The sequence below is a fragment of the Phyllobates terribilis genome, unplaced genomic scaffold (genome assembly GCF_046119375.1).
Source record: "Phyllobates terribilis strain yellow unplaced genomic scaffold, ASM4611937v1 Scaffold_12__6_contigs__length_324123572, whole genome shotgun sequence".
NCBI lineage: Eukaryota > Metazoa > Chordata > Amphibia > Anura > Dendrobatidae > Phyllobates > Phyllobates terribilis.
Genome location: NW_027362772.1, coordinates 281,694,438 through 281,765,083, shown reverse-complemented (window position 1 = coordinate 281,765,083; position 70,646 = coordinate 281,694,438). Strand labels below are relative to the sequence as shown.

Here is a 70,646-nt window from a genome sequence, read left to right as displayed (position 1 = left end):
AGTGACATACCCTGGCTGGAATCCTTTGTTGCATCCTCGGCCAGAACCAGCTCAGTTAAAGGAAGAATTGACCTCCATGGACAGAGAACGGGGAGGACAAGTGGATGGGAATACTGTTACAAAGGTTGGATTATGTTCTCAGATTTTCTTGAAAAAATGGCATTTTACTACTTATCACCAGTAGGTAATCACAATTCTCCATATTCCTCAAGTATCTGGGCACAAACTGGAGTGGTAGCAAAAGTATTATTATTTAGGATTCGCAAAATTTTGTGGCCTGTTTCAAAGAATATGTTTGTTTTATAATCATTTTTATTGCCTGGAAATGTTCATTGCAATATATAATTCCCTTCACTTTGTAATAATCCATCAGCTCAATGTGGACTACCACGATTAGGCTTGGCACTTGCCATTCTACTTATCAGGGTTGAGGTCCTTAGTTTCCACCATTTAACTCCTACACAGGGATCTGGTCTTCACTGCATGGTCTCCAGGTTGTGTCTGCGGAGTAGCTTCAGGCCAGTAAAAATACCAAAGAAGTCAGAGAGTAAGGGGCAAGAACAAAATCAGATCCAAACGCATAGTCAGAGATAGTCGGGTCAGGGTCTAGAAGAATAAGTGTGCCAACAGTGGTCAAGAAGTCAAAGCTCAAATAAGTGTAGGCTTCCATATATTGATGTAGAGAATGGTCAAAAAGTCCAAACACAGTAAGAGTCCAAAAGACTAGCAAGATAGTATCTACAGTGGTGGCCAAAAGTATTGGCACCCCTGCAATTCTGTCAGATAATTCTCAGTTTCTTATTGAAAATGATTGCAATCACAAATTCTTTGGTATTATTCTCTTCATTTAATTTGCTTGCAAGGAAAAAACACAAAAGAGAATGAAGCAAAAATCAAATCATTGATCATTTCATACAAAACTCCAAAAATGGGCCAGACAAAAGTATTGGCACCCTCAGCCTAATACTTGGTTGCACAACCTTTAGCCAAAATAACTGCGAACAACCGCTTCCTGTAATCATCAATGAGTTTCTTACAATGCTCTGCTGGAATTGTAGACCATTTTTCTTTGGCAAACTGCTCCAGGTCCCTGATATTTGAAGGGTGCCTTCTCCAAACTGCCATTTTGAGATCTCTCCACGGGTGTTCTATGGGATTCAGGTCTGGACTCATTGCTGGTCACCTTAGAAGTCTCCAGTGCTTTCTCTCAAACCATTTTATAGTGCTTTTGGAAGTGTGTTTTGGGTCATTGTCCTGCTGGAAGACCCATGACCTCTGAGGGAAACCCAGCTTTCTCACACTCGGCCCTACATTATGCTGCAAAATTTGTTGGTAGTCTTCAGACTTCATAATGCCATGCACACGGTCAAGCAGTCCAGTGCCAGAGGCAGCAAAGCAACCCCAAAACATCAGGGAACCTCCGCCATGTTTGACTGTAGGGACTGTGTTCTTTTCTTTGAATGCCTCTTTTTTTTCTGTACACTCTATGTTGATGCTTTTTCCCAAAAAGCTCTACTTTTGTCTCATCTGACCAGAGAACATTCTTCCAAGATGTTTTAGGCTTTCTCAGGTAAGTTTTGGCAAACTCCAGCCTGGCTTTTTTATGTCTCGGGGTAAGAAGTGGGGTCTTCCTGGGTATCCTACCATACAGTCCCTTTTCATTCAGACGCCGACGGATAGTACGGGTTGACACTGTTGTACCCTCGGACTGCAGGGCAGCTTGAACTTGTTTGGATGTTAGTCGAGGTTCTTTATCCACCATCCGCACAATCTTGCGTTGAAATCTCTCGTCAATTTTTCTTTTCCGTCCACATCTAGGGAGGTTAGCCACAGTGCCATGGGCTTTAAACTTCTTGATGACACTGCGCACAGAAGACACAGGAACATTCAGGTCTTTGGAGATGGACTTGTAGCCTTGAGATTGCTCATGCTTCCTCACAATTTGGTTTCTCAAGTCCTCAGACAGTTCTTTGGTCTTCTTTCTTTTCTCCATGCTCAATGTGGTACACACAAGGACACAGGACAGAGGTTGAGTCAACTTTACTCCATGTTAACTGGCTGCAAGTGTGATTTAGTTATTGCCAACACCTGTTAGGTGCCACAGGTAAGTTACAGGTGCTGTTAATTACACGAATTAGAGAAGCATCACATGATTTTTCAAACAGTGCCAATAATTTTGTCCACCCCCTTTTTTAGGTTTGGTGTGGAATTGTATCCAATTTGGCTTTAGGACAAATCTTTTTGTGTTTTTTCATTGAAGACAAATTAAATGAAGATAATAATACCAAAGAATTTGTGATTGCAATCATTTTCAGGAAGAAACTGAGTATTATCTGACAGAATTGCAGGGGTGCTAATACTTTTGGCCACCACTGTATCCAAGGGGTAACATTTCTCCTTGCGGAGAGTGACATGTTAAGCATGTCAAGGTGAGGAGACTTTAAGCCGCAATTTTCCTCTGGAAAATATGCAAATTTCCTCTTCAGAGAGGAAGAGGACTAGAACTCTAGCGCCACTTATAGGAAGTAGCTATCCTAAAAGTCAATATCGACTCTCTAACGAGCCTTGTCACATGACTTAGGGTGAAAGCAAGAACCAGAATCTCAATTTTCAGACACTGTGTTTTTGGGTACTGCCCCTCGTCAGTGCAAAGTGTGAGATCTGGTTTGGCTGGATGAGAGGCGTCTGACCGCGATCCAAGGGGTAATGTTTCTCCTTGCGGAGAGTGACATGTTGAGCATGTCAAAGTGAGGAGACATTTAAGCCGCAATGCTTCTCTTGGAAATATGCAAATCCCCAACTTATGCGATAACTACTCTCCAGATGATCACAGAAGTTAATTAAGATACTTTGCACTGATGAGGGGCAGTACCCCGAAACACAGTGTCTGCAAATTGAGATTCTGGTTCTGGCTTTTATCCTAAGCCATGTGACAAGGCTTGTTAGAGAGTAGATATTGACTTTTGGGATTGCTACTTCCTATAGGTGGCGCTAGAGTTCTAGTCCTCTTCCTCTCTGAAGAGACAATTTGCATATCCAAGGTATAAAATACTGGACATAAGACAAGGGGCTAGGGAAATTGAAGGTGGGAACCGGAAGTGTGCAGAGGCCACCAACCCTATCCATTGATTGGTGTCTCATTGGCTGGTTATCCAGACCACCCAATTGGCTACCTAGAACATCCACAATCCTGGCTGGGTGTAGCTTGTGCTGTATGTTAGCGCTGATGCAGAGATCGAAGTCTGAGTATATAGGTGTATTACAATAATAATTAACAGTATGCATTCGACCTAATGCTATGTTCACCTTTTGGTATAATATGTGTCATATTGTAGCTGGCATTTCTGCCTCATGAACCGCAACCCAAGGAGCCAGTGAAAAGACCACGATCGGTTCTCCGACCACTAAATGCAAAATTTGATGGAACAACCCACAGTAGAGTTGTGTTCAAGGATTGGGGCATTCAACCCCGGCGCCGCTACGGTGACCCCATGGATGGCATCTCAATGAGGTCTTTGGTGAGTCTACCTTGCTGCTCATAACAAACGATTAACAATTTTCTAAGTCATCTATGCTCCATATCCCAAATATATATATATAAAATGTAGCATCTCGTCGCCTTAGGTGAAGCTGGATTCTGGGACCACAACCGGGAGCACTTTCATCCCTAAAAAAGGAGAGCCTGTGAAGAAGCACAAGCCGGCAAAGGACAACCTAGAATTAACTGGAGACCAGGACTTCTCTACTGTTCACAAGGAGACATACAGGTAATAGGGGACTAGCGCCTATTTCAAGAATTGGGGCGCACCTCGCGCCGCTGTGAATGGAGATGTGATCGCGCATGCACAGCTCTCTGCAATGACTTTTAGGAAGTTATGAAAATCGCCATCTTACAGAAGTCAATTGATGGCAATAGTAAAAAAAACAGCCGTCCATGCCTCCATGATGTATTGGATACTATATTACAGAACTGCTGAACTTCTCACCTCCTTTCAGTTCTGCCCCTACCTCACATCTTATGGCGTGTAGGGTCTGTTAACTATCTTGGTTTACATCTGGAGGCTGAAAACCCTTCCTGATCTTTTTGATCTTGTTCCGTTTGTAAAGTTGATGCCCTTCTAACAATAATTAAGTTGAAAAAATAAAGTACAGTACAAGTACCCTTGTTAAAGGGTTATTTCCATCTTATCCAAAGGGTAGGTGCTACCATGCCAATTGGTGAAGGTCTGACCAGTGGGATTTCCAACAAACCCAAGAGCGGGGCTCTGAAATGCACCATCAGAATTAAGCAGTGGTCACGCCTGGGCGCCACAGCGTCATTCCATCTCTACAGGACTACCCGAGATGTGGCTTTTGGCTTCTTTTGGGACCATGAATGGAGTGGTGGTGCATTCCGATGTGGCATTTCAGAGTCCCGTTCTCGATCACTGAGGTCGGACTCCTACACTTATCCTCAAGTCATCACCGATACTTTTAAAAGATTTATCCGGGACTCAGTTTTTAGGCCCATAAAAAAAAAAAAAAAACGGGCAGGTAGTTGCTGACTAACAATGTGTTCTACCTGTTCTACCCAACCCTGAGCAGTCAGACATTGACCACTTTTCCTGGCGATTCAGCCGCTCCACGTCAACAGAGCAGCTCTTCCTCTCCCGGCTGCTCTGTCGATGGGGCGTGACAGTCTATTTCATGCTGATTGACAGCTGACTCCCTGCAGTTAGGCATCAGGGAACCGGCTGTCAATCAGCATGCCGACAGCAGTCACACCCCGTAAACAGAGCAGAGGGAAGAGAAGCCGCTGCTCTGTCGACATGATGTCAGAGGATGCCACTGAAATACCAGCAGGAGGGGTCTATGAAGGCATAGATTGGACCCGGGCACAACAGGCAGGTCGTTAGCAGCATATTTAGGCCCATATTTAAAAAAAAAATAGTCCCAGATAACCCTTTAATGATGGGAATAACCTTTTAATTACTGAAATAACACTGTGTTGTCCTTGTCTATTTCTTTCCTGCAGAATACCAGAACTTCCTCCATGCCGGATGCAGGTTTTTTTGGAGCAACAGATGGGAACGAAATCTTCTTTGCCGCAGAAAAGCCACTGATGTCGTCTTCTCACTAATATTGTAGAACTAGTTCTAAATTTCGAAACCAGTTTTGTATGAAGGGTCAAAAGCAGGATCATAAATAATTCTGGTTGGGCTTTAAACCACATTAATGGGATGGCACAGGAAGAACATATCGCCTGTCCATAGAATAGTTGATAAATGTATAAACACTGGGACCCACGAGTACAGGGACCACGTGTCCCACATTACCAGCATATTAAATTCAATAGAAAATTCTACAGAATCTAATAGACTATCTGGACACCTGAGAGTAAAGTAAAACACTCTTTTAAATAATCTTCCCCATAAACCAGTTTTTGGGGGTTTTTTGCATGCAGGAGAAAATATTCCCGCAGTCCTGAATAACTGATGTGATTGCGGCTGCTGGTGGAAATCAATAAAAACTAAATTGCTTTAAAAACTCATTTAAAAAAAATAGAAGAGAGGAGGCCGTAACAAATACAGCTATAAGGTAGCGTAGCGGCAGGATAAAGCGGCTGTACATCAGTACCTAGAAGTTATGCGGGCAGCACAGGGTCTGGTGCACAGACACCATCTACAAGGCAAGGTCATTTCTTGCAAGGATGCATTTTTTTGTAATGCAAAGGTTAAATCTGCACCAAAATCTTTAAGTGTTTTTCACTGCAGTTGCAGATTTGTGCTGAAATCCATCCAGGGTGCAAGTTGCCCAAGACTTCAATCAGACTTCAATCAGACAACTGTCTTACATTTGTATTTCAAGCAACCAAGTTCCCGTCTTAGTCTAAAGGGCTGTTCAGATCTCTGTTAATTTTAGACACCGATTGTCCACAAAAATGAAATATATTTTTTAAATATAAAAAAAAAGTCCTTTTTTTAATCTGATTTGCAGATCATTAGCCCATTCAACTAAATGGATCCATTAAAAAAAATATTAAAAATAAATAAATAATAACCATAACACGGTGCCATCCACTTGTCATGAGTAAATTGATAGGAAAAGCTAGCAAATTTTATTATATTTTATTTTTTATTTTTTGCAAAACTGAAACTGGCACATGAATTAAAAATGGATGAAATTTGGATAAAGCAGTCTGTTTTTAACAGGGAAAAAAAAAACCTGATGTCTGAGCCCAAATTGTGGTTTGTCATAAAAATAAATCCTATGTATCACTTTCTGAATTCCTACTATTAATTTTTTTTTTTTTTTACAAAAAGCCGCTATATAAAACAAAAAGAAAAATACCAGCATAATGCAAGAAGTGTTAATCAGTTTTTGATTTCTGCGTCACTTTTATTTATTTTCCCTTATTTGTTACTTACAAACACAACAATGATTTCAATGGAGGGGAAGAGGCTGAAAAATGTAGTTTCCTGCATCCTTGTAGGGTTGTTTCTGAAGCCGGTGCATGGACCAGTTGAGTTGCAACCAGGGTTGGACTGGCCCGAGCTCACCGTGATACTCGGGTGCTCGACCCGAGCAACGAGCCCAATGTTAGTCTATGGGAGACCCGAGCAATTTTGCGGCGGCACCCCCGGCAGTCTGTAGAAAGCCTAAAAAGTGCCCAAGACGATAGTGACAGTGTTCAAATGACATGGGGACAGCATGGAGATCGCCCCTGGAAGAATTTCTGACCCCCAGGTCACTGCTGTCAACAACGTGGTCAGATGTATTAAGCCACTTTTAAGGACTCACAATAAAACGTTCAAAAACGAAACTGAAACTGCCTTCCTGTGAAATATGTTAAGGAACTTCCTTTCCAGGGTAAAGACTTGTGTATAGGGTAAAATAAATAACCAAAAACAAAAATACTCCTCCACACCTTGGGCTATGTTCACAAGTAGCATTTTTTATGTGTTTTTGCACTTTTCTATTGCTTTCAACCGTGACAAATGCATTCACCGGGAAATGTCATTTTAACATTTTACAATCTTATCTGGCCATGTGCTGTGTGACACATGCATACAGTGCTGAAAAGACATGGGAACAGCATGGGGAAGACCCCTGAAAGCATCTCTGACACCCAGGTCACTGCCTAAAAGTGCGCCCATCAGAAGTGATCCTTGCCGCATCAGAAGATGCAGACTTGCAACTATCCCCGTGCAAGTCCTTGTCCCAGGGCAGTGTTCAATTGTACCTCCCCCATTCCTTGCAATGCAAGCGCAAGTGTGCAACCTGCCACCCACCCACCCCCAGGCTGCAATACCATACTGCTTGCTTGCACTTGAAATTGGGCCTTTTAGGCATGTGGAGGTGTAATCTGGCCCCCACGTCATGGCTGCGTCGGCGGCCTTGTATCCATACTCAGTCCCCAGCCGCCCGGCGGCTGGGTGTCCACACTTGGTCCCCAGCCGCCAGGGGGCGGCCGGGTGTCCATACTCGGTCCCCAGCCGCCCCTATTTGTCCCGGTGCGCCTTATACACAAGCGTGCATACCAAAACATTATCTGTGCCCTCCCCAGTGCATTTAGTGGGAAGGACAGCCTAACCACAAACACATGGACGAGTAAATTATTCATGATCATGAGACCATCCATCTCCTTAGCTTTCTGTTCCTTGGAATGCAAGCGCATGTATGTAGTAGCGGCTAGGCCTGAGGTGGTCAGCGTTTTGGCGCATATCCTACCTCCTCCAAGGATTGCTGGATGTTTTCCTGCTACTATCCCAGTTGTATGACTCCCGTTAAAACAAAGCTTCAGGTGATGAATGATGGATGAGGTGGTGGCAAAGAAGAAAGAGCAGGAGGAACAGGGACCATTCACATCAATATCAGGCCAGTCAACCACATATGTCTTGTAGGATATGTTTCTGTACCAAAAGGAGCGGTTCGGCTACACAGTTATAGGGCATACAGTGAGTGCAATGCCTACCAAAAATTTCGAGGCACTCCAATGCCCCTTGGAAGTGACATGGAGGTCAGAGGGCCTTAACTAAACCGTTTTTTCCATTTATAGCAACTGGGTCTCCTGTACACTGTTGGCCTAAGCAGTGAATGGAAGGCTTTCCAAAAATTATGAGGAACTGTAATGCCCCTTGAAACAGACGTGGATTACAGCGTACTAAAAACCTTCTACCCATTATTGGGGAGTGGGTCTCCCTTAGTGTTCGCCTATGCACTGAAAAGCAAAAGCTGACTAAAATTAGGAGGAAATGCAATGCCCGTTGGAAGAGTCGTGGAGGTCAGAGTGGTTTAACAAGACGGTTTTAATGCCACTTGGAAGAGACGTGGAGGTCACAGTAGCTTAACAAGATGGTTTTAATGCTCCTTGGAAGAGACGTGGAGGTCACAGTAGCTTAACAAGATGGTTTTAATGCCCCTTGGAAGAGACGTGGAGGTCACTGTAGCTTAACAAGACGGTTTTAATGCCCCTTGGAAGAGACGTGGAGTTCAGAGTGGTTTAACAAGACGGTTTTAATGCCCCTTGGAAGAGACGTGGAGTTCAGAGTGGTTTAACAAGACGGTTTTAATGCCCCTTGGAAGAGACGTGGAGGTCACAGGAGCTTAACAAGATGGTTTTAATGCCCCTTGGAAGAGACGTGGAGGTCACAGTGGAATAAAAAGACAATATCAATGCCCCTTGGAAGAGTGGTGGAGGTCCCAGTGGAATAAAAAAGACAATATCAATGCCCCTTGGAAGAGTGGTAGCGGTCCCAGTGGAATAAAAAGACAATATCAATGCTCCTTGGAAGAGACGTGGAGATCACAGTAGCTTAACAAGACGATTTTAATGCCTCTTACAAGAGCCATGCAGTACAGCATATTAAAAACATTATTCCCATTATTGGGGAGTGGGTCTCCCATAGTCTTTGCCTATGCCTTCCAAGCAAAAGCTGCCGAAAATTAGGACGGAGGAACTTGCAATGCTGGCAACACGGACCACGGTCACCCTGGTGGCATAGTGGTGGTGGAGGCTGAGGATAAGGAGAAGAGCAAAAAACAGCCGAAATGAGGAAGCATATACCCATGTGTGGGTGTGAAGCGGTGCATGGGAATACACCTCCCGAAATAACACAGTGGATTTGACTTTATGTTACTCTGCTGTCATTTGGTTGTGATGAGAAGTCTGGCCCAATCCAGCCATTGTTCATTTTGATAAGGGTCACCTTGTCAGCATTGTCAGTTGACAGGCGAGTGCGCTTATCAGTTATAATTCCACCAGCGGCACTAAAAACACGCTCCGATAATACGCTAGCGGCAGGGCAGGCCAGGACCTCCAAGGCGTACAGAGCGAGTTCATTCCAAGTGTCCAGCTTGGATACCCAATAATTAAAAGGCACAGAGGAATCACGGAGGACGCTGATACGGTCGGCAAGGTACTCCCTCACCATCTTTTGAAACTTTCCATTCCTTGTGAGAGTACCCCGCGCCTCAGGGCCTGTAAGCTGGGCGGGTCTCAGAAAACTGTCCCAGAATGTTAACAGTGCTCCCCTGCCTAATGCTGGATTGGAGTTGCGTCTCTCTCGCCTGTACGCCTTGGTTGGGCAACAAATTGTGACCTCTGCCGCTAGCGTGTTCAGATGGGAATTTTTTTAACAATTCTGCAGCAAGGGCCTTCTGGTACTGTCCCATTTTTGTAGACCTCTCCACCTCAGGAATAAGAGAGTGAAAGTTCTCCTTGTAGCGGGGGGTCTAAAAGTGTCACCAACCAGTAATGACTGTCACCCAACATTTTGACAACGCGAGGGTCACGGTTAAGGCAGCGTAGCATAAAGTCAGCCATGCGTGCCAGACTGGTAACGGGCAAGACTTCCGTGTCCCCACCAAGATGACGACTGACCATGCTCTACTCCTCCTCCTCATCCTCCTCCTTCCCCCCCCCTGTCCTCAGGCCACCCACGCTGAACTGACGCAATGACAGTTGTACAGGTACTACCGTCTACAGTGCATGATACCAGCTCCTGTTCTTCCTCCTCCTCCTCCTCTCCCTCACTGTCCCCCAATGCACGTTGGGATGAGATGAGGCTGGGCTGTGTGTAATCGCCCGCTACGGCTTCTTGATCCATCTCATCATACTCTGGCTGCAATGCCTCCTCTTTAATTCTCTGCAGAGAGCATTGCAAAGACAGACAAGTGGGATGCTGACGCTAATGATGGCGTCATCGCCACTCACCATCTTGGTGGACTCCTCAAACTTTGTCAGGATGGTACATATGTCAGACATCCAGGTCCACTCCTTGTTGCAGCTGGTACTCCACAACTGCTCTCTTCTGCTCACAAATCCTTTGCAACATGTGGAGGGTAGAGTTCCAACATGTGGGGACATCACAAACCAGTCGGTGTGCGGAAGCTGCAAACATTGCTGCAACACAGCAAGGGCGGCGGAAGCTGTAGCCGACTTCTGAAAATGAGCTGACAGGTGGCGTACTTTGACGAGCAGATCTGGCAACTCGGGGTATGATTTAAGAAACTGCTGAACCACGAGTTTAAACACATGAGCCAGGCATGGTACGTGTGTGATCTCACCTCGCCTCAGAGCCGCCACCAGGTTACGGCCATTGTCACACACCACCATGCCTAGATGTAGGTTCAGCGGTCTCAGCCACAGAGCTGCCTGCTCTTTCACAGCTGTCCACAACTCACAAGCAGTGTGAGGTTTATCACCTAAGCTTATGAGTTTCAGCACAGCCTGTTGCAGCTTGGCGGAGGCAGTACTGCAATGCTTCCAGCTTGTAACTGATGTGGTGATATCTGAGATGGAGGCTGAACATGAGGAGGAGGAGGAGAAGGAGGATGATGCGCAGGAGCTGTACACTTTGGGGGCAACTCTGACTGACATAGGGCCTGCAATCCTCGGTGTGGGGAGGATGAGTTCCGTCCCAAGGTCCGACTGGGTCCCGGCTTCCACTATGTTTACCCAGTGTGCCGTCAGAGAGATGTACCATCCCTGGCCACAAGCACTTGTCCACGTGTCCGTTGTCAGGTGGACTCTCCCAGTAACTGCGTTGTTGAGGGCACGGCAGATGCTTTGAGACACGTGCTTGTGTAGTGCGGGGATGGCACACCAGGCAAAATAGTGTCGGCTGGGGACCGAGGGATGGCCACTGCCATAAGGTTGCGGAAGGATTCTGTCTCCACCAGCCTAAAAGGCAGCATTTCCAATGCAAGCAGTCGTGAAATGTGAGAATTTAGGACTGTGGCCTGTGGGGCGTTGGCTGCGAATTTGCGCTTTCGTTCAAAGGTCTGGGATATGGACAATTGAACGCTGCGGTGGGACGTGGACGTTGATGCTGTTTCTTGAGAAACTGCCATAACAAGTGAAGACTGAGAGGAGGGGGCATCTTTGCATGCAGTATGGACAGGGGATTGCCTTGCACGCACAACAGGGGGTTCTCTTACATGCACAACAGCGGAAGAAGCAGTGGTGACACCCGCTGACACTGGTCGTGGACCCTGGGGTTCGCCCCACAAAGTCGGGTGCTTTGCTGACATGTGCCTGATCATGCTGGTGGTGGTCAGGCTGGTAGTTTTGTCACCCCTGCTGAGGCTGGCCTGGTAGGTGGTACAAATGGCCTTTTTGGGGTTATCAGCAGAGTCTTTAAAAAAATTCCAGACTCTGGAAGACCTATCGGCTGTACTGGCAATGCCCCTCGTGTTGGTGTTATGGGGAACGGTTGACCGCCTTCTGTCTGCGGCCACCACACTGCTTCTTCCTGCCTGTTGGGGTACTCTGCCTCCCTCCCCCTGTGTGCTGCTGGCCTCGCTCTGCGTGTCCTCCTGCCACGTTGGGTCAGTTACTTGTTCATCCACCACCTCCTCCTCTTCCACTTCCGCACCACGGTCCTCCTCTTCACTTCGTGGCAATTGTGTCTGTCATCGTCCACCTCTTGTGACAAATTGCCAGCGTCGCCTTCCTGTGGCCGTAGCTGTTCAAATATTTGGCCATCGCTACATGGGATCTCCTCTTCCACCACTTTAAGCGGAGCAGGCTAGGGGCCCAAATATGGAAATGGACCAGTGAACAGCTCTTCAGAGTGTCCAACTGTGGGATCAGTTGCTGTCTGACGACACTCGGCATGGTGGGAGGAAGGGGCATCAGGGTGAGGAGGAGTATGCGGTCGAGACTCACGGCTACTAACACTTGACCGTGTGGAAGACAGACCGGAGGTGGTGGTGCCCAGGTAACTGGAAGTATTATCTGCTATCCAATTAATAACCTGTTCACACTGATCAGTTCGCAATAGTGGTGCTGTTGTGAGCTTCCCTAGTAATTCGGTCAAGAACTGGGAGCGAGATGATGTGGCTGTTGGATGTGGCACATTTTCACCTTAGCCACGGCCCCATCCTCTGCACGCACCATCACCAGAACGTCCAGTTCCACGTCCCTTGCTACACGCCTTGCCCATTGTAAAGGAAGTAAAATAGCTTACACTCGAACTATCAATGGCAAAAGGGTAATTATAAGGAGATTTGAACCGTGGAAGAGGAAAACCACAGTTCTAATTCTCTGGCCTGCACCAGAATCTTTTAAACAGATATATTTGTGTCTGAACAGTCAGCGAGACACTGAAAATGTATTATTTTATGCAAAAAGGTGGATTACACCCAGATTTGAACCGTGGAAGAGGAAAACCACAGTTCTAGCTCTCTGGCCTACACCAGAATTTTCTAAACAGATATATTTGTGTCTGAACAGTCAGCGAGACACTCAAAATGTTGTTTTTTTATGGAAAAAAGGCAAAAAAGTGGATAATACAGAGATTTGAACCGTGGAACTGCAAAACCCCAGTTCTAGTTATCTGGCCTACACCAGAATCTTTTAAACAGATATATTTGTGTCTGAACACTCACAGACACACTCAATTTTTTTTTGGGGGGGGGGGGAATACCAAAATATTAATAAGACGGGTATTTGTACTGTCTGACTGAGGGGAAAAAAAAGAGGATTTAGATGAAAAAAAAGGATTTTTCCTGGCCCCTGAGACCTGGGGCTAAATCTAGCAATTTGAAAAGCAGCACACAGGACTGTAATGCAGTGTTTTTTGGTATAACCACTGCATCTCCTATACAGCCTGCCTGCCTGCCTGATATCTGGGATGGATATTAGTCCTGAGAAGGACTGCTTGTTTGATTTTGCAGGCTTTAGAGACCCTACGCTACCTATTTCGCAGTATAAATCTCAGCTTAGCTCAGCAGCACTCTCCCTACACCGTCTGATCCGGAGCTACTGTATCCAAGATGGTGGCGCCCGGTTTTAAATACTCGAGGTGACGCTGTGCGGCCAGCCAATCACTGTAATGCCCATAACCAACATGGCTGCGGCATTACAGTGACTGGCTGGCAATCCCTGCATGTTCATTGGCTCTGTAAAGAGCACCAAACGTGCAGGGCGGAGACCTGAGCTCCCGCCCGAGTAACCCGGAAATGCTCGGTACTCGCCGAACATCCCGAGTAGTGAGATGCTCGGGCGAGTACCGAGCAGTGTCGAGCATGCTCGCTCAACACTAATTATATGACTTCTAGCCTACATTTGTCACCAATTTTCCCTTCTGCAGGGTCTGTCTCTGCTTTTCGGTTGTCTCTGAGCTAGTGAGTGGAGACTAGCTGCTATGATGTCTCCTTTACCCAGTACACACGCAGATTCCTGCTCCTGTCTTGATGTAGCCAATTGTTCAGAAGAAGCAGCAGCATGGAGGATATTATACTGAAGTACTGAGCAGTGTAGCTGTGAATTCACTTCTGGGCTGAGATAAAACAGTTCTTGAAAATAGTTGTTTGTGTGTCTACGCCTCCCACTCTACCACTCCATAGACTACAAGAGGCAGCTGTAATCTTATGAGCCTCTTCTACTGCCTCAAGTAGAATAAATTCCAAAAAACAGATGGAAGCAGAAAATGTGTGATCAAAAACAATTTCTTTAAGTACTCATAATGAAATATCAATAAAAGAACAGGATAAGCGACATAAAGTGCCACACCACCAGCAATATACACATTCTCATATGAAAAAATATTTAAACATACCAGAGAAGAAAAAATGAAGTCACAGGTAACATGTGCAATATACCCAAGCCAATACAATGTCAGTAGCCCAAAACTTAATATACCCCAAAGGGATCTGTCAATATAACATATAAAGGCAGTGGTGTCAAAGGATGGGTAACACAAGGGAGACCCCCCGAGGAAGCTGACGCAAAACGCGCGTTGGGGTAATGTACTTCCCACCAACCAGGTTGTATACTGTCTCGTTACATGTTTATCTTATTATATGCTTGGAGAGGTATTAATTGTTCCTCAGGTTACCCTTGTGTTACCTATCCTTTGGCACCACCGGCTTTTATATGTTATACTGACAGATTCATTTGGGGTATATTAAGCTTTGGGCTACTGACATTGTATTGGCTTAGGTATATTGTACATGTTACCTGCGACTTCATTTTTTCTTCTCTGGTATGTTTAAATATTTTTTCATATGAGAATGGTGTGGCACTTTGTCACTTCTCCTGTTCTTTTATTGATATTTTATTATGAGTACTTAAATAAATTGTTTTTAATCACGCCTTTTCTGCTTCCATCTGTATTTTTGTATTTATTGTAATAGGAAGTGCGTATATATTGTCGACTGCATTCATTATTAGGTTACTGCCTCAAGTAGAAGTAGAAGTGGCTCCTAAGTGGTGAAAGAAGCCAATTTGATAAGATCTATTACAAAATTTCTTATATTCGCCTGCACTATTGTCACTGGGTAGCGCGACCTGAACTCCTGCACTGGTTAGAACTGCTTCACCATCATACTAAACAGTGCAGGTGTACTTTGCTCTGGCATTGCTAGGGTTTATCAGCTCAGTTGCTCTTCTGGAGCTCTCCATCATGGATTCCCTCAGCTGTTCAGTGTTGGCCACTCCCCTCTGGTATATTTGCTTGCCACTGGCATTTGGGAATTGCCAGTGATAGTTCATTCTGCCTGGTTGGGAGTTGGAGGAATTGTTCGGTGTTTGGAGTAGATTGTTGTGTGGAGTTTGTATTCATCCTCTCCTATTTGGTTTCATCTACTTAACCCTCTCCTGTGTTTCCCTCTGTTGTTTGGGGAGTGTATTTTGTATGATTGCACTTTTCCTTTATCACGGTCTGTCAGGTTAGTGTAATCCTATACACTCCAGTAACACGTCTCCCTGGGTGGAGGGAGAACAAATAAGGCTAAGTCACGAGCATAGCAAGGCACGTCACCCCGGCGTCTCCACCATCCGGGGTAATTCGAGGCAGGGAAAGACTAGGGCGCCCCTTAGTATGAGGGATAGGGAAGGAGCCCCTAGCCCCAAGAAATCCCGCAACAGTACCGTGACAACTATGTTGTTTTTGAAGCAGCAACAACCATTTGGAAATTATCTACAGAACATTCAACGCCATTAATAAGCGTGGGGGAAAAAAAAAATCTCATTCATTCAAGATGTAGTGACCGTGTCACGTGAAGCCCGCTCATCCATTATGACAAATTTGAGAGCAGAATACATTAGTAGAAGAAAATACGATTTTCTCTCTCGTATCATAAGTACACCGCTGACATCAGCCCCCGTCTCATCCTCGCAAGCGAAATGGAAAACTTATAAAATAACTGTAAGCCGCCAATATTAAATTATACCATCCGGGTTTAATTCATTTACAGGTGGAGATAGGTAAAAATAATCGCGCCCTTGTAAATGATCCCATCCTGTGTAACAAATCGATATCGTGTTATTTTCATGGTAAATTATGTAACACTGGAACCGGAGAGAAGATATGTAAAATAGAAATGTGCATTAACCCGAGACCAGTGGGATTGTAGCTTCCTCCACAGCAGACGTGATCAAGACAAGAACTTCAAGCTGCTCTTGTGTCGGCTCCGATTTACATTGTGTATAAGACCTTCTTGACTTCTCTTAGTCGAGGACTCCGGCACCCACCAACCACACACGGGCGGCACCCACCCTACAATCAGCGGTGCTCAGAACATGTTTTAAAGGGGGTTGTCAAAAACTTGAATATTCCTGTCTTATCTTTATAGGAACCGGTCGTCAGAAACAATACTTACCTGCAGGAATGGGATTAACCTCTTAAGCAGGGTTCCCCAACTCCAGTCCTCAAGGCTCTTTTTTTCAGGATCTCCTTAGTATTGCACAGGTGATGGAATTGTTGCCTTCGCAGGTGATGGAATTATCACCTGGGCAATACTAAGGAAATCCTGAAAACATGACCTGTTGGTGGGCCTTGAGGACTGGAGTTGGGGAACCCTGCCTTAAAGACTAGGCGATTTTTCATTTTTTTGCACTTTCATTTTTTTCCTCCCCTTATTTCAAGAGCCATAACTTTTTTTTTTCCCCTCGACCTAGCCGTGTGAGGGCTTCTTGTTTTTTTGTGGGATGAGTTGTGCTTTTGAATGACACCATTAATTTTATCATGTGATGTAAATGAAAGCATGAAAAAAAAAAATTAGTGTAGCAAAAATGCAAAAAAAAAAGTGAAATGCCACAGTCGCTTTTTGGGGATTATATTTACAGTGTTCCTTTTAGGTTAAAAAAAAACCTGACCACAATTATTCAGATTAATACGATTATGCCTGTATAACTTTTGCTTTACTTAATTCACCACTTAAGAAATTTTGTAAAAATAAGCAAAAAATATTCGCTTGTAACGCAATTTTTGGAGAGCCATAACAGGATAAATTTTGGAATATTGAGCTGTGTGAAGGTTTATTTTTTGTGGCCTGAGCTGTTTTTTATTGATATCTCGATGTTTAGTTCGCTGCTTCTCACAATTTTTCGTGTTGTTGCGGCAGCTGAAAAAACGCAATTCTGGCATTTTTTTTCCAAGTAACGCAGTTTACCTATCAAATTAATTTATTTTATATTTTCACAATCCAGTAGCGATGAGCGACAGTGCTCAAATAAGGGGTTATCCGAGCACGCTCAAGTCCTTACAGACTATCTTCGGCGTGCTTGTAAAATGTGTTCACGTTGCCGCCGCTGCATGTCTCGCAGATGTTCGCCAGTCGCAACTCATGCAGCGATTGCCTGTTTGGCAGGCAATCCCTACATGTGTTGCGGCTGTCTAACATCAGCTGCGGCGACGCGAACATATTTTACGAGCACGCCGAAGATACTCTGTTAGGACTTGAGCGTGCTCGGTTATCCAAGCACGTTCGCTCATCACTACAATTCAGTCTTTAACGAACGCAGAGATATCCAATGTGTAATTCTTTTTAATTGTATTTATTTCTTAGTTTTTAACAGAGGGGGGCGATTTGATCTTTTTTTTTTTCATATTTAAAACTTTTTTTTTCTACTGCATTTGTTAGTCCCCTTAGGGGACTTGAACCTGCCATCATCTGATCGCTTGTACTATACACAGCAATACCATAGTATTGCTATGTACAGCAAAAAAATCATGGTCTCCTATGAACGCCAGACACGGGCTGGCTTTCACAGGAATACTGTTAGCACAGGTACAGTGGTCTTCAGCAGATCCCTAGCCGTCTCCAATCATGCCGATGGGAGCATAGGACCACACGCCTCCATGCCGGCACGCTGTAAATGCCGCTGTCACAGAGGCATTTGACAGAGGAGCCGCGCGCAGAGCTCCGTTCCAAGCATGGCTGTTACAGGCAGATGATGTCTGATTATTACAGCCATCATCTGCCAGCAAAGATAAGGGGTCGGCTTGTGAGCCCGCATCAAAGGCAGGGAGCCGGCGTATAACGTACCCTGTACATCATTTGTCTAAGGTTTTAAAAACCATGTTCGGCTGCTTCACTGCAGCAACGGCTCAAGGGACCTGAACTTATATCCTTCCTTGCGGTGACTACGCACTATATTAAGTCACTGTACATGTGTCGGCTACAAGGAGAAAATGACGTTATATCCTCCTCTCAGTCATGGGGGCGGTGCAGAGATCTGTTACAGTCACTGTTCACAAAACTTGATGCAATCACGCTCTGGCGCAGTGACTGACAGCCTTCTCTGCGGCGTGTATGTGCAGTGTACGTGTGCAGAGCGCAATGTGTCTGATTACATCGCGCTTGCAGTACTGTGAATGGTGGCTAACAGCTACCTGCACCGCCCCGATGACTGGAAGTGAGCGGCTGCAGGGAGAATATAACTTCACTTTCTCCTTGCAGCCGCTGCTCCAGTAAAGGATTTTAAAGCCATTTACTTGCCGATTGACCCTATATCTGCAGGTAAAAAGCATTTCTAGACATTAAATATTAAATTTTACAGCAGATTGGAGGGGGTCCAATACCCAGTGATCAGCTGTTAGCAGCTCCAGTCGGCGCAGCAGAGCTCAGCTCCAGCCGGAGCAGCAGAGCTCAGCTCCATACACGGTGTAGTGGCCGTTCTCAAGTACTGTGGATCATCTCATCGAAATTAATGGGATCTGAGCTGCAGGGCTTACAGTGTAAGGAGCTGTGCCATTCTGGCTGTGCAAAATGTGCAGCTCCAGCTGTGATCCTATAGCTATAATGCCCTTTATAAATAGCATAATAAAGGGCATTATGTGTATTGGATCCCCCCTTTTAAAGCGACCCCCCCACCTTATCTGGAGGCCTCCTTTGCTCGGATCCGCAAAAGTGGAGGGAATCCCAGGATATGGGGTCTCAAATATAAGCCTGGAAACGTAATTGTAATCCACCTTGGACATGGCTAATTTTTACCTTCGGGACACAGTGTACTTTACCTGTTTTTGCTTTGTGATGCGCCAAGAGCCATAACGCTGTAATTTTAGGTCAAGTTTGTTTTTTGTTTTATCATAATGCATTCAAAATCGTCTGAAAAGGAGGCAAGATTTACAAATCGCTCGTGTGAATGAACTCACTGACACATCCTCAGGTAACTTATTCTGCAGCTGGCCAGCAATGTGCAGGGAAATAAAAGCCAAACTGTGCAAAACTTTTAATGCAACCCAATTGCAAAAAAGGATTTTTAGCTCAAAATACATAAGGTTAAGAAATAAAAAATCAGCCCTGAAAGTATACAAAGGTTTTAAAGTAATAAGAGAACAGAGTTATACATTCATTAAATACAAAGAATTTATTTTTTTTCTTATTAAAACAAGAAAAATAGAAATTTGGAGGTCAAACAATCCCAATAATGCAGTTTTGCACCGAGAAGGAACAGCCCAGACTTAAAAACGAGTACACGACTGTACAAGAACAGGAGTACAACAAAAAAAAAAAATATCTTGTAATATCTTGCAGACTACTAGAAATAGTTATTCCTTCCCCAGTTGTAGCAATTGTTTTATGGGAAGAAAAAATTTTGGGAAAAAAAAAAATAATTTTCTAATACCAAAGAAACCAAACCACATCCTTTTGGAAGTCAAAAAGGACCTGTGTAGTGATGCGTACCCATGGGGTAGATAAACCACGGCTCTACAATGGCCCACCGGTGTACAGACGGAATAGAAGATGTGTCAGAGGTAAAACAGTCTGTAGAGAAAACAAGGAGGATTTGTTTCCTTTACAACTTGTATTGGTAAGATTACTACTGAGAAACCATAGGTAGGTAGAAGAATCGCAGGGCTCTGGTCGCTTCCATCGCGGCTGCTCGACCATGATCCTGCAAATATTTTGGGCAATCACAGCTCATGTGGAGTGAGGGCCGATATACAGAGCTTCGTGATCTAAGCATCTCGTATCACAAGATGAGGGATAATCAGACTGGATCCCTCTGCTGGAAAAAATAATTTAGTTCCCCTCCCCATTCTCCTCCGACTACAAAGCCGTAGTCAGGAAAAGATGAATGATGCCTCAGATCGAGCATGCGCTCTACGGCTGTATTCTGAGTCTAAAGCACTAATAGCCGGATCACATCGCACAACTGCCATAGTCTTGACAATGGAGAGTAGAGCGTTCCATGCAGCTCCTCCTAGGTGATATTATATGGAGACCGGGATACCCCTTTAATACAGAAAATGTAGAGAAATATACAGGATTCAGAGCACTGCTGAGCGCCGGGGTCGGGTCCAGTGCACTGACCGATGACACCACGTGAATTCACATATCTTCTACGCTCCACTTGTATGCAGACTCCTGCGTCGCTTTCTTTTCAGATATTCTTGCAAAATACTGGTTCTCAAATCCGTTGGACCTAAAGGGCAGATAAAAGGCCAGAGCAGACAGCGGGTCAGAATTTATGTTGATCATAGACTGTACACAAGGCTAAACCAAGTCGGCCGATAACCAGTAGAATCCATTAGAAGATTTACCCACAAATAAAGGGGTTGTCTGGCAACGCTCAGGTCTGCATAGGCAGGGACAGGTGCCAATGACTATAGGGCCCCACAGACCTGCCAGGACATGTGCACAATCAGCAGGCATCGTCGTGCTTAAGAAGTGGGTTCGTAATGTCACGGGCAGCACTCACTTCTATCTACTCCTTTATCTGTTAGGATAGACTGATTAGGATAAAACTGGTAACACTTAAACGGTTCCTGATGGTTATTCATAGGGCGCCTGCACCAAAATCAATGGCAAGTTGCATGGGGTTAAACATAGTCTCTTCAGATGAGCTGTGACAACTCACTGATTGCGGGAGGTCCGATTGTTTGGATCCCGAAAATCATGAGAAATGGGCTTTGTAATAGCCCACTAGAATGGACCGGTGGTGGGGTGTGAGCTCCAACTCTCCACTCATTGTTTAAGGTTCTGCTGCTGCTTCAGAAACCTTCTAATCAGGAACTAAGGATTTCTGGGAATCCTTGGTGTAGAAACTGCAATCCCCATTTTTCCCATTGCCGACTCGGGAAGCACAGGGCAATCCCTCTTTAGGTAAAATGTCATATTTGTATGGGCGATAAGTTACCAGCTCGATCATGTAGTCACTCACCTGTCCACCCCGTCCCAGCGGTACCCTGGCCATATATTGAATCTGTTCAGTGGAGGGTTGGACCCCTTGTATCTTGGGCGCTCTGCAGAGTGAAGTCCAAGAGTCACATCATCATACACAATACTACGCGCAGTCATATCCACGTTACCATCCATGTTACCTTTCTTTCCTTTGCTTTCTTTGTCCATCTTCTTTTTCAGGAACTTTGCCATAGGATCGCCGTCTCTCTCCTGTTCACGCAGCATGCGGTCCAGGTCCTCATCATCAATGTACCGAGCGAGCGGCTTCGACATCTCTAGGGCAGCGTTCTCCATATTCTGACGCTGCTGTTCCTGTTGAGCCAAACTGAAGGAAAAAAGAAGCTGAACATTACTTTAGTTATTAAAGGGGTTGTCCAGGAGTTTGAGACTGATTGCCTATTCTTAGTTCACATCCTCAATATCAGATTTGTGGGGGTCCGATACCCGGCACCAATCAGCTGTTTGCAGCTCTCACTTCAGTGTACAGAACCAGATAGCAAAGCTCCATACACCATGTGGTAGCCATATCCGGGTATTACAGTTCAGCTTTTATTGAAGTGGGTAGGCCCACTACACGGTGTATGGAGCGGTGCTGTTCCAAGTCCATACACTAAACCTCTCTGGCTGCCTTAGGATCAAGTAACAGCTGATTGCAGGGTGTTTGAGTTATCCATAGGCTATGGGTGCGAATCAAAGTATAACTAGACCACCTCTAAACTTCATTTATATAAACCAGAAACCCCCTTTATGTTTTCTTGTACCTCTTGAGCACTGGTCCGCTATACAACTTACCCTTTGCCCCACTTGGCGTACATCTCGTCCTTCTTCTCCTGCGCGGCCTGTTTCTGCAGTTGCTGCTCACGTTCAGAGTTAAGGTCTCTGCGTTTGCCGCTTTTGTCCCGAAAAACTGTCTGGGTGTTCCTTGCGTCATCTGAATAGAAAACACAAATCAATCAGAAAAATCCTAAAGACTTGATGTCCCGGGCAATAAATTAAAGGGGTCATCTGGGAAATACAAATTATTGATCAAAAAAGCCGACTCGCCCTCACCGAGCCTCAGTGCTAACCTTGGTCCGGTCCTCGACACGCCGAAAACACCCACTCACACAATTCCTGTTCTCTAATGTGGCCAGTGACTGGCTCAGAGGACATGTCCATTTGTGAGGAGTCCAGCAGAGATAGTGGGAGATCAGGGGAGAACCAGAACCATCATTTTTTTCCTATAACACCCCTTTAATGACTGCACTGTCACAGTGGTAAAATACATAGCAAATCAGAGACAAAGTGGGATGTTTCAATGATTTAAAGGGGGTATTCCCATCTCCAAGATCCTATCCCAATATGCAGTAGGTGTAGTAATAATTGTTACTAAATATTGTGTAGCATTGTATGTTAGAAAAGCGTATATCTCTAAACAGATTGAAGCGGACTGCAAACTATGTCCTATGAGAAACGGTTAGAGGATCTGGGAATGTTTAGCTTACAAAAGAGAAGACTGAGAGGAGACTTAATAGCTGTCTACAAATATCTGAAGGGTCACAGTGTAGAGCAGGGGTCTCAAACACGCGGCCCGCGGGCCGCATGCGGCCCCTCCGGCTGCTTCTTGCGGCCCGCAGGCACAGACCCTGTAACTATCGCGGCTCTCTCCAGCAGCCGCCGACATCAGCGCTGTAATGCAGTGTATTGCTGGCTCTCTGCACAGCAATACCAGTGTCACCCGCCGGCCTATCAGAGGCCAGCAGCTGACATTGGCGTCCCAGCGCAGCGGAGTATGACGTCACTGCTATGCGCAGATGGCAGCTGCTGGCCTCTGATAGGCCGGCGGGTGACACTGGTATTGCTGTGCAGAGAGCCGGGAATACACTGCATTACAGCGCTGATGTCGGCGGCTGCTGGAGAGAGCCGCGATCGTTATGGGGTCTGTGCCTGCGGGCCACAGGTGCAGAAAGGACGCCGAGGGAACGGAGGACAGGTGAGAATCTTTTTTTTTTTTTCTCTGTCATGTGAAATACATCACAGGGGACCTGTGCTCAGTATGGGGGGGGGGGGGGACCCCCGAGACCAGTATGGGGGGGGGGGACCCCGAGACCAGTATGGGGGGGACACCCCGAGACCAGTATGGGGGGGGGAAGGACGGGGACCCCGAGACCAGTATGGGGGGGGGGGGGGGCGACGGGGACCCCGAGACCAGTATGGGGTGGGGGGGGGGGGGGGGGGCGACGAGGACCCCGAGACCAGTATGGGGGGGGGGGGGCGACGAGGACCCCGAGACCAGTATGGGGGGGGGGGGGCGACGAGGACCCCGAGACCAGTATGGGGGGGGGGGGGGGCGACGAGGACCCCGAGACCAGTATGGGGGGGGGGCGACGAGGACCCCGGAGCGCAGTATGGGGGCGACGAGGACCCCGGAGCGCAGTATGGGGGGGGACGAGGACCCCGGAGCGCAGTATGGGGGGGGGGGGGGACAGGGACCCTGAGCGCAGTATGGGGGGGGGGCGGTGACCCTGAGTGCAGTATGGGGGGGGGGGGGAACAGGGACCCTGAGCGCAGTATGGGGGGGGGGGGGGGCGGGGACCCGGAGCGCAGTATGGGGGGGGACGGGGACCCGGAGCGCAGTATGGGGGGGGACGGGGACCCGGAGCGCAGTATGGGGGGGGGGCGGGGACCCGGAGCGCAGTATGGGGGGGGACGGGGACCCTGAGCGCAGTATGGGGGGGGGGGACCCTGAGCGCAGTATGGGGGGGGGGGACCCTGGGCGCAGTATGGGGAGGGGGGGACCCTGAGCGCAGTATGGGGGGGGGGGGGGACCCTGAGCGCAGTATGGGGGGGGGGGGGACCCCGAGCGCAGTATGGGGGGGGGGACCCTGAGCGCAGTATGGGGGGGGGGGGGACCCTGAGCGCAGTATGGGGGGGGGGACCCTGAGCGCAGTATGGGGGGGGGGGGGGACGAGGACCCTGAGCGCAGTATGAGGGGGCGACGGGGACCCTGAGCGCAGTATGAGGGGGCGACGGGGACCCTGAGCGCAATATGGGGGGGGGGGACCCTGAGCACAGTACGGGGGGGGGGGGAACGACCCTGAGCGCAGTATGGGGAGGCGGTGACCCTGAGCGCACTATGGGGGACGACGACCCTGAGCGCTGTACGGGGGGGGGGGGGGGACCCTGAGCGCAGTATGGGGAGGCGGTGACCCTGAGCGCAGTATGGGGGGGGGGACCCTGAGCGCTGACCTGGGTGGGAGACCATGTCTGCAATATGGGGGACCATGTCTGCAATATGGAGGACCTGGATGGGGGACCATGTCTGCAATATGGAGGACCTGGATGGGAGACCATGTCTGCAATATGGGGAACCTGGATGGGAGACCATGTCTGCAATATGGGGGACCTGGATGGGAGACCATGTCTGCAATATGGGGGACCTGGATGGGAGACCATGTCTGCAATATGGGGGACCTGGAGGGGAGACCATGTCTGCAATATGGGGAACCTGGCGGGGAGACCATGTCTGCAAGATGAGGACCAGTTCAAAAGGTGTATAGAAAATAAAATGGTATCACTAAAAATGTCACTTTGTCATGAAAATAATGCGGCCCCCCAAATTAAATGTTTTTCCGTGTGCGGCCCATATGCCCAGCTGAGTTTGAGACCCCTGGTGTAGAGGGATCATCCTTATTCTCATTTACACATGTAAACACGAGAAGCAATGGAATGAAACTGAAAGGGAGAAGATACAGATTAGAAAAAACTTTTTGACAGTGAGGATGATCAATGAGTGGAACAGGCGGCCACGAAAGGTGGTAAGTTCTCCTCCAATGGAAGTCTTCATACAGAGCTGGACAGACATCTGTCTGAGATGGTATAGTGAATCCCACATTGGACCAGATGACCCTGGAGGTCCCTTCCAACTCTACCATTCTATGATTTCTATGAAATACCATCAATTCGAAATTTAGCATAGTTCTTCTGATTAACTATGTCACTTACCACATGTGCAAGGCATTGCAGTAGCTTAGGTATCCACGGTTACGACCACTCAGTGACAGTTAATGGTCGTAACCAGGGATACCTAACTAACTGTCACTATATCAGTGGTCGTAACCATGGATACGTAAGCTACTGCAATGCCCTGCACATGGGGGTAAGTAACATAGCTAATCAGAAGAACTATACTACATTTCTAATTGGAGGTATTTGATAATATTATTATTATTACTACACCTACTACATATTGGGATAGGATCTTGGAGATGGGAATGCCCCTTTAAGCCTCAACACATCGAGCCTGCGATAAATATGCATTTTTCTCTCACCTTCCAGGTTCTTGTTACTTTTCTCCGCTCTCCTCTGTTCTTCTTTCTCTTCTCTCAGGACCGTTGCAGACACCAGGCCCGCCCGGCCGCCAGACAGCATCTACAATAGGCAGAACCAAATTTTAATGCAAAAAAAGAAAAAATGACGGCACTAAAAAAAAAAAAAACTAACAGTTTTAAATTTTATTTTCCTAAATCAATAAACATGAAAATAACTACCAATATTCTCAATTCTTGGGGAAAAAAAAATGTGTCTTCAAGGAATACAGAGTTTCTCATTACTGAGAAAGGAGATGACAGTTGGTGCTCAAAGTTCTATGGGGAACTGATGTTTCAGAAGAACGTCTGTGTGTTCCACTAGCTCCTCCCACTCCAAACTCCATAGAATCTTAGAGGCACCAGCTGTCATCTTTCTTGAGAAATGACAAAATCTGTCTTCACTGAACACAGATTTTACATATTTTACCCATGAATTGAGAATGATTAAGTCAAGGAGAAAAAAGAAGAGATTTCTCTAACATTACATTATGAAGGGCGACTATCTATGCGTTCATTATGTAATTACCTGGGACCTTTCGCTTCTTTTTTCAGATTCAACTCTGCGTCGTGGCGGTGACAAGTCTGAGTCGGAGCCTTTTCTCTGCACTCGACGTGGGGGTGATAAGTCTGAGTCTGAACCTTTAGGCTGAGGACCCTTTCGAGGTGAGAAATGCGAGTCCTTCTGTCGTGTTGCTGAATAATAGAAGAGATGAAACGATAAATCAAATCCAATGCAGGTAAATCAGCCAAAATACAGAACCACAGACTTTCTACTGAGCTCTACACCACTCTGTTCACACTGGAGGATGAGAGGAGCCTTTCTGCTCATAAGTTTATGGGATTCCCAGGACCCGACCTCCACAGATAAAAGAAACAGGGGCTAGTCTCAAATCTTTCATGTATCACAACTGGAATAAATCATTTCAATTTGAACGCACCTTTTTTCTGACTGTCTCGTGGTGGTGATGATGCTCTTCTCCGGGGAGGAGAAAGGTCAGAATCGGAATCATGCCGCAAGGAGGAATGTGGAGAGGTTCGCTGAGATTTCTTCACACTACGTTTTGAACTTGTGTCAAGTTTTTCTTTGTCCTTCTGGTACCTGCGGGGTTGTGTGGCCCCCGGAGAGTTCCCCCTGCCCCTTCTGGGTGGTGAGGACCCCGGAGAGTTCCCCCTGCCCCTTCTGGGTGGTGAGGACCCCGAAGAGTCCCACCTGCCCCTTCTGGGTGGAGAGGCGCCCGGAGAGTTCCTCCTGCCCCTTCTGGGTGGTGAGGCCCCCGGAGAGTTCCCCCTGCCCCTTCTGGGAGGTGAGGCCCCCGGAGAGTTCCCCCTGCCCCTTCTGGGTGGGGAGGCCCCCGGAGAGTTCCCCCTGCCCCTTCTGGGTGGGGAGGCCCCCGGAGAGTTCCCCCTGCCCCTTCTGGGTGAGGAGGCCCCCGGAGAGTTCCCCCTGCCCCTTCTGGGTGGGGAGGCCCCCGGAGAGTTCCCCCTGCCCCTTCTGGGTGGGGAGGCCCCCGGAGAGTTCCCCCTGCCCCTTCTGGGTGGGGAGGCCCCCGGAGAGTTCCTCCTGCCCCTTCTGGGTGGGGAGGCCCCCGGAGAGTTCCCCTTGCCCCTTCTGGGTGGGGAGGTCCCCGGAGAGTCCCACCTGCCCCTTCTGGGTGGGGAGGCCCCCGGAGAGTTCCCCCTGCCCCTTCTGGGTGGGGAGGCCCCCGAAGAGTCCCACCTGCCCCTTCTGGGTGGTGAGGCCCCCGAAGAGTCCCACCTGCCCCTTCTGGGTGGTGAGGCCCCCAGAGAGTTCCCCCTGCCCCTGCGGGGTGGTGAGCCCGCCGGAGAGTTCCCCCTGCCCCTGCGGGGTGGTGAGCCCACCGGAGAGTTCCCCCTGCCCCTGCGGGGTGGTGAGCCCACCGGAGAGTTCCCCCTGCCCCTGCGGGGTGGTGAGCCCACCGGAGAGTTCCCCCTGCCCCTGCGGGGCGGTGAGGCGCCTGGCGAGTCCCGCCTGCCCCTGCGGGGCGGTGAGGCGCCCGGAGAGTCCCGCCTGCCCCTGCGGGGTGGTGAGGCCCCCGGAGATTTCCCCCTGCGGGGTGGAGAGGCGCCCGGAGAGTCCCGCCAGCCCCTGCGGGGTGGAGAGGCGCCCTGAGAGTCCCACCTGCCCCTGCGGGGTGGAGAGGCGCCCGGAGAGTCCCGTCTGCCCCTGCGGGGTGGAGAGGCGCCCGGAGAGTCCCGTCTGCCCCTGCGGGGTGGAGAGGCGCCCGGAGAGTCCCGTCTGCCCCTGCGGGGTGGAGAGGCGCCCGGAGAGTCCCTTCTGCCCCTGCGGGGTGGAGAGGCGCCCGGAGAGTCCCGTCTGCCCCTGCGGGGTGGAGAGGCACCCGGAGAGTCCCGCCTGCCCCTGCGGGGTGGAGAGGCGCCCGGAGAGTCCCGCCTGCCCCTGCGGGGTGGAGAGGCGCCCGGAGAGTCCAGCCTGCCCCTGCGGGGTGGAGAGGCGCCCGGAGAGTCCAGCCTGCCCCTGCGGGGTGGAGAGGCGCCCGGAGAGTCCAGCCGGCCCCTGCGGGGTGGAGAGGCGCCCGGAGAGTCCAGCCGGCCCCTGCGGGGTGGAGAGGCGCCCGGAGAGTCCAGCCGGCCCCTGCGGGGTGGAGAGGCGCCCGGAGAGTCCAGCCGGCCCCTGCGGGGTGGAGAGGCGCCCGGAGAGTCCAGCCGGCCCCTGCGGGGTGGAGAGGCGCCCGGAGAGTCCCGCCTGCCCCTGCGGGGTGGAGAGGTGCCCGGAGAGTCCCGCCTGCCCCTGCAGGGTAAAGAGGCGCCCGGAGAGTCCCGCCTGCCCCTGCGGGGTGGAGAGGAGCCTGGAGAGTCCCGCCTGCCCCTGCGGGGTGGAGAGGTGCCCGGAGAGTTCCGCCTGCCCATGCCGGGTGGAGAGGCGCCCGGAGAGTCCCGCCTACCCCTGTGGGGTGGAGAGGCGCCAGGAGAGTACCGCCTACCCCTGCGGGGTGGAGAGGCTCCCAGAGACTTCCCCCTGCCCCTGCGGGGTGGAGAGGCGCCCGGAGAATCACGCTTGCCCCTGCGGGGTGGAGAGGTGCCCGGAGAGTCCCGCCTGCCCCTGCGGGGTGGAGAGGCGCCCGGAGAGTCCCGCCTGCCCCTCCTGGGTGGTGATGCGTCTGAAGAGTCTCGCTTGCCCCTCCAGAGCGGTGAGGTGCCTGGAGAGTCTCGCTTGCCCCTCCTGGGCGGTGAGGTGCCTGGAGAGTCTCGCTTGCCCTTCCTGGGCGGTGAGGTGCCTAGAGAGTCTCGCTTGCCCCTCCTGGGCGGTGAGGTGCCTGGAGAGTCTCGCTTGCCCCTCCTGGGCGGCGAGGCATCTGGGGAGTCTCGCTTGCCCCTCCTGGGTGGTGAGGCATCTGGAGAGTCTCGCTTGCCCCTCCTGGGTGGTGAGGCATCTGGAGAGTCTCGCTTGCCCCTCCTGGGCGGTGAGGCGTCCGGAGAGTCTCGCCTGGTCTTTTTTGGAGATGTCAGATGCCTTTTTGTTGCAAGGGAATTATCTGAGAAATCATGCCTAGCCCTTCGAGGTGGAGATGGATCTGGAGAGTCATGCCTGGCCCTTTGAGGTGGAGATGGGTCTGGAGAGTCATGCCTGGCCCTATGAGGTGGAGATGGGTCTGGAGAGTCATGCCTGGCCCTATGAGTTGGAGATGGGTCTGGAGAGTCATGCCTGGCCCTATGAGTTGGAGATGGGTCTGGAGAGTCATGCCTGGCCCTTTTAGGTGAAGATGAGTCTGGAGAGTCATGCCTAGCCTTTTTTGGAGTAGAATCTGAAGCGGCAGGAGAACTAGGACCAGTCGTCTTAGTCATGGCAGAATCCTCTTCTCTGGCCCTAACAGATGGTACAAAATATAATTGAAGAATAAAATTACAAAACAACGCAGAGTCAGACCAACAATACATTCTAGTAACTAATAGGAGGGTACAGAACCTAAGAGGCATGTTGGGCCCTAGGCTCAGAGGTAGGGTCTAGCTGCTAAACCAGAAGACCAATGTTCGGCCCCCCTAGTCTTAACAACCCACTGGTACTCTGTTACTGTGTTATAGCTGGTTATGTGCAGCCGAGGGAATCCTACCAACTGTGACTTCAAAAAGAGTTACTCAATTTACAGCAGATTTTTAGTCCACAGAGTCTGAACGTGCAGTAATATAATGGCGGTGTGCTTTATTCACACATTACCTGGAATCTTGCTCATTGGATTTTTCATCACCTACAAAAATAAAGAAAACTCAGTAAGTCACTATTACGTAGAAACAATATTTATAAGAAAAAATGGAATAAATGTGTAATCCCCCTGCGCAGCTCTCCACTCACATCTAGGGAGATTCCCAAACTTTCCTGCATGTTTGTAGTTGATGTGCCAAGTCCTAGAGGAGAATAATTGGATTTTTATGGTGACAGTAAAATCCCTTTCTTGTTGAATACATTGGGGGACAAAGGACCGTGGTATATGCCCTGACATGAGGCAGCTCAACCCTAGGTAGCGGCTCCACCAGGTGGGCTATACCCTCTCCTAGGACACGAGGCAGCTCAACCCTAGGTAGCGGCTCCACCAGGTGGGCTATACCCTCTCCTAGGACACAGGGCAGCTCAACCCTAGGTAGCGGCTCCTCCAGGTGGGCTATACCCTCTCCTAGGACACAAGGCAGCTCAACCCTAGGTAGCGGCTCCACCAGGTGGGCTATACCCTCTCCTAGGACACGAGGCAGCTCAACCCTAGATAGCAGCTCCACCAGGTGGGCTATACCCTCTCCTAGGACACGAGGTAGCTCAACCCTAGGTAGCGGCTCCACCAGGTGGGCTATACCCTCTCCTAGGACACGAGGCAGCTCAACCCTAGGTAGCGGCTCCACCAGGTGGGCTATACCCTCTCCTAGAACACGAGGCAACTCAACCCTAGGTAGCGGCTCCACCAGGTGGGCTATATCCTCTCCTAGGACACGAGGTAGCTCAACCCTAGGTAGCGGCTCCACCAGGTGGGCTATACCCTCTCCTAGGACACGAGGCAGCTCAACCCTAGGTAGCGGCTTCACCAGGTGGGCTATACCCTCTCCTAGAACACGAGGCAGCTCAACCCTAGGTAGCGGCTCCACCAGGTGGGCTATACCCTCTCCTAGGACAAAAGGCAGCTCAACCCTAGGTAGCAGCTTCACCAGGTGGGCTATACCCTCTCCAAGGACACAAGGCAGCTCAACCCTAGATAGCGGCTCCACCAGGTGGGCTATCCCCTCTCCTAGGACACAAGGCAGCTCAACCCTAGGTAGCGGCTCCACCAGGTGGGCTATACCCTCTCCTAGGATACGAGGCAGCTCAACCCTAGGTAGCGGCTCCACCAGGTGGGCTATACCCTCTCCTAGGATACGAGGCAGCTCAACCCTAGGTAGCGGCTTCACCAGGTGGGCTATACCCTCTCCTAGAACACGGGGCAGCTCAACCCTAGGTAGCGGCTCCACCAGGTGGGCTATACCCTCTCCTAGGATACGAGGCAGCTCAACCCTAGGTAGCGGCTTCACCAGGTGGGCTATACCCTCTCCTAGAACACGGGGCAGCTCAACCCTAGGTAGCGGCTCCACCAGGTGGGCTATACCCTCTCTTAGGACACCAGGCAGCTCAACCCTAGGTAGTGGCCCCAACAGGTCGGCTATCCCATCTCCTAAGACATGGGGCAGCTTAGCCCAAAGTATGAAAACAGAATAGGATGGCAGAAAGGCTTCTGTATCCGAAAGGCAAGCCCTGATGGCTCTTAACCAGATCCAGACGGTGGGGAGAACACTCGCAGGGAGGAACCGGAAATGGACAATAAAGGAGGGGAGGCCAAAACCACCTTTGAAAGAAAAGATGGCAAGAGCCATCAGACCACCTTATCCTGATGGAAAATAAGGAAGGGAGGCCTGCAGGACAGGGCAGCGAGCTCTGAAACCCTGCATATGGAGGTTATGGCCACAAGAATGACACTTTACACAAAGGAAACCTTGATGCCGCAGAGAAGATCACGAGCAGATTCCTGGAGCACAGACAAAACAAGGATAAGTTGTTCTCCAGAATTCGCTGGATGCCTGTAAGGAAGGGCACAAGGAGCGTCTCCTTTGTTGGAAGGTCATAAAGGGGCTGTTGACATTCTCTATTTTATCAGACGTGTGTAATAACAAGCAACTTTATAATTTATCTCGTTAATTTTTTAATCATATAGTGTTCTGCTCAGTGTCTAGGTAACTGGCCACCTTTGTAGCTGTCACCTGAGCAAGGAATATTGCAATGACAAGCTGGTTGCTAGAGAGCACGCAAGCGCTCCTCTGAATCTGGACAGATCGCTGGGTCCGGGCAGCTTCAGTGCCGTGATCCTCTCATGCTACAGAAGCAAAGATACCTGTGTTTGCAGCATGGGGGAGTGCACAGTTCAGATAAGCGGCTCAGTGGATCAGCCATGCCACCGGCCCTGTCAGTCATCAGGAGCGCATCGTCCCTCAGCAAGCAGGAAGCAAGGGAGCACCACCGCTCCATTCACATGGGGGACAGTGGAAGTCCCAGAAGTCAGACCATTACTGATCATACATTTATCACCTATCCTATTATGCCCTCAAAGGGGCAAATCACTGTAGTCCCTTTTAGCTCCAGCTAATGTACAGGAGGTCCAAAAGTATTCTACAGCATACACCCCCGAGTCCATCACAGGTGATTAGTCGACTGTAGCAGCCCATCAATTATTACATCTCACCTTTTATAACTCTCCACTTATTGGTGTTCCTGAACTCCTCCATTCGCTTGATCTCTTCTGGACGCTCATCTACAAACTCTGCCACCTGCAAACACAAGAGGATCAGAACGTGATAACGGCCTCCATCACCGGCACAGACGCACATACCCTGAGACTCTCAGCAGCAGAAGCTCCTCTGATTCTTCCACTAGACATCAGTTATACAAATCGTACAGACAACGCTATGGTTTGAAAAAAAAAAAATTTGCATTTCATATAATCATGTAAAACATTTACTTTCAACCAAGGTGCACGTCCCCCCATGTGCTAAAAGTCACCACATTTACATACAACTGTCCTAGCTCCTCGCTGGTTTGGAGAAACTTAGGAGGAAATTCCCCTAAAACTCTCTGACTATTCTAGATTGTTATCAAATAATAAAACAAGTAATCCTGCACTGAACCTCTGGTGTTCCCATTGCAATGATTCCTGCAGTCATGTGATCAAAGTAGCCAATCACTGGCTGTATAAGTCACAAGACTGCCTGGACCAATCAGAAAGTATAGAGATCACTGGGTCTCCCAGAAGTAAAGGAATACAATCGGTAAGGTAATGCTTACGCAAGATGTTTTACAACGAACCAAGATTATTTTTTTTTCATATTTCTCACTGACCAAACCACCCCTTTAATTCTGAAAAAGGGTGAGGATAAATAGCAGCTCCCACATCACCAGCTGCTCTGCTCCTCCTCAAGTGGTGTCCGATCACAATATATTGACCACCTCTCCATAGGATCAGATCTAAGGGGTAACATTTCTCCATACCAGTGGTATGTCACTCTCCACAAGGAGAAACGCTACCCCTTAGACCTCAGTCTAGAGCCCCTCACCTAGTCAAATCAGATCTCATACTTTGCACTGATGAGGGGCAACACCCCGAAACACTATGTCTGGTTTGGCTTTTATCCTTAGTTATATTACAAAGCTCGTTAAAGGGTCGATAGTGACTTGTAGGAGGTTTGCTGCTTCCAACAGGTGGCGCTATAAAGTTTTAGTACTCTACATAGGAACAGGGTAGCAGGAGTCTCATGTATGTGTGTGCTGTGTATGGGATCTAAGGGGTAACGTTTCTCCCTCTGGAGAGTGACATCCCTGGCACTGCCAGTTTAAGGAGGCTTATACCCATGAAAAGCTTCTCTGGGAAATATCTCCACAAGGAGAAACATTACCCCTTCGATCCCAGTCAGATGCCTCTCATACAGCCAAATCCGATCTCATGCTTTGCACTGAGGAGGGGGCAACACCCAGAAACATGTGTCTGCAAATTGAGTTAATGGATTGGCTTTTATTGTAAATTATGTAGCAAGGCTCATTAAAGGGTCGATATTGACTTTTAGGATTGCGCCTTCCAACAGGTGGAGCCAGAGATCAAGTCCTCTTTCTCTGTGAAGAGGCAATTTGCATATTTCTCAGAGGAGATTTGCTTGGCTTATAAGCCTCCTTACACGAGCATGTCACTCTCCACAAGGAGAAACGTTACCCCTTAGATCCCAGTCAAAAAATGGTCATACAGCAAAATCAGATTTCATGCTTTGCACGGAGGAGGAACACCCCAAAACACCATGTCTGCAAATTGAGATTCTGATTTGTCTTTTATCCCAAGTCACATTACAAGGCTTGTTAAAGGGTCGATAGTGACTTGTAGGATCGCTGCTTCCAACAGGTGGCGCTATAGAGTTCTAGCCCTCTTCCTCTCTGAAAAGGCAATTTGCATCCATAGGATAAGTCATCAATGCCAGGTGAGTGGAGGTCCGACCAGGGCTGTGGAGTCGGTGTCCATTTTGGTGGAGTTGGAGTCGTGAAATCCATTTTAGTGGAGTTGGTATAAAATAGATTGACTCCGACTCCTAAAATATATAATAAATTGGGTACAGTAGTTCAATGCAGTAAGTGCTGTACATTTTTTCATAAAAATTTGAGAAAGTTATGAAATATCCTATAAATGTCTGTCCTATTCCTGATCTAAGGGTCTCGGCTTTTAGTTGAGATGAATCTGTGCTACACTTTATGTACATGCTCAGTAGTGAGGCCGTGCTGTGGAGTCAGTGATGTAGCTTACTGACTCCACAGCCCTGTGTCCAACACCTGACAATTAAACCCATCAGCTCTTATTTTCTCCATTCTAAGGGTAAGTGCTTTGAACAAAGCCGAGTGTCAGACCTCCACTGACAATATACTGACGATTTCTCCGTAGGCTAGGTCATCCATATGCGATTGGTGGACACCTGGCTTTGCGCCTCTAAAAGCAGGGCTGTGGAGTCGGAATAAAATGGACCGACTCCAAAAATATATAATAAATTGGGCACAGTAGTTCAATGCAGTTAGTGGGGAATATTTTTTCATAAGAATTTGGGAAAGTTATGAAATGTCCTATAAATGTCTGTCCTATTCCTGATCTAAGGGTTTAGACTTTTAGCTGAGATGAATCTGTGCTACAGTAAATTTATCACTTAAACATGAGCCATGTATGAGGGAGTTGGAGTTGTGGAAATTGAGGAGTCGGAGGTTTGGCTTACTGACTCCACAGCCCTGTCTAAAAGGAGCAAATAAAATCTGATTGGTGGGATTGTTGGGTGTCTGACCTCCACCGATCTGACATGGATGACTGATTCTATGGAGAGATCGTCAATATACTGCGACCGGATGACACCTTTTAACCAGGTTGTGACTCTGTTGTTGAAGTCTCCTGACTTTTTCCACACCTTCACGTGTCCTTACAGTGAACGACTTTCAGCCACATAAAGAAAAGATGTGCTCAGGTTACACGGCTCTATCACATTGCACAGTGTCTAAAATCAGACTTTACAAGGCTGGATTTCCACATCGATGTTTAGTCTGGGTGGAAAAGAAAAAAAAAAAGGGAGCAGTGTACCATGACTGTACTCCCCATAGGACAGAATCAGGGGCACTCACCACTGGCTGGTCTTCCGCCTCCTCCACAGGTTCTTCCTTTTTTATCGGTTCCTTCTTCCAGTCTTCTGCATCATCATCTACTATCCGCATCCTAAATGTAAGAGACGTATAATGAAGATCTAGAGAAATTGCTGGAAACTTCAGGAACCGATATGTGTTATTCCCATCTGATAAAGTGATGGCGTGATGCTCGGATATCCCACCACTCGATGATTAGTGGGGGTCCACGCTCCTGCCAATCACAGGGCTCGCTAAAGATTCCCATTCATCTAAATGGATCCATGGTGCAGTTTCCTGTGACAAGTGCACCACAGCGTGGGGGATAAAACAACGAGACCCCTTCATTCTCAGGATCGATGACGACACATCCTTGCAATATGAAACTGCAAAATATCTACAGACCTTGGTGCAGATTTATCACAGATTTTCTAAAGACTTTTTTTGGTTTTACTACACACAACAAATCCAGTGCTTTTGGTGTGTTCACACAATGTTTTTGATTTTTATTTCTGCATGAAAAACAAACACAGGGCAAAGCCAGAAAATCGCAAGGGAAATTACATACATTTTTAAAGCATTTTTTTGTTGCTAATCCATTTTCAGGTTAATGGAGAAAAACTGCAAGTAAAATCGCTTCAAAGAATTGTCCAAAAAAAAAGGAAAAAAATATGCAGTGTGAATGAGATTTTAAAAATCTCATTCTTTATTGTTACTAAAAAACGTTGAATTTTTTTGAGTACGAAAAAAATGCATAAAAACTGCCACTTGTGAACAAGCCCATATGGTATGTCCCGATGGAGACTTATGAGGATGATAATGAATATAATGCCGTTCAAGTGTTTAGGCTTTTGAGCATTTTTTTTGCTTTGGGTTTAGAAAAATGTCTGGTAGTAAAAAGAATGTGCGTGTCGCTTGTCGGAAACGGCTCCTAATGGAATCTGCCCCAAACTAGGCATAGTCCAATCAGAAGTCTGCAAAGAATGCTTCCAGAGATTAAAAACTCCACCATAAACTACCCAAAGGAGGGAAATATGGCCTTAAAGGGAAACTGTCAACAGGTTTTTGCTATGTAATCTGAGAGCACCATGATGTAGGGGCATAGACCCTGACTCCGGCGATGTGTCACTTACTAGTCTGATTGCACTGAAACAGGAAAACAGTGTTTTATCAGCAGGAGTTTATCACTACAGGACTAGAGTGCCTCCTGGTGCAACCACATCACCCCATTGATTAGCAGCTTTCTGCCTATGCACAGTGTACACAGAAAGTTGCCAATCAGTGATGTGGGCGGGGTTATACAGGGCTCAGCATTAGAGAACTGCTAGATCTGCAGCAGAGAAAACTGAGATTCTATCATAACTGCAGCACACTAAGTGACACATTGCTGGAATCAGGGTCTCTGCCCCTACGTCATGTTAATGTCGGATTACATAGCAAAAACCTGCTGACAGATTCCCTGTAAAGTGGCTTATTTCTAACTTTAATGAATAGAAGACAAATGCAGATAGCCACTTGCACTAAAAATGGGGCGTGTTAAGAGCTACTATCCTGATCTGCCACCAGACGTCACAATACACACTGCATACAATATTAATTATCTCTCAGACCTGATGAGGCAGATGAAAATCCATATCAGAATAACTGTATAGTCCTGATATTAAAAAAAGCATTTTATAAGTCCATCTAGACCAGGGGTCTCAAACACGCGGCCCGCGGGCCGCATGTGGCCCTTCAGGCTGCTTCATGCGGCCCGCAGGCACCATAGACCCCGATCGCGGCCCGGTCCAGGAGCTGCCGGCAGCTGCGCTTCAGTTCAGTGTATTGCCACGCAGAGACCGGCTCTCTGCACAGCAATACCAATGCCAGCCGCCGGCCTATCAGAGGCCAGCAGCTGACATCTGCGTCCCAGCGCAGCGGCGTATGACGTCACTGACACGCGCAGATGTCAGCTGCTGGCCTCTGATAGGCCGGCGGGTGACACTGGTATTGCTGTGCAGGAGCCGGTCTCTGCGCGGCAATACACTGAACTGAAGCGCAGCTGCCGGCAGCTCCTGGACCGGGCCGCGATCGGGGTCTATGGTGCTTGCGGGCCACAGGTGCAGAAAGGACGCCGAGGGAACGGAGGACAGGTGAGAAGAATCTTTTTTTTTTTCTCTCTTTTATGTGTAGAACGACACAAGGGACAGTCCTAAAACATGTGGACCAGGCTGGGGACAGTCATAAAACATAGGGACCAGGCTGGGAACATTACTAAAACATGGTTACCAGGCTGGGGACATTACTACAAGAGGGAGACCAGGATGGGGACATTCCTAGAAGATGGGGACATTACAACAAGATGGGGACAAGGATGGGGCATTACTACAAGATGAGGCCATATCTACAATATGGGGACCGGTATGTGACATTACGACAATATGGGGCCCAGGGTGGGAGACATTACAACAAGATGGGGACCAGTACGGAATACTACGAGAATATGGGGAAAAAGATGGGGGACATTACAAGATGAAGACCAGGGTGGGGCACATTACTACAAGATTTTGGCAGAAAAACTTCAAAATAAAGCATGAAAAAATATTTTGCCACTAAAAATGCTGCTTTATATCTAAACTAAAGTAAACAAAAAAAGTGTACGTTTTATTATCGCCACATCCATAACAACCCAAGCTATAAAAAATAAAACAGCAAAAATGTTCAAAAGGTGTATAGAAAAAAAAATAGTATCACTAAAAATGTCACTTTGTCCTGCAAAGAATGCGGCCCCCCAAATTAAATTTTTTTCCGTGTGCGGCCCATATACCCAGCCGAGTTTGAGACCCCTGATCTAGACAGTGAAAGAGCTCATGAGCTCAAGTGTATTCAGCCTGCATCCACCCAGCCTGACAGCTGCAGCTTGTAATGAGGAACATAAGATAACAGCAGCATGGAGGAAGGACCTTGAGCTAGCAATCAGGATAGGAGGTGAGATGAGCAAAGAGGGAGGGGGCGCGGCGAGATGAGCAAAGAGGGAGGGGGCGCGGCGAGATGAGCAAAGAGGGAGGGGGCGCGGCGAGATGAGCAAAGAGGGAGGGGGCGCGGCGAGATGAGCAAAGAGGGAGGGGTCGCGGCGAGATGAGCAAAGAGGGAGGGGGCGAGGCGAGATGAGCAAAGAGGGAGGGGGCGCGGCGAGATGAGCAAAGAGGGAGGGGGCGCGGCAAGATGAGCAAAGAGGGAGGGGGCGCGGCGAGATGAGCAAAGAGGGAGGGGGCGCGGCGAGATGAGAAAAGAGGGAGGGGGCGCGGCGAGATGAGCAAAGAGGGAGGGGGCGCGGCGAGATGAGCAAAGAGGGAGGGGGCGCGGCGAGATGAGCAAAGAGGGAGGGGGCGCGGCGAGATGAGCAAAGAGGGAGGGGGCGCGGCGAGATGAGAAAAGAGGGAGGGGGCGCGGCGAGATGAGCAAAGAGGGAGGGGGCGCGGCGAGATGAGCAAACATTTAGCAGCAGAAAGGATGGATGCAGAGCAGCTGTCAATCAGAGTAGGTCGTTGGAGATTCTGCAGCAGCAGGGAGGAGGGACGCTGAGGACATAGCACTCAGGCTATAGGGCAGCAATTGTGTTACAGGTCCACATTGGGTGCCACAGCTCTTACACGCGGGAGATGTCCGGTGCGGCCCCCACACAAGATGTTATTTGCTGAGGTGGGTGTCAGCGCACTGTAGAACAGTCCTGGCTGGTGAGCTCTGGGGCAACCTCACCACACCTGAGGTGCACAGTGCACGGCCCCACTATCAGTATTTGGTCAGTATTCGGTCAGTATTTTTCTCAGGAGTGGGAGCCAAAACCAGATGAGGAACAATCAGAGAAAAGGTAGAATAGAAGCTAGTCCCCAATTCTGTATTTATCACCCCCTCCTGAGAAAAAATACTGACCGAATACGGATAGGGGGGCTGTGGCTTTAGTAATATACGGCACGTCCAGCTCGCAGGAGGCGAGGACCGGCTGTGCTGGGAGTTGTAGTACCACACAGACGGCTCCATCCTGTACACACTGATGCGCGGGATCCGTTCCCGTCTTACCCCTTCCCCTCCGGCCTCGCCTTCTTTTTCTTCCTCTTCTTCCTGGCAGCTCCATCATCTAAGCTCCCTGGATCCAGATAGCGCTTCAAGTATTCGGCTTTAGAGATGGCCTGCACTCTACCTGCGGGCGCAGCCATGTTTCCGGTGGCGGAAGTTAGAGTTGACAAACACTTCCGGATCAGCAAATAACTTCCGGCGACCTTACGGCGTGCGCTGCGTCCCGCAGTCTGATCCATTGGAAGCTTGGGGGACGTGGGGGGAGTTTAGTAGTGGTACAGTCCACCTGCTACAAAATGGCACGCTGGGACTTATGGTTTATAACAGCAGGAGGAAAAGGGGATCCTGGAATTCTGCTCATTACTGGTCCCTGCTACATCTCTTAGCGTGTACTGTCTGGAGTCCAGCATGCTGGGAGTTGTAGTTTCGTACCATGTGTTTTTTTTTTTTTTTTTTATATCCAGCATTACTGGAAGTACATGATTAATTATACTGACATTATTGGAGCGCACGCTGTAGTGTAAAGCATGGAAGAAAAGTGGTTTCTAGTGCCAGCTTGTGATACAGCACAGGCACACATCACCGCTGCAGCCAATCACTGAGCTTAGAAGCTGCTGAGCGCAACGATCGGCTGCAGTGGCGATGTGAGCTGCGGACGTGATGTTGACACTGAAACAGGAGGAGCGACAGAGCCAGACCTGGGGAAGGGGAGTTTACCATCAGATTTTGTTATTTTACATGACAGCAAGCATTTGGGGGATCACTTTTTTTTTTTTTTTTAAAGGGGGTGAGATGAAAGGTGAATGTGTGTAGAGCAGCACGTGGAGCCATGCAGGAAGGGGGCGCTGCAGCTCGACTGACGGTACAGGCCGGCAGCATAGTCGCACCTCCGGCCTGAGCGTGCAGCTCCGCAGCTGGCAGGGGAGGGGGGCAGAGGCAATCTTTGCTCCTGGGGTATAGTGCACTGCCCAGGGACCCCTCCATCGGTATCGATGTTTTTGCAAGAAAAACCTAATCATAGTCCAATTTATACATTACGGCCCCCATTCCCTGCTGGTAATTAAAGCTCTGGGGTCTTGGGACCCCTTCAATTGCTCCCACAAAAGGAGCAGAAGCTGTCTGCTTATCCTGGATCGTGATCAGAGCGGTGCACATATAGACAGACTGCCTCCAGTGATTGGAGCCGGACCCCGCACACCTACACTTCTCAACAGGGGCCATGACATTTAGTCATCCTTTAAACATTGAACCAATCGTAAGTCTGATGTTCAATTTTATCGAGAGAGAAAATGCAAAGAAAGGTCATCTGTAAAAAACAAAAGTCTCCTTTATTTCAACAGAAAAATTATATATATTACATTATCCCCGCTGCTAAAAAAAAAATAAAAAAAAAAATTAACAATATATTCCCCCCCAGCCCTCTGCATCCTCTGCCAGTAACAGAACACATGCGCTGCACAGGGACAGGACCCGGGCCCTACAAGCAGCACTGATTATTTCATGGCGTCTAATTTTCTTCTGGATGCCGCTTCTTCCATATTTTGGAGAGTAATGAGTAGATTTAGACCATGGACCCGCGATAATGTAGGATACTGATATTTGTGATTGGTTAGATTAGTAGGGTGGTCACTAGGACAGGACCCCGGCCCCCCTGCCGAAGGGCTGATGTGAATGGATTATTTGCAAGTGATTGATAGGAGGCCGACTACTGGGACCCCCCCACCAATCCTGAGAACAGCGCTTGGAGATGCCCAGTAGTCTATTCATTGTATGGGGCTGCTGGAAACTGAGTGCTTAACACTAATTCTCAGGATTGCTGGAGGTCCAAGTATCAGACCCCCACCGATCTGCAAATTATCATCGATCCTGGAGATAGGCGATGACCTGCAATGAATGACCCTTTAAACATAAACCCTGACCACTGAAGACTATTACACTGGTGAGTATTGCAGAGCACGGCGCTCGACCACTGCTGCATCAAATCTGCCAGATCTTAGGATCTATCAGATCTTAGGATCACCCACAACCAAGCTATCCGGTATTCAGATGCTTATCACCCGATTACTCTTATCCCCAACTGCAGGGAAGAGCAACCTCCACTTGTTGGGAAACTACAACTCCCAACATGCCCGGAAAGCTGTAGTTTCTCAGGAGTTGGAATGCCGGAGGTTGCACACTCCTGCCCTAAGCTCCTCACATGGCTCCTATTATAGCTGAGTGGGCAAGGAGATAAGGCTATGCCATCTCATCTGCACTTAACCAGTTGGTAGAAGGAAAAGTGCCTCCTCCCCAATGTGTGGTCGGAATTCAGCCCTCCTGCTCCAACGTGATAGAAATAAGTGCGAATGTTCATCGATGTGGAGCCCTGCAACCATGGTGTCCTTCACACACAGAAATGTCTCAGACATGGTGACCTAGGACAGACCACCAATGTCAGGAACCAAATGCTCTCCCAGGGCTACTACCGTCACCGCCATCCGAGTCTTAATGATCCGACATTTACTAGTGATTTTCCACCAATGTCCCTTTAAGGACGGCGGTCCTCTAGTGCAGATAAACGCATTGTTTGAGTCTGAGGTATTCCCAGCTCATACATTTGTGGCATATTCTGCACCATAGAGCAGGGTCCCACCGATGACATCAGTTGCTGTTAGAGAACAGGTGGTCCTACATGGGTGGGAATTAAACAGCAGGTGAGGTGACAGGGCCCACTGGTGGGACCCGCATCCACTCCCCCTATAGCCTGTCCTGTCAACACACCTTTAAGCCTTCCACCTTATGCTGAGCCTGATGGTGCTGATCACTTACACAGAGCAGTCTGAGGGTCACAAACAATTTCTTTCTCAAAAGTAAAAAAAAGTTTTTTTCCTATAACTTAACTACCGGTGTTCTGCCAACAGAACCCTCCCAAGCGCTGTGGGAATTATATCTCCAAGTCCGAAACTCCCTCTAGTGTTAAAAAGAAAAAAAAAAATCATGGAAAAAGGGAGAGAAAAAAAATAAATGGTGCTCCCCACAATATTGTACAAGGGGAGGCAATGGGGTCTCTGCGCCAGTATAGATCCTGATCACGGCCGGCACGAGGCGAGGTCGTTGTTGGATGATTCTTGGATCATTTCAGTAACGATGATCCTTTGCGACGTTAACAACTCCCCGCTGTCTGCGCCTCGTACCCCTCCGTCTTCATGTCATTGAGTCCGAGGTCTTCGTTCTGCTCGTATGAGCGCTCGTACTTCTCCACCTTCATTTCAGGATCCTCTTCTGGAGCGTAAACGTTCTGCAAGGAAAGACAAGAGGATGTTAATGCGAGTGTACGGGGGCAGCCGTGATCCTGAGCAGACGTTATGGAAGATACCTGAAGATAACTGTTCCCGCAAGGATCGTCCAGAACTAAGTGAGCTTTCATCTGTCCCTCCAAGATCTGCAGGGAAAAAAGGCAGAAGAATGAGGAGGATCACTGGTAACAGAGCCGACGTCACAGCTTATACTTACAGCCATTGTGCTGCGTTTTACCCACTGACTCACGAAAGGCCAGTCAGGATTCAGTTTTAAACTTAAAGGGGTTGTCTGGGCATCTAAGATCGACCATCTATCCTACAGATAAGAAGAGGGGGGGGGGTCACTGCCATCGATCTGCTGCCATCAGCTCCAGCGGAAACACTGAACGGAGCAGAAACAGCTCAGTGTAGCAGCCGCTGCCGAGTGCTGCAGATCAGCTCCTAGCTGCATGGAAAAAAACATTTCATCATGATATTAGATGCCCAGATATCCTTTTAATGGGGCTAGCCACTCAATTTTTACTTTTTTTTAGTCCTTAACCATGCTCTAAGAAATATTTTGCCGGCTCCGGGGGATGAGGGGGGGATGGGGGTCCCCTCCCGCCCAGCTCCGGGGGATGGGGGAAAGGTGGTGGAATAATGGGGCCCCTCCCGCCGGCTGCAGCTGTGAGGTCATGCCTTGAGTATATGATAGTTACTACCAATCAGTGGCGACGCTGAGCCCAAAAGTGAAGCCACCGCTGCGTGCATGTCACCATAGACCGGGAGTGGCGAGGGACAGAGGCGGCAGATTTTATAATTTTTTTTTTTTTTACTATATAGTATGTCTGAACTAAATAGTGTATAGCACACTACGCTATGCAGGAAGCCTGTATGGCTTGTTCACATGACAGTATAGTGGCCAGATGAATGAGCCCTTACATGGTGACCAGAGCCCTAGATGATAAGACAAACACATAATACAGACCGGCATCGTCAGAGCGTTTAGTTACCTGATCGATCTTCTTGCCGAATTCTTGCAGTTTCGCCTTCCTGTCTGACGTCGTGCTGTCACCGAGTGTAAAGGGATTTTTATCAACCACCTGTAAAAAGACAGACGGATCACATCTCTGTAGAGTTAGATACACAGCCGTGAGATCCATATAGTATAAGCGACAAGAAGCCGTGGATCCTGATGTTCGCTCCATCACCAGTCTGGGTACATCAGTATTTAACATCTCAATCAGAAATAGCGAGAATCTTGCTTTAAAGGGGGACTCCCATCTCAGCAAGTTATCACCCATCCACAATAAGTTATTGATTGCTGTGGGTCCAACTACTTGCAAGAACCCCGATCCCGAGAAAAGGGCTTTGTGAAATGCCCCGCAGAATTTAACGGTGGTGGGACCCGTGTCCTGTGGCTTCATTTATTGTCTATGGAGAGGAGACTATGGCACTCGGCTCTCTATCAAAGTCCTATCGAAAATGAAAGGAGCGGAAGTGTGTGTGCTTCCAGCGCTCTATTCTAGAGGGGCATTTCTCAGGAACAGTGGGGGGGGGGGGGGGTGTAACTAAAAATGACGCATTAAGGGCGCAGTCAGACATCCGTGCAAATTGGGCCGAGATCAGACTGGCTGAGGGTCTCACTATCCAATCATGACAGTTACATATGAAGCTGTCATACACAGGTTAGGAGACCCTCAGCCAGTCCATGCATTGCTCTCTGATCTCAGTCTTGGACAGTTCCCTTTAGGGGGGACGCATTCTGACGTCTGAGGTAATCAATATCAGATAATGGGGGTCCAACACCCAGCTCCCCAGCAATCAGAATGGCCAGAAGTAAACAGTGCAGATCTGGCAACCATGCGACCTGCATTCATCTGACTGGTGGGGGATCGGGCGTCAGACCCCCTATGATTTGATGCTGACTAGTCCTGGACAACCCCTTGAACATGTGCACCATTAGAGTGGATTACCAGGTCTCGGATGTCTCTCAGGATCCCCTCCAGGGTGGTGAACTTCCCTCCTAGAGCGCCCATGCCCAGTTCGAACTCAAGCTCTGGAATATTAACGCTGCAGGTATCCGACTGTGGGAAGAAAACAGTTATCCTCATCTGTGTGACGGTAGAAAAGTGATCAGTACGACTGCCGCCGATATACAGAACAAGTGTGAGAACCATTTATTACCCGCAGGATTATCAATCGGGATCTTGGGGCTCATCAGAAATTAAATATTCCTTGCCGCTAGAATCCCCCCACGGCTCAGGGAGTCTCAAGTCATCTAATGATTGGCTTCAGTGATGAACAGGACGTCAGGTTTGGTGGGCCGACATCCCGTTCATCAGTCATTTGACAGCTGCAGCCAGTCACCGGCCACGTAGTCACACCGCTGAGTGCACTGATCGGCTGCAGCACCTCCGGTCCTGGCGGGGAGACGTAGCGAGGGATTTGGGTTCAGTTTCCCGCTGGCGTCTACTTACTTTCAGGAGATCTCTTGTAAGATCAAACGGGTCGGTTATGTGAAGTGTGATCCTGGTGCCGAGAGGTTCAATAGCGCCTCCAGATTTCACCTAGAAAATAAAAGGCACTGTACATTGTGACGTCAAAATTGTGTAAAAGAAAAACAGCCATACTGGTTCCTAGACTCCAGGTAGACTTAACCCCTAGGTGCATGTGGACCCCAAAGTCTGCATGTAATGAGCGGGTCCAGTTCCAGCTGCATCATACACTCGGCATCTGCCTTATCAGCGGCGACCAGGGCGCCAATAGCGGCCATTTTATTATTTGGATGCCGACGTCAAGCACTGACACTGGCAATTCAGACGCAGGGATGCCTATGGCTCCCCACCTCGATCGCAGGTGATCGATGGTTCTTAGAAGGGGGGGGGGGGGCAGCTCACCTCGTTGGTCCTGTGGCCGCAGGCATCGCAGTTTGTGGCCATGATGACAACTTCTTTGAAGAGAGGAATTTCTGAGAATCTATTAAGGAAGTGATCTACACGTAGACCCAAGTATTCGCTAGAGATTCTCATTGCACACAGTCGTCGCTTGTCGTAACCCCAAGTGCTCCAGTGACGAGATGACTCTGCTGATTCAGTCTGCACAGCAAAGCTGAAAAGTTCCATGTCTGTCCCATTGTCTCATACACCTTCAATAGGTGACGGAGGAACACATGGCCTAATGTACCCGTTATAGGGGAGAAGTAAAGGATACGCACTAATTTCATATTGGTGGCTGCAGGTACATTGCACTCGGGACAATTCGTTTGGAACTGGAGAACCTGTAAGAGGATGAAGGATTAGGAAATATATCACTGTATATATTAACACAACACACAGTATGCAGCCCAATACAGGTCCTAAGGACAGGTCATCTAGTCCTCTGCCAAACCCTTTAAATCTTTTAGGATATTTCATCATATCAGATCGTGAGGGGTCCAACTCCCGGCACCTCCACCGATCAGCCATTATCAGCTCCCGCAGCAGCTGGATCTGCAGTGTATGTAACCAGAGTAGCACATCTCCATTCTCAGATATTGCAGCTCAGATCCCATTCACCTCAATAGGAGCATAGCTGCGGTATCCAAAGACAGCCACTACATCATGTTCCGTAGCAGCACAGCTCCGTAGCAGCACATTGTGCAAATCAAGTGCAGCTTGCACTGCACAAAGCTGGCGAGGTGTTGTGTACAGCAGGGTTCCCCAACTTCAGTCCTCAAGGCCCACCAACAGGTCATGTTTTCAGGATTTCCTTAGTATTGCACAGGTGATAATTCCATCATCAGCACAGGCAATAGTTACATCACCTGTGCAATACTAAGGAAATCCTGAAAACATGACCTGTTGGTGGGCCTTGAGGACTGGAGTTGGGGAACCCTGGTGTACAGGACCCCCAGCTATATTATATTGATTACATATTAACAATAGGCAAGCAATATTAAAGCCCAGAACAACCCCATTAAGTAAAGGAACTTCCTGGACTAGTACAATAGATGACAGTGTGAACAGTATGGTGTAACTATACTCTGTTGTACCTCGTCCTTCACGTCTTCGGGCTTCTCTTCTGAAATCTTTTGGCCGTCCGAGGTCTAATGAGCAATAGAATAAATCATTAGGTAAAATCCTAAAAAGCCACAACGCCAAAGCCATAAAGGTAAAGCCGCACGTCACCTCTATTCCTAGCAGGGAATCCTGCTCTCTGCTCCTCCTGTAATGTGTGACCACCAGGGCTTCATCTTTCTGGGGAGCAAATGGATTTTCTACAAAACTGTTGCCAGAGGGGTCATCTATGATCTAGCAAGGAGAAAAAAAAAAAAGAACATAGACATCACCCCCTGCACATGAAGTCATCGCCATCCTCAGCTATGGGTGAAGTAATCTGTACTCTGGGGGTCTCCGTGCACCCCACATAGCCAAGTCACTCTTACAGAGCAGCAAAACTGCGGATCCGAACTAGCAGCCTCATGGTTGTTCGGCCTCATGAGATCTGCTGCCATAATACAGACAAGAACATACAACCACTATGCTGGCAGGCAAATTAGCACCAATGGAAATTTAAAGGGTCACTCCATTGGCGTTGTTCACTTACAGAAGAGGCTGGGACATGGGCACGGTCAGCAGGTATTGGTACCTGTCCGGCTCATGCCGACCATACACGCCAAGCAACGTCAGCACTGCCCATCCAACCCAACGCGAAAGGCGCTGGAGAAAGGGTCAGTAACCCTTCTCACTTACGAATGTGAAGGGAGTTTCCCCGTCTTTCAGGGTCTGAAGCTTTGTGATGAACGCATCAATTTTCTCAGCAACTTGTGCATCCACTTCCTAGAAGATAAAGCCGACACCATAAACGAGGGGCCACACAGGGGCCATACCCTATAGCACAAAGAAAGCCAGAGGGACCTAAATATTCTAGATAGAAGATGCCACATTCCCCGGATCGGTGAGAATCCGAGGGGTCGAACCCCTCCCCCGGCAATCAGCAGGGTATCCCCAATTTTAGGCTAAATCAACATGGTGCGGACATTAGTAATCAGCAAAATGACGCTGATTGGGAAAACTTTAATCCTGACAAAGTCTTGAACATGTGAACACGGCCTTACCACGCTTTATCCTTAAGAGTGAAAACTAACAGGTCGGGACTTTTATATGGATGTCCCATGCTTAGGGCAGAGTCAGACGGCCTTATAAATCAGAACACAGTGCACGGACTGGACGGCTTCATGTATTTCTAAACGGCTGTCCCGCTAGGCTCAATAGAGCTGCCGGCCAGTCCGTGCACTATGGTCTGATATGTACGGTCGTCTGACTCGGTCTTTAGGATAGGTCATCAATGTGATTTGTGGGGGTATGACACCCATCACCCCCGCTGATCAGCAGTTCCCTGTGCCAACGGGATGTGATAAGCTGTAGAACAGTTTGTGGCCATGACCTGGCGCTGTACAGAAACCCCCTGGGGGGTTACATACTGTACCCGGGCTGTGCAGCACTTCTGGCCAGCACCGGGAACAGCTGCTATATCTGGTGTCGCACCCCCACGATCAGATATTGATGATCTATTCTAAGAATAGGCCATCAATATAAAAGTACCGGACATCCCCCTTTAACTCACAAGTAAATTCTGCATATTTCCATCACTTTGCACCCATGGTCCGATCACAGGAGCAGACCCTTACCCGTCTGAGCGGCTGCTCCTGCTGCAGACCTACAACGGTCCTCTCTAGGATCCCTTCAATGGTCGTCAGAGCTGGAAGGAGAAGAGCCATAAGCCACGGTGTGTCCCATAGACATTATATATGATCTATATATCCCACCCACCTCCTTTCTGGGTACAGGCAGGGATCTCAAAGTCGATCTCCGGGATCCGTGTGGTGGCATGATCTGTCTTCACCACTTCCCGGTTCACATCCTGGATAGAAAGAAGAATCGGATCAATCATTTCCACCATCTACACATGAACGTGCTTTCCTTCGGTTCCTCACCCTCTTGTTTCTGACACTCAGCGAGTACCGGACCCCCTGGTCCTGGATCCGGCCCGCGCTCTGGATCTCTGTGTTGCTGGAGCTGCAAGAATCGCAGGTGAACGAGCTGACGATGATCTCCTTGAAGAAAGGCACCTTGGTGAGCAGAAGTCGGGTCACTCCCTGCGGAAAGACACGTCCTCAGGCGTTATTATCCGCGGTGAGACACAAACGGGATCAAAGGGTTAAACGTGAACACGAGAGAATCTCCCCGAAAGGAAATTGGTCTTAATGAAAAACGCCCCGATGTCCGTGACGGCCGCTCCAGATCCAGAGAGGAAAAGATTTACCAATATATGCACTGGTTTAACCCCTTCATGTACATACATGTCAGTGTCAGGGTGCACGCGTAGGGGCAACACCTTGGCAGGCGGGGGCCTGGAAGACCCCTGACGCTCTCCAATGTGACCCCTCCTATAAAAAAAAATCAGCCATTTGATAGAACGTTAGTTTCGCCATATAATGAGATATTGGTGTCCTGCAGTATATAGAGAAAGCGATCACAGGTGCAAGTCTTCAAGAGAATACAGAAAAAAAAAAAAAAAAAAAAACACTAAAAAAAAAAGTTTTTTTTTTTTTATATTAGAAAATCTAAAATTAATTATGTATCAAATTTATGTTAAATTAATTAAAATATGTATCAATATATTAAATAGTATATAAAAATATGACAATTACGTAATATATACACATTACAATATTAAATAAGTAAAAAATTATTAAATAATTGTGTATACAAATCTATATTAATATTAAATAATTGTGTAAATATTCAAGTTTTAAATAGTGCAAATATACATTAAATATTAATAATGTATCAAATTTACATTAAATATGAATGAACACTATATACAACTAAATAATGTAATATATAATATTAAGTGTAAATAGATATATACATTAAAATATTAAATAATTGTGTATCAAATCTACAATATATTAAAATAGTTATGTATGCATATATTAAAACATTAAATTATACAAACATAATTAAAAATTAGGTATCAAAACATATAATAAAAACAGAAGTTTAAAGAAAAAATAAACACATTCAGTAGCGCAAATTTCAAGTTTTTTTTTTTTTTTGTTAGTTTTATTTCTCTCTAAAATTAAACTACATAAAAACTTCTATAAGTTCGGTATCGTAATCGTACGGACCGGGCGCATCACATCACCAGGTCAGTGTCTGCCGCCAATGAAGGCTGCAAAACAAAAACGAGAAAAAAAAAAAAAGGCAGATTTTCTTTTATTTCTTTTTTTATTTGTGGGGGTGTTCGCTCCTCTTATTCACCCCTCCAAAAAAAAAAACGAAAAAAAAAAAAAAAAAAATAGTCCCCCCCCACCCCTTGGGTGGAAGTCCCCGCTCCCTCCGCCGGACACTCACGTTCTGGAAGCAGCTCATGCACAGGGACTCGATCTCCGCCGGCTGCTGCTCCTCATCGTCCGCGCTGAAGTCCCGGAACACCGGAGCGGAGGAAGAGGAGGCTGGGGCCTCAAAGGAGCGGAGAAGAGACATCATTTACGGCTGCGCACAGCACGGTGCCCCGGTATCCCGGCGTATACAGAGAGAAGTAACGTGGGCTGCGAGACGCCGGAAAGCGAGGATAACCACGTGACCCGGAAGTAGCTGTCACCAGCACGTGCATGAGTGAGGCCCGGCAGCGCCTCTAGTGGAGAAAGAGGAAAGCGCTCGGTGTAATAGAGGAGATAGGAGCAGCCAGGACAGGCAGGAGGAGCGCTGGGACCATCCCGAGTTCCTTCCTCACAAAAATGTCCCCCATCCTGGTATATATACAGTACAGACCAAAAGTTTGGACACACCTTCTCATTTAAAGATTTTTCTGTATTTTCATGACGATGAAAATTGTACATTCACACTGAAGGCATCAAAACTATGAATTAACACATGTGGAATTATATACTTAACCAAAAAGTGTGAAACAACTGAAAATATGTCTTATATTCTAGGTCCTTCAAAGTAGCCACCTTTTGCTTAGATGACTGCTTTGCATACTCTTGGCATTCTCTTGATGAGCTTCAAGAGGTAGTCACCGGAAATGGTCTTCCAACAATCTTGAAGGAGTTCCCAGAGATGCTTACCACTTGTTGGCCCTCTTGCCTTCACTCTGCGGTCCAGCTCACCCCAAACCACCTCGATTGGGTTCAGGTCTGGTGATTGTGGAGGCCAGGTCATCTGGCGTAGCACCCCATCACTCTCCCTCTTGGTGAAAGAACCCTTACACAGCCTGGAGGTGTGTTTGGGATCATTGTCCTGTTGAAAAATAAATGATGGTCCAACTAAACGCAAACTGGATGGAATAGCATGCCGCTGCAAGATGCTGTGGTAGCCATGCTGGTTCAGTATGCCTTCAATTTTGAATAAATCCCCAACAGTGTCACCAGCAAAGCACCCCCACACCATCACACCTCCTCCTCCATGCTTCACGGTGGGAACCAGGCATGTAGAGTCCATCCGTTCACCTTTTCTGCGTCGCACAAAGACACGGTGGTTGGAACCATAGATCTCAAATTTGGACTCATCAGACCAAAGCACAGATTTCCACAGGTCTAATGTCCATTCCTTTTGTTCTTTAGCCCAAACAAGTCTCTTCTGCTTGTTGCCTGTCCTTAGCAGTGGTTTCCTAGCAGCTATTTTACCATGAAGGCCTGCTGCACAAAGTCTCTTCTTAACAGTTGTTGAAGAGATGTGTCTGCTGCTAGAACTCTGTGTGGCATTGACCTGGTCTCTAATCTGAGCTGCTGTTAACCTGCGATTTCTGAGGCTGGTGACTCGGATAAACTTATCCTCAGAAGCAGAGGTGACTCTTGGTCTTCCTTTCCTGGGGTGGTCCTCATGTGAGCCAGTTTCTTTGTAGCGCTTGATGGTTTTTGCATCTGCACTTGGGGACACTTTCAAAGTTTTCCAAATTTTTCGGACTGACTTACCTTCATTTCTTAAAGTAATGATGGCCACTCGTTTTTCTTTACTTAGCTGCTTTTTTCTTGCCATAATACAAATTCTAACAGTCTATTCAGTAGGACTATCAGCTGTGTATCCACCTGACTTCTGCACAACACAACTGATGGTCCCAACCCCATTTATAAGGCAAGAAATCCCACTTATTAAACCTGACAGGGCACACCTGTGAAGTGAAAACCATTTCCGGTGACTAGTCATCAAAGCCAAAGGTGGCTACTTTGAAGAACCTAGAATATAAGACATATTTTCAGTTGTTTCGCTCCTTTTAGTTAAGTATATAATTCCACATGTGTTAATTCATAGTTTTGATGCCTTCAGTGTGAATGTACAATTTTCATAGTCATAAAAATACAGAAAAATCTTTAAATGAGAAGGTGTGTCCAAACTTTTGGTCTGTACTGTATGTCCCCCATCCTGGTATATATATATATATCCCCCATCCATATATATATATATATATATATATATATATATATATATATCCCATCCAGATATATATATCCCTTGTAATGCACACGCCCGGGCTGAGTGGCGTGTGCGTGTATATGTAGTGATTCCACTGGACCGTGCCGGAGAGTGAATGCCTGGAGGGGCGTAACTAAGTATCCACCCAATCCGACCAGGGTCGCACGACGGCATACGACGCCAGTGCACCAAGGAGGAACCGAGCAGAGGGACCAGGTGCTACTCCAGGACAGACCCCGGACACGGCTGTTGACCTACACAGGGGAATACAGGAACAGGCAGGTTAGGCTGGCACACAGACTGCTGGGTATAGGCAGACACGGCTGGTATGCAGACTGGCGGATGCTGGTAAGCACGACTGGTATGCAGGCAGGGAGGTACTGGCAGGTACGACAGGTTGGAGCACCGAGTGGATAGGACCCAGTACAGACTGGGACTTAGGAACAGAACCGCAGATGCGGTGGACAAACAGCAGAGTGAGGCCGCCCAGAGCGGCGAGCAAGAGCAGAACAAGACGAGACCGCCTGGAGCGGTGAGCGAGAGAAGAGCAGGACAAGGCCGTCTGGAGCGGTGAGCGAGAGAGGAGCAGGACGAGACTGCCAAAGCAATGAGCAAAGGGTCAGAGCAGAGCGAGTCTGCCGGAGCAGCGAGCAAAGGGTCAGAGCAGAGCTAGGCTGCCGGAGCAGCGAACAAAGGGTCAGAGCAGAGCGAGACTGCCGGAGCAGCGAGCAAAGGGTCAGAGCAGAGCGAGACTGCCGGAGCAGCGAGCAAAGGGTCAGAGCAGAGCGAGACTGCCGGAGCAGCGAGCAAAGGGTCAGAGCAGAGCGAGACTGCCGGAGCAGCGAGCAAAGGGTCAGAGCAGAGCGAGACTGCCGAAGCAGCGAGCAAAGGGTCAGAGCAGAGCGAGACTGCCGGAGCAGCGAGCAAAGGGTCAGAGCAGAGCGAGACTGCCGGAGCAGCGAGCAAAGGGTCAGAGCAGAGAGAGACTGCCGGAGCAGCGAGCAAAGGGTCAGAGCACAGCGAGACTGCCGGAGCAGGGAGCAAAGGGTCAGAGCAGAGCGAGACTTCCGGAGCAGCGAGCAAAGGGTCAGAGCAGAGCGAGACTGCCGGAGCAGCGAGCAAAGGGTCAGAGCAGAGCGAGACTGCTGAAGCGGCGAGCAAAGGGTCAGAGCAGAGCGAGACTGCCGGAGCAGAGCAAGGCAGAGCAGAGGGGTCAGGGCTCTGTTCACACGGAACAGACTGGAAGGGAAGTTAGGTACGGGATCAGATTCTGCAGGAAAAGGGAAGGTACGGACATAGAGAAAAACAGGTAACAGGCTAGGAGAGTATTCAGACAAGAACAGACACAGCAGCAAGATACAGGAGCGGGTCTAGGTATGCGGCCCCTAGAAGGCGGAACGAAAAGGCTAGGAGCGTGTTCAGACAGGAACAGGCAAGATACCGGAACGGGTCTACAGTCATGGCCAAAAGTTTTGAGAATGACACCAAAATTATATTTTCACATGATCTGCTGGCCTCTGGTTTTTATTAGTGTTTGTCTGATGTTTATATCACATACAGAAATATAATTGCAATCATATTTTGAGTACCAATAGGTTATATTGACAGTTAGAATGAGTTAATGCAGCAAGTCAATATTTGCAGTGTTGCCCCTTCTTCTTCAAGACCTCTGTAATTCTCCCTGGCATGCTCTCAATCAACTTTTGGACCAAATCCTGACTGATAGCAGTCCATTCTTGCATAATCAATGCTTGCATTTTGCCAGAATTTGTTGGTTTTTGTTTGTCCACCCGTCTCTTGATGATTGACCACAAGTTCTCAATGGGATTAAGATCTGGGGAGTTTCCAGGCCATAGACCCAAAATCTCTATGTTTTGTTCCATGAGCCATTTAGTTATCACCTTTGCTTTATGGCAAGGTGCTCCATCATGCTGGAAAAGGCATTGTTGGGCGCCAAACTGCTCTTGGACGGTTGGGAGAAGTTGCTCTTGGAGGACATTCTGGTACCATTCTTTATTCATGGCTGTGTTTTTAGGCAAGTCTGTGAGTGAGCTGATTCCCTTGGCTGAGAAGCAACCCCACACATGAATGGTTTCAGGATACTTTACAGTTGGCATGAGACAAGACTGGTGGTAGCGCTCACCTCTTCTTCTCCGAATAAGCTGTTTTCCAGATGTCCCAAACAATCGAAAAGGGGATTCATCAGAGAAAATGACTTTGCCCCAGTCCTCAGCAGTCCACTCCCTGTACCTTTTGCAGAATATCAGTCGGTCCCTGATGTTTTTTCTGGAGAGAAATGGCTTCTTTGCTGCCCTCCTTGAAACCAGCCCTTGCTCAAGGAGTCTCCGCCTCACAGTGCGTGCAGAAGCACTCACACCAGCCTGCTGCCATTCCTGAGCAAGCTCGGCACTGCTGGTAGTCCGATCCCGCAGCTGAAACAGTTTTAAGATACGGTCCTGGCGCTTGCTGGTCTTTCTTGGGCGCCCTGGAGCCTTTTTGACAACAATGGAAGCTCTCTCCTTGAAGTTCTTGATGATGCGATAGATTGTTGACTGAGGTGCAATCTTTGTAGCTGCGATACTCTTCCCTGTTAGGCCTTTTTGTGCAGTGCAATGATGGCTGCACGTGTTTCTTTAGAGATAACCATGGTTAACTGAAGAGAAACAATGATACCAAGAAGCAGCCTCCTTTTAAAGTGTCCAGTGATGTCACTCTTACTTAATCATGACTGATTGATCGCCAGCCCTGTCCTCAACAACACCCACACCTGTGTTAATGGATCAATCACTAAAACGATGTTAGCTGCTCCTTTTAAGGCAGGACTGCAATGATGTTGAAATGTGTTTTGGGGGTTAAAGTTCATTTTCTGGGCAAATATTGACTTTGCAAGTACAGTAATTGCTGTTAAGCTGATCACTCTTTGACATTCAGGAGTATATGCAAATTGCCATTACAAAAAATGAAGCAGTAAACTTTGGAAAAATTACTATTTGTCTCATTCTCAATACTTTTGGCCATGACTGTAGGTATGCGGCCCCTAGAAGGCGGAAAGAACAGGCTAGGAGCGTGTTCACACTGGCCTGGAAATACAGCCTCCAGGATAGGCAGAAGACAACAGGCTAGAAGATAGTTCAGACAGGACACAGTTCAGACACGGGAACTGATACCGCAAGGCAGGACGCATAGACAGGACCTGGCGCATCAGTGACTGGAAGCCAACTGACAGAACACAATGTTCAGGCATGGATTCCAGGGAGGAGCTGGGTTAAATACCAGGTGACAGGCAGCAATAGGCTGAGGACGCACAAGGGGTGTGCCTGCAGCAGCTACAAGAAGCAGGAAGTGATCGGGCGCCGCCCTTAAGCAGCAGAAACAGATGCAAGCAGACAGCATGGAGGGAAGCCAGGCTAGCAGACTGGACTGGAGATCAAGTGCGCGCTCTTGCACAGTGGGAGATGGACCACTATGCAAGTACGCCGCCAGGTATGTTACATCCCCCATCCTGGTATATATATATGTGGCACCCCAGGGGTCTGGTTTCCACAGTAATGTAATGTTATGTCTGAGAGCAGGTGGGAGGTCCTTTGGTCAGGGATCCTGTGCATGCCACACCTCCTGCCCAGTCTTGGGAGGGGAAGAACTTCCCCTATATAAACCCGGGGCTGAAGCAGGGTTAGTCGGTCAAGGAGAGTAGAGACAAGAAACAGTCACAGGAAGAAACAGCAGAAGCTCAGTGGGAGCAATACTACTACAAGTCAGGGGCTGGCAGCTGCAGAGCTCGCCCTGACTGAGAAGCTTTCTTACCGGACCCGGCGTCCGAGGCTGTGGGGACTAACTCTTACCCAGCAGCAGAAGCCGACCGGCAGGGGATTTCAGGTCCTCAGGCCCAGAAACCCGAAGGCACGGTCACACGCGTGGGACCAGCGCCGCCATCGTGGAGCGGAAGCCATTAGAAGGCCCCGAGTCACCGGCCATACGGGTGAGCACCACACGGTACACTCAGGCACGTGGGCTACTTATATCCGCTTCTAGCAAGGTAGCCAGAAGAGTACAGTCAGTTTGGGAGGCCTACAACTCCGCCTGGCCAGGGGAGATCCCATCTGCTCAAGGACTGACCAGGCCCCGTTCGCTAGCAAGTACTCCGGGAGGGTCTATCGTTGTTACCAGTAAAGACCCTGAATTACACCGCACCGTCTCTGAGTGGTTCCTGCTACCCTCATCTTCCACGTCGGCTGCCCTGAGGCCATACCCTTCCCGTTGGGGGTTATACTATCACGCTGCACAATTCTACACCGGCCTCAGCGGTCTGCCCTGCAGCGGCAGCTCCATAGCTGCAAATCAACGGGTGGCGTAGTCGACACTCAAATAACATCTATCAAGACTGCCACACACTGAGTTGACTCCCTGGGCACGGACCGGGTCCCCGCCACTCGGAGACTACAACCCTCATCTGATCCGGTTCCGGGTAAGCCCCCGTGCGCGAGGCGCTGCGCGACACAGCAGGCCCAGGGGCGCGTCATATATATCCCCCATCCTGGTATATATATCCCACATCCTGGTATATATGTGTCCCCCATCCTGGTATATATATATCCCCCATCCTGATATATATATATCCCCCATCCAGATATATATGTCCCCCATCCTGGTATATATATCCCTCATCCTGGTATATATATGTCCCCCATCCTGGTATATATATATATTCCCCATCCTGGTATATATATCCTCCATCCTGGTATATATTTCCCCCATCCTGGTATATATATATATCCCCCATCCTGGTATATATATCCCCATCCTGGTATATATATATATTCCCCATCCTGGTATATATATCCCCCATCCTCGTATATATAATGTCCCCCATCCTGGTATATATATGTATCCCCCATCCTGATATATATATATATATATATCCCCCATCCAGATATATTTGTCCCTCATCCTGCTATATATATATCCCCCATCCTGGTATATATGTCCCCCATCCTGGTATATATATCCCCCATCCTGGTATATATATATCCCCCATCCTGGTATATATATCCCCCATCCTGATATATATGTCCCCCATCCTGGTATATATATAGCCCCCATCCTGGTATATATATCCCCCATCCTGGTATATATATCCCCCATCCTGGTATATATATATATATCCTCCATCCTGGTATATATTTCCCCCATCCTGGTATATATATCCCCCATCCTGGTATATATATATCCCCCATCCTGGTATATATCCCCCATCCTGGTTGTTTGACAGCTGTGACATGCAGTGATACCCTGTTCGCCAGGCTATCTCTGTATGTGTCACAGCTGTTTAACAGCCGTGACATTTTCAGGCGTAGCGACAATGAATGAAACCCCGAGCATGACAAAATACTCGGCGACACCCGAGCGTGCTTGCCGAAACAGTTAATGAGGCATACTCGATCATCACTAGTCGGCAGCTGACATCGGAATGTATGACATCACTGCCATGCGCCACCTGCTGATGTCAGCTGCCGACCTGTGATTGTCCGGCAGCGTGTATTGCGGTGCAGGGACCCGGCAGGTCCTCAGACACACATCCAGCTGAAATAGGCGCTGGCATCAGCAGTCCCCCCTGCAGCACGGGCCGGTAGCAGTTACAATCGTTATGCCCCTGATAGATGATAGATAGATAAGAAGATGATAGATATGAGACTGATGGGTAGCGTTTTGTGTGAAATTATGTTCAGTTTGTCTTTTTTTCTCTGTTTTTTTGTGTTGTTCCAATATACGCACAAAGGAAATAAACGTGTATAACAAAATGTGTAATTGCAATAATTTTCTGGGAGAAATACTTCATTTTCTGGAATCATTTCAAGGGTGCCAATACTTTCGGCCATGACTGTACGTATCTGTTAGATATATTGCTTTAGGCTATGTGCCCACGTAGCAGATTTGATGCAGAGCGTTTCTGCCTCTCTCTGGCAGAAAAAAACGCATGCAGATTTACATGCAGATTTACATGCGTTTCTTCTGCCAGAGAGAAGCGTTTTTTCAGCGTTTTTACATGCGTTTTTTCAAGCAGTTTTCCAAGCGATTTTAGCATCACTTGGAAAGTGCTTGACAAGTTGGTCACACTATATAAATCCATGCAACCGGCATGGATTTATATAGTGTGACCAAGTAATAGTTAAAAAAAAGAATAAGAATGGTAAAAAATAAAAAAAAAAGATTATACTCACCTTCCAGTGTCTTCCCGGTGTCATCTCTGCTGCGTCCGGTCTCTTGCAATGCTCGCGGTGGTGTGAAGGACCTGCGGTGAGGTCATTGAGTCATGTGATGGGTCACATGACTCAGTGACGTCATGACAGGTCCTTCACAACAGCGCAAGCATTGCAAGAGACCGGACGGCGTGGACAAAACACCGGGAGGACATCGGAAGGTGAGTATAAACATTATTTTTTATTTTAAATTCTTTTTTTTACAGATACTATGGTACCCAGGTCTGGATGAGAGTCTCCTCCAAACCCGGGTACCATCCGCACATTAGAACGCTAAAATTACGCAAGTACAGATGCAGTCTTGCGTAATTGGCGTGTTCTAATGCAAGTCAATGGTGTCCGCAAAATTAATGGACATGCTGAGTATTTTTGAGCGCAGCATAAATGCTGCGGAAAAATACGCAGCATGGGCATTGAAAGTGCGGAATTGCATTGGAGACCATGGGGGAAGGTTTACCAAGCATTTCCCAAGCGTTTACGCTGCGGAAATTCCGCAGCATAAACGCATCGTGGGCACACAGCCTAAGTCTGCTGTTACGTCCTGCATAGATGCACACTGCAGACGTGCTGGTAAATGTGGTGACAGGACTCCAAGAGACCGTGACTTTTTGACCTGAGAAACAATGCTTCTTGCTTATTTACTATGGCATGTGTATCCCTTTACAGATGTGCCCCAAAGTTTGTACTGCTGTGCAAACATAAACACTGACTGTGGGACTTTCCTCAAAGCCATATGGACCTGATAATTAAAGGCTTTATTCCCTTTCAACTAATTTTCTCCCCTACAAAAAAAATAAGTCGCTCTGTCCTCACATTTTCTGGGTCCACCAGTGAGTCTCCCCTGCTGTCCCCGGTGTCTGACATTGGCTGCGGCTCTGACGTCACCTTGAAAATGTGGCAGCAAGTCAGTGAGCTAGCGGGACAGATCTATGGAGACAGAGTGCCGTTCAGAGCCACTGAGTGGCTGCCACACTGTCAAGGTGACGTCAGCGCCGCAGCCAATGTCAGACACCCGGGGAGCAGCAGCAGAGACCAGTGGACCAGGGGAAAGTGAGTACAGAGCAATTTTTAAGAGTGTTGTCTGTGTGCTCTGCGGCCATACCTACTGAACTCAGTCCGGGGAGGTGTCTCTTTGTCGAGGAGATAGAACTTCTCTAACATGAGCAGACTTGTCAACTTTCAAGGAATGTATCAGTGAATCTCCGATCAATGGGAGATACGTAGACGATGTTCATTGTCGGTAGTCCAGATCATCAGAAGGGACTTTGGCATCCAAACGTAACTTTTGGGAACTGGAAACAAGCAGCATGTATAAAACCTGGCTATGGTAATGCAAAAAATAATAATTTGCACACTCCACTCCAGAATCTCCTGCACTTATCTTCTAAAAGTTGTCAGGCAAGTCTATAAACACAAGGTCTCATGCCCTACCAGTGTTTTAGGCTGCACGTCAGACATAACAATGAGTGAGCACATGCAGACACAGCACAGGCATCGCTGGAACAGAGTGATTTAGACATCCTGGTTTTGTGTGATTTTTTTTTTTTTGCCGGGATTTTGTGCAAATTTTGCACACAAAGACCCACCGTGAATCTACCATGCACTGGAGTACAACATTTTTTACTGCACTATTCCATACAGAAGGGAAAAGGTATATCGATATAAGCTAGTCTGAAAGCAGGAATGCACCATGTGCAGAAAACGGGCACCGCAATGTGAGCCCACCCTAAGTGACTGCACTCCTCTGAATTTGATTGACAGCCCTGTGTCGGCCTCCGAGTGTACAATCCGGCTGTGCTAATAGTTTACTTGCCGGGTGGCTCCAATACACATTACAGTAAGTGCTTTACTCTACTCTCCCCAAACAGGACACACGAATGGCATGTTCTGCCGAGTTGAGCATAAATGAGTATGGGGACGTCGAGTGAGATACGGTAACAGGTGCTCTATAGACTCGGTCGGATGACGTGAACATTACAGGATACCTCCGTGGAGACGGTACTGTTATATGTGGCACATGGCATGTCACCAGTTTTTTTGGTCCAAATTGAGCCAAAATTCAGTTCCATTTAGCTTGGCAAATGTACCCCAATATGTAGAAGAATATATGACTCTGCGTCAGGGGGTCCGACATTGCACAAAAGCACAAGAAAGGTTTTGTCAATTTGCTAAGCACCTTCTGCGTCTCCAAAAGAAATTCACCTTTGATCCAAGAGTCTTTACAATGTCAGATTGGCGACCAGGATTACACAACAGGACGTAAAGCTTTATTTACAAAGATAATGCAATTTAAAGGGCTCGTCCACTTTAAAAGAAGTTGTACAAGATAGGACAACCTTGGTGCCAAGCATTACTTTACCTGGTGAATCCCCTGCTGCTCCGGCACTCTCTCCCTCTCTGCTGCTTCTCAATCAACTTTGTTTACAGGGTTGGAGCAATGGGATCCAGTCTACAAATGACCACTGCAGCCAATCACAGAGTTCTGCAGTCTCATCTCACATCAGTTGGCATCACTTCAGAGAACAGTGATTGGCTGCAGCAATTATGTGTGTTACTCAAGAGTGATATGGAACAGTAGCGGCTTGGATGGGTAATTAATGCTTACATTATTTTGATAGTTTAATGCATAACCAACTTTGGCCCCTATTTTGGGCAACCCCTTTAAGAACATTGATCACATTACTAGTTGGTCATGGAGACTTGGAAGGTACAACACTAATGCAGTTCACGAGAACTTGAAATTCTAATTTTCTGCAAGGACATTCTGGAAAAAACATCTCTCGTCCAAAAGAGAATGATTGGACCAAAGTTGAGGTTTTGGGTCCCAATAACAATGTGGGTCTGTATACACAGTATATATAAGTCAGAGAAGAAATCTAAAATAAGTGCTTTCATTATTTGTAGCCAGGAGGAGTACTAAATAACTTTCAGATCATCATTAGTAACCTCCAGAGTTCATGAAGGATCATTTTAAGTTCTGAGATATCTCCGTCCACAAAGACTCCAGTTTATCCTGTATATCCTCTATCGAAGTCACCGTGTCGTGTAAGTCTGACGTTGCTGGAGATATTTTGGACTTCGTCTCCTCCATTTCCATATTAATGGTATAGGTAAAGTGTTCAATCTGCATCAGGGTATTCCTCTGAAACTCTTCGACTTCTCTGTGCACCTGAGCCGCCATCTCTTCAACATAAGGCGCCACCGGTTCGTTGGGTTGACCTTCTGGAAACCTCTCTCTAAAATTTCGAGGATACGTCACCAGCTGTTCTTTCAGTGCATCCAAGTTTTTATGGATTTTCTCATGCAAATTATTTGCGTTCTGAGTCAGTTTACGAGATAATTCTTGTACCTGAGCCGTTAGCTTTTCCTGGGAGGTCAAAGCGTGCGGAGAAAGGTTCTCGTGGAGTTCTTCAACTGCATGGTGGATCTCCGCCAGGAGTCTCTCGCCCAGTGGAAGTAGAACTTCTCTTACCTTCTCTGTTTGCAGAATGATTTGATCTTGGATGTTTTCTGCCAGCTTGTGCGGAACGCTATTACTTATATGATCCCTGCTCAAGCTGAACTGTGCGGCCATCTCCTTTGCGCCCCATCCCAAATGGTGTTTCAGCTCATCGGTGTAAGGCAGCAGGCGGTTCTGTACTTGTTCGAGATTTTTGCTTATCTTCTGGTGGGCTTCATCTATGTAAGGGTAAATCCTCCGTTGGATCTCCTGCAGTTCCCTACGGATTAGTTTGCGCAGCCCGTCCGAGTCTTCATACAAGTGCTTCTGGAGTCCGCTCTTCCATGGACTAAAGATATTGCCGACGTAGTTGACGCTATTTTGAAAACTGTTTCTCAAGCCGCTAGAGAGGAATAAAATAAAAGATTAACATCAGTTGGATGTTTTCATGTTTCCATCACAGTAAATTACCTGATTGTAAACAGCTTTAGCCACATTTGTCACGATTCCGGAATATGATCCATGTGTTGGGCCAAATTTTTGTACTTAGTCATGTTGTCATTGGACACGATCTCATGGCACAGTATTCCGGCGTCGTGCAAGGAGACCTTTTGGGAGCGTTGCGTTTTGTGAAGTGTTAGAGGTTTCATCTGCACCCTGGAAATTTGGCATTTCTTCCAAGAGTCATGAAGTCTCTCCCTTTTCCAGGAGCTGCCAGATCGTTCTGCGTGGGTTGACATGTATGGCTTAAAGGGAACCTGTCAGCTTTGTACACAATATGTAATCTGCAGATAAGTAGCGTTACAATGCTGCCCGGCCACCTTACTGAAAGTGTGGCTACCAAGAGAACAACTTATTTCCTTCCAGGAGCTGCCGGCTTTCAGTCATGGGCGGGTTCACGGAGCAGCTCCACTCACTATCCTATGAGCGGCAACTGTAAGCACACCATGGCACTTTGATTGACAGCTCGCTCTGCACAGATGTGCCATGCAGCAGGCTGTCAATCAAAGTGCCAGGGCGTTCTTACAGCTGCCACTCACAGGAAAGAGAGCGGTGACTGTAGCCACTCTGTGCACGCCCCCATGACTGAAAGCCGGCAGCTCGTGGAGGAAATAAATTAAATACATTTTTCTCCCAGTCAGACGACAAGCACTCGTTATCTGTGCCTTTAATTAAAGTTTGCTACCCGAGATAAAAGTTTTTTTTTCTTGCCACATAGCTATCCAGGATCATATGTTTGAGTTTCAGCTAAACCCACCTGACTTCCGTCACCGGATCCTTATGAAGATGCCATTCATTTTTCTCAGTGGCCAAGTGGCTGAAATAATCCCAGAAGCCATTTCTAGTATAATCGGCCTGGCAACCTGACAAGGAAAAAGTCACATTAAAAAGTGGAAAATAAACTTAACCAATATCATAAACCATTGTTTTAGTTGTTCCTGGACTGATCTTTCATTCTCAAAATTCTCAGTTCGCGAGTAAAATGTGTCTGCAGTGAATACAGACTTTCTCATTACCAAGACAGGAGATGACAGTTGGTGCTTATAAAGTTCTATGGAGAACTGCAGCTGAATGTCCATGTCGGCCTCTAGCTCCTCCTCTCTGCATAGAATCTTGTGAGCACCAACTGTCATCTCCTATCTCAGTAATAAGGAGATCTGTCCACTGAATACAAATTTTATCCATGGATTGAGAGAGAAAGATCAGCCCAGGAAGAGAAAGAAGCAGATTTCTCTAAAGAGGTATTAATATATATTTGTATGTTTATACAGTACAGAGCAAAAGTTTAGACACACCTTCTCGTTTAAAGATTTTTCTGTATTTTCATGATTTTGAAAATTGTACATTCACACTGAAGGCATCAAAACTATGAATTAACACATGTGGAATTATATACTTAACAAAAAAATGTGAAACAACTGAAAATATGTCTTATATTCTAGGTTCTTCAAAGTAGCCACCTTTTGCTTTGATGACTGCTTTGCACACTCTTGGCATTTTCTTGATGAGCTTCAAGAGGTAGTCACCGGAAATGGTTTTCACTGCACAGGTGTGCCCTGTCATGTTTAATAAGTGGGATTTCTTGCCTTATAAATGGGGTTGGGACCATCAGTTGTGTTGTGCAGAAGTCAGGTGGATACACAGCTGATAGTCCTACTGAATAGACTGTTAAAATTTGTATTATGGCAAGAAAAAAGCAGCTAAGTAAAGAAAAACGAGTGGCCATCATTGCTTTAAGAAACGAAGGTCAGTCCGTTCGAAAAATTGGGCAAACTTTGAATGTGTCCCCAAGTGCAGTTGCAAAAACCATCAAGAGCTACAAAGAAACTGGCTCACATGAGGACCGCCCCAGGAAAGGAAGACCAAGAGTCACCTCTGCTTCTGAGGATAAGTTTATCCGAGTCACCAGCCTCAGAAATCGCAGGTTAACAGCAGCTCAGATTAGAGACCAGGTCAATGCCACACAGAGTTCTAGCAGCAGACAGATCTCTACAACAACTGTTAAGAGGAGACTTTGTGCAGCAGGCCTTCATGGTAAAATAGCTGCTAGGAAACCACTGCTAAGGACAGGCAACAAGTAGAAGAGACTTGTTTGGGCTAAAGAACACAAGGAATGGACATTAGACCAGTGGAAATCTGTGCTTTGGTCTGATGAGTCCAAATTTGAGATCTTTGGTTCCAACCACCTTGTCTTTGTGCGACGCAGAAAAGGTGAACGGATGGACTCTACATGCCTGGTTCCCACCATGAAGCATGGAGGAGGAGGTGTGATGGTGTGGGGGTGCTTTGCTGGTGACACTGTTGGGGATTTATTCAAAATTGAAGGCATACTGAACCAGCATGGCTACCATAGCATCTTGCAGCGGCATGCTATTCCATCCGGTTTGCGTTTAGTTGGACCATCATTTATTTTTCAACAGGACAATAACCCCAAACACACCTCCAGGCTGTGTAAGGGCTCTTTGACCAAGAGGGAGAGTGATGGGGTGCTACGCCAGATGACCTGGCCTCCACAGTCACCAGACCTGAACCCAATCGAGATGGTTTGGGGTGAGCTGGACCGCAGAGTGAAGGCAAAAGGGCCAACAAGTGCTAAGCTTCTCTGGGAGCTCCTTCAAGATTGTTGGAAGACCATTTCCGGTGACTACCTCTTGAAGCTCATCAAGAGAATGCCAAGAGTGTGCAAAGAAGTCATCAAAGCAAAAGGTGGCTACTTTGAAGAACCTAGAATATAAGACATATTTTCAGTTGTTTCACACTTTTTTGTTAAGTATATAATTCCACATGTGTTATTTCATAGTTTTGATGCCTTCAGTGTGAATGTACAATTTTCAAAATCATGAAAAATCTTTAAATGAGAAGGTGTGTCCAAACTTTTGGTCTGTACTGTATAGTTGATTATTTTCACGTGTAATATTGACTTATGAAGTAAAAATTAAATACAGTACAGACCAAAAGTTTGGACACACCTTCTCATTTAAAGATTTTTCTGGATTTTCATGACTATGAAAATTGTACATTCACACTGAAGGCATCAAAACTATGAATTAACACGTGGAATTATATACTTAACAAAAAAGTGTGAAACAGCTGAAAATATGTCTTATATTCTAGGTTCTTCAAAGTAGCCACCTTTTTGCTTTGATGACTGCTTTGCACACTCTTGGCATTCTCTTGATGAGCTTCAAGAGGTAGTCACCGGAAATGGTCTTCCAACAATCTTGAAGGAGTTCCCAGAGATGCTTAGCACTTGTTGGCCCTTTTGCCTTCACTCTGCGGTCCAGCTCACCCCAAACCATCTCGATTGGGTTCAGGTCTGGTGACTGTGTGAATGTACAATTTTCATAGTCATGAACATACAGAAAAATCTTTAAATGAGAAGGTGTGTCCAAACTTTTGGTCTGTACTGTATATGGTTACAGATCAGGAGAGCAGTCTGTCAGTCATTACATGTCTCACAGTGATAACGGCCCCTGCCATTTACAATAAGTTCTGGAGGAAGATTCTCGGGGAGATCTATATCCGGCCCATAGATCTTAACAGCTCATTTACATATTAAGAAAAATGTGGATTTCACTGGAATAAGACATCGGATCGCAAATATCAAGGTGTCATTTTATTCAGCTTCCTATGACCTACATGCCCATATGGACGGCTTAAGGGGTTGATCCTACTAACAGATTCCTTTTAAGTGTTGAGTTTATCTTTCTGCATTGTGACATCTTTTTTGTTGTTGTTAGTTTAAGAAAGGCTACAATTCATACATTCTTAAAATTTGCTGGCGATTTTGATTTTTGGAGATAATGCAGTGTAATGAAAACTTACCATCTATACCCAAGATCAGCAACAGACACAAGACCTTCCCACGTGCCATTTGTGAGCCACGGACTTAAAGCTCAATTTTCAAGAATACAAAATGTAGAAACCTTTCATAAAGATGGAATAATGTTAGTATAACTTTCATGAACATGGCAGCAATGAGTGAATATATTTGCTGGATCCTGGTCCTGCAGCCAGGTTAGTATTCCATGGCCACCGAATGGGAGCCACGGAATAGCAATGACCAGGTCAGTCTTCCATGGCCACAGGACTGGAGCCACAGAATTGCAATGGCCAGGTCAGTATTCCATGGCCACAGGACAGAGACCATGAAATTGCAGTGGCCAGGTCAGTATCCCATGGCTGCGGAACTGGAGCCACGGAATTGCGGCTGCCGGGTTATTATCCCATGTCTGCCGGAGTGGAGCCACGTAATTTAAACTGCCAAGTCTGTATGCTCTGTGGCCGCCTTCTACTTGCTGGAACGCCGGAACCTCTTCTGATTTGCAGACTCGGCACGACGGAAATGCCGGCAGGTAGGAGACAGTTCCCAAGGCTCCCATCCCATTAGACCAGGATCCTGCAAATTGATTCATTCATCTCTAATATAGAAAGGCTGAAATCTGCAGCAAGCTCCACATACACGCAGACTTAGCAGCCGACACTCAACGCACAAAATGTGCAATGTGTGAATGTAGCCTTAGCGCTTTATTCCCCAACCAGCGGCTCTCTCTCTAACTAGGAGTCGCTATCTCGGTCTGGCCATAAACTTGAGATTATGATCGTCCAGAAGGCGGCTGATCAATCTACTGTCAGATCATTCATACCATTAACAAAATACCAGACTAACCTGGCAGACTAAGGGCATAATGAAAAGAAAAAGTGCAATGCAGAGAGATCTGAGGATTTTAAAAAGATGGTTAAAAAGTGCCAACTTTTATTTTCTTCATGCCAACAGCTTTAGAAAGATGCAGAGATATATTAAAAGGGGTATATATGATCACTACAGATCGGACTATTGGGACCCCCATTAATATTTGATCGGGGGAGTGATGTACCCCCTCTTTTCATCCTGGGGATTTTTGCATAGATAATCCTTCACTTTAGTCTCCTCTTGGGGGCACTCTTTCTATCCGTAGCTACAGTATTATATATAGCATATGGCAGCCGGGGCCCCTGATTTAACATTAGGACCCTGTAAGTACAATTATACTGTTATACTTCCACCTATCATTTTTTGCAATGAGCACAAATATTACGGTATTTTAATATAAGCAATAAAAGCCAATAATGAACCAACATGGCAAGTAAAGGCAAATCTCAGACTTATGGAATTTTTTCATTATTGTTTTTTAATGAAACATTCTAAAAAGAATGTAAAAAAAAAATCCTATATTTGAATGAATTGGAAAAAGCATAAAGTTTATTTCTTTTCCTAAAGTCATGGAGTTTACGCCGTATTCTATACAACTTTTATGCTGTATATTAGCCCTGAATGAATGATGATTGCAGGCTGATACTATAGGATAATGCAGTGATATGGAGGGTGATGGAAGTCTTACCTGCAGTACTTTCTTCCCCGGTCAGCGGTAAATCCTGGAGTGAAGCGGAGATTTCGGTGGCTTCATGCTTTCACGCTGACATTTTAAAGCACTTGTGAAATGTAAGCAGATTGGTGCCGCCTCTTTGTCCGTGGTGTAAACGAGGTTTCTTCAGAAGAGATGTCGTCAGCAGCACGTCTGATCTTATGGGAAATACACACAAGACTATTTTTGCAATGACGTAATATACCCACTGACCACAAGGGGGCATTATTTCCTGCGTAGCGTGATATTTCCTACATAGATCTATTGAGAGGGAAAGCAAATATCCTACTATTTATGCGATATTTTTACGCAAAATAAAACTTAAAAAAAAAAGTTTTTAATTTTTTAAAAAATACTTAAAAAATAGAACACCCTAATTAAAATCATTTCTTTAAAATATATGTATATAGCTGTACAGTATTCATACTTGGTATCAATGCATTTGTAAAAAAAAAATATATACAATGTGAGAATTACTGTTTTTTTGTTTGTCTTTCTTGTAGAATCTGAAATAAAAAGCAGACAAGAAGAAGTATGTGTCCCAATGGAAACATCAATTCATTCCGCAAGGAACAAGCACTTGCGCCATTCCTCTGCTGATGGAGGAAGTAAGAAAAAAGTTATGGCTCTTAGAATAAAAGTAGTAAAAGCTAAAAAATAAAAAGATATGAGTTGGGTATTGCTCAGAGAAAAAAAAAAAAAACTTGCAAAATAGTCTTTTTATTTACACACTCCCTGCCAAAAATTAAAGGGGTTGTCTATAACGCTTGGTTTAGACATGTCATCTGTAACCAGTAAATGACCACCTGTTGGCTCCATGCATGAATACATGCATTGTGCCCAACGGACATGTGTTTTGCTTGTACATCAAGGTGATTAGATGACCTAAGGATGCAGTCAGACGGTCATATAAATCGGACGGCAAGGGATGGACTGGCCGGCGGCTCTACCTACCCGAGCATGGCAGCTTCATGTATTTCTATGCAGCTGTCGTGCTTGGGTCAGGAGAGCCGCCGGCCAGTCCATCCCTTGCCATCCGATCTCGATCGGATTTTTAGGATCTTCTGACTGTGCCCTAATAGTGGGGCGGGAACGAGCGTTACTTGGAACAATTATCGGCCCATCTAACTATAGCAAAATATATTGATGACCTGTCCTCAGGATAGGTAGACAAAATCAGATCGGTGGCAGTCCGACACCCGGCATCACCACTGATCAGCTGTTTTTAGGTCCCGTAGCCGCCCTATATAAAGAACTTAAGAAGTGGAAAATCTCAGCTCCGGACACCGAGTAGTGGCCGTTCTCCAGTACTGCACCTTGAAGAATGCACTGAGATAACTGTGTCACTAACAAAGAAACATTGTAGTTTTTGGAAAAATACTGCAACGGTGATCGATGTTTCCACCAGGGCATATACAGTATATATATATCTTGCAAAAGTTGAGCAAGTTACTGGAGAAGATTCTGATACATTCTGTCTGGATGGCATAATATTATCGTTCCCATACATCTTAGATTGCTATCTGTCCCAATTTCCCAAAATATTGGGCTTTGCTGAGATTCCATTCCAATGGATAAAGCCGCTGCCAGACACTTTTGGCGGCTTCTCTCCGGGAATAACATGAGGATTGGATTTTTGAGTCCAAACTGTCTGATCCTCATCTCCTCCAATGGATGAATCTGAGAGATCCTCAAGCACATTGGGTGGTCATCCTATCCCCCCAAAATCAGCGAGCTTTAGTATAATCTGTATTGGGTCGGTCCGGAAGATTTTGGAGCTTGTAAATCGTCCAGATTGATACTCTAGTGCAACATTGAACTCAAAAATGGAGGTGATATCTATAAAAGAAAAAGTTACATATTGTATTGCATGTTATGAATCCCACCTAACAAAGAAAATATGTGTCGTACTGTCCATATTGGGTTCGGACAGCTCTTCGATATTGTCAATGAGGAATGTCATGGTTGTCAGTGCAAAGTCAGAACTCCGGGTTCCTATCGTCAGTCACCCAATCGCCTAACTGGGGATCTACTCCAGCCATGTGTGGCCCCTAGTTGGGGATGGGGCATCGCACCTGTCACATGTTTGCGTTTTTGTGTACAAACATTGAAAACTGGGGCGAAGTTGACTGCTCCTGAGTTCTTATCTCCGCTACATGCTCGTTATCTGCTGTTTTCATTCTGTCTGCAAAAGTCTGTAGCTTAAATCAACGCCAAAGTCCAATGGGCAGCGTTAGACCTCCAACTATACAGAACTGGATGATCCTGATTAAAGTTCACCTTCATTGTGTCACAGCCGGCTTCATCTCGCATTGTGTAATGCTGACGTGCACCGAGAACGAGCTGAGTAGTTCAAAGGGGAAATCCAGTTAAAGTGATCTTGTCATAGATGCATGAGAGAAGACCACCGACTGATACACCATTGATTTCCCGAAGGAAAACACCCCATAAATGGTTCAAAGGCTATGCATACCTTTGACTTGGATAAAATGATTTTACATGTGTTTACCTTTGGTTAATAACATTGCACTAAGTTTAACTCTCCAGTCTTCATTCTTTTGTTCATTTTTAGATTCCCTGATATGTAGTTTGCAGCCTAGTAATATAGGCTGGATGTGATTTCTGTGTGTCTCTCCCAGTAACATAGGCTGGATATGAGCTCTGTGTGTCTCTCCCAGTAATATAGGCTGGATATGAGGTCTGTGTGTCTCTCCCAGTAATATAGGCTGGATGTGAGCTCTGCATGTCTCTCCCAGTAATATAGGCTGGATGTGAGCTGTGTGTGTCTCTCCCAGTAATATAGGCTGGATGTGAGCTCTGTGTGTCTCTCCCAGTAATATAGGCTGGATGTGAGCTCTGTGTGTCTCTCCCAGTAATATAGGCTGGATGTGAGCTCTGTGTGTCTCTCCCAGTAATATAGGCAGGATGTGAGCTGTGTGTGTCTCTACCAGTAATGTAGGCTGGATGTGAGATCTGTGTTCCTCTCCCAGTAATATAGGCTGGATGTGAGCTCTGTGTCTCTCAGTAATATAGGCTGGATGTGAGCTCTGTGTATATTTCCCAGTAATATAGGCAGGATGTGAGCTCTGTGTGTCTCCCAGTAATATAGGCTGGATGTGAGATCTGTGTGTCTCTCCCAGTAATATAGGCTGGATGTGAGGTCTGTGTATCTATCTTAGTAATATAGGCTGGATGTGAACTCTGTGTATCTCTCCCAGTAATATAGTCTGGATGTGAGCTCTGTGTCTCTCCTAGTAATATAGGCTGGATGTGAGCTTTGTGTATCTTTCCCAGTAATATAGGCAGGATGTGAGCTCCGTGTGTCTCTCCCAGTAATATAGGCT

General features: G+C 47.3%; 4 protein-coding genes across 5 annotated transcripts in view; 1 reads left to right on the top strand and 3 right to left on the bottom strand.

The window, feature by feature from the left end:
- Positions 1–5,418, top strand: part of LOC141171613 (uncharacterized) — a 19,257-nt gene extending 13,839 nt beyond the window's left edge. The window contains exons 7-10 of the mRNA XM_073655284.1: positions 1–124; positions 3,336–3,518; positions 3,625–3,767; positions 5,015–5,418. The exon at positions 1–124 is cut by the window's left edge and continues 24 nt beyond it. Coding sequence (XP_073511385.1) covers positions 1–124; positions 3,336–3,518; positions 3,625–3,767; positions 5,015–5,102 — 538 coding nt within the window. The 3' untranslated portion in view covers positions 5,103–5,418. The remainder of the gene's footprint in view (positions 125–3,335; positions 3,519–3,624; positions 3,768–5,014) is intronic.
- A 13,578-nt stretch (positions 5,419–18,996) lies between these two features.
- BUD13 (BUD13 homolog) lies at positions 18,997–39,190 on the bottom strand. The gene is made up of 11 exons (XM_073657083.1): positions 38,986–39,190; positions 34,930–35,020; positions 31,979–32,063; positions 29,443–29,473; positions 26,186–29,094; positions 25,774–25,940; positions 25,209–25,308; positions 21,691–21,829; positions 21,039–21,223; positions 20,879–20,960; positions 18,997–20,140 (listed from the first exon to the last, which is right to left on the bottom strand). Exons 1-11 carry the CDS (start codon positions 39,120–39,122, stop codon positions 20,047–20,049), a joined length of 4,020 nt encoding a protein of 1,339 aa, XP_073513184.1. The 5' UTR covers positions 39,123–39,190; the 3' UTR covers positions 18,997–20,046.
- Positions 39,191–41,395: 2,205 nt separating this feature from the next.
- On the bottom strand, positions 41,396–49,900 carry ZPR1 (ZPR1 zinc finger). Of its 2 annotated transcripts, XM_073657090.1 has the most exons (15): positions 49,640–49,900; positions 48,217–48,378; positions 48,053–48,143; positions 47,911–47,981; positions 46,973–47,059; positions 46,409–46,531; positions 46,273–46,326; positions 45,453–45,519; positions 45,140–45,210; positions 44,720–44,809; positions 44,216–44,326; positions 43,253–43,342; positions 42,475–42,576; positions 42,338–42,403; positions 41,396–42,259 (listed from the first exon to the last, which is right to left on the bottom strand). In XM_073657090.1, exons 1-15 carry the CDS (start codon positions 49,772–49,774, stop codon positions 42,125–42,127), a joined length of 1,455 nt encoding a protein of 484 aa, XP_073513191.1. In that variant the 5' UTR covers positions 49,775–49,900; the 3' UTR covers positions 41,396–42,124. The 2 variants fall into 2 exon arrangements, with proteins under 2 accessions (XP_073513191.1, XP_073513192.1); XM_073657091.1 differs by lacking the exon at positions 42,475–42,576 and having other exon boundaries at positions 49,640–49,898.
- Positions 49,901–60,188: 10,288 nt separating this feature from the next.
- Positions 60,189–67,505, bottom strand: APOA5 (apolipoprotein A5). The gene is made up of 4 exons (XM_073657098.1): positions 67,279–67,505; positions 65,723–65,823; positions 62,655–62,760; positions 60,189–61,799 (listed from the first exon to the last, which is right to left on the bottom strand). The coding sequence occupies exons 2-4, from the start codon at positions 65,769–65,771 to the stop codon at positions 60,923–60,925; spliced, it is 1,032 nt and encodes a 343-aa protein (XP_073513199.1). The 5' UTR covers positions 65,772–65,823; positions 67,279–67,505; the 3' UTR covers positions 60,189–60,922.
- Positions 67,506–70,646: the final 3,141 nt, after the last annotated feature.

Bases quoted from the DNA above. Each gene is read 5' to 3' on its own strand.
- BUD13 (XM_073657083.1), bottom strand. From the start codon at position 39,122: ATGGCTGCGCCCGCAGGTAGAGTGCAGGCCATCTCTAAAGCCGAATAC. The intron at 29,095-29,442 runs GTAATGTGTGAA...ACCATCTGTTAG, and splicing joins TCCAATGAGCAAGATTCCAG to GGCCAGAGAAGAGGATTCTG. The intron at 21,224-21,690 runs GTAAGTTGTATA...TTTTTCCTTCAG, and splicing joins TACGCCAAGTGGGGCAAAGG to TTTGGCTCAACAGGAACAGC.
- ZPR1 (XM_073657090.1), bottom strand. From the start codon at position 49,774: ATGATGTCTCTTCTCCGCTCCTTTGAGGCCCCAGCCTCCTCTTCCTCC. The intron at 47,060-47,910 runs GTAAGGGTCTGC...TTTATCTTCTAG, and splicing joins AGGAGCAGCCGCTCAGACGG to GAAGTGGATGCACAAGTTGC. The intron at 43,343-44,215 runs GTAATCCACTCT...GTCTTTTTACAG, and splicing joins TGAGAGACATCCGAGACCTG to GTGGTTGATAAAAATCCCTT.
- APOA5 (XM_073657098.1), bottom strand. From the start codon at position 65,771: ATGGCACGTGGGAAGGTCTTGTGTCTGTTGCTGATCTTGGGTATAGAT. The intron at 62,761-65,722 runs GTAAGTTTTCAT...TTTCCTTGTCAG, and splicing joins GCTGATCTTGGGTATAGATG to GTTGCCAGGCCGATTATACT. The intron at 61,800-62,654 runs GTGGGTTTAGCT...ATTCCTCTCTAG, and splicing joins GATCCGGTGACGGAAGTCAG to CGGCTTGAGAAACAGTTTTC.